This window comes from Gnatocerus cornutus, chromosome 7 (genome assembly GCF_029298725.1).
Source record: "Gnatocerus cornutus isolate USDA-ARS CGAHR chromosome 7, icGnaCorn1.1, whole genome shotgun sequence".
Classification (NCBI taxonomy): domain Eukaryota; kingdom Metazoa; phylum Arthropoda; class Insecta; order Coleoptera; family Tenebrionidae; genus Gnatocerus; species Gnatocerus cornutus.
In genome coordinates, this window is record NC_142239.1 from 1755928 (window position 1) to 1828016 (window position 72089).

The window sequence follows — 72089 nt, forward strand, 5'->3', positions numbered from 1 at the left end:
AGACACCCTGCCGCTGGGTGGTGTCTTATAAATTTAGAGACGCAAATCGCCAATATCAAGGGGGGTTGTTTGCGAAAGAACTTGTAAGAAGACTCGATGCCAGAAAACCGCAAGGTACAAACCTTATGAAGCCAGCGATAAGCCTCATATACCTGATAATGATGATAATTGTTATGCTTTAACATATGGTGTTCTTTGTGAGTGTGAATATTTTCAAATGCCTGATTTTGGATAATGACGATTTTCTGTTTCACATTAGTGAAATTAATTTTGGTGTATAGAGAAAATCGGTTTATAACTTTTTAAACATATATATTTTTTAGTAAAATTTTTCAAATTTCCATCTTGTACTGTTTAGTTGATTTCATATTAAAGTTTACCATATTCTTGAATACAGGAATCCGGAATGTGGCGCACCACCTTGAAAGGGAGTAAATGGGTGATCCCTTAGAGCACCAAAAAATGTTAAAAAAAATATGTTTTCGCAGCAGGATCACAATAAAATTAGGAAAACATTGCTGAACTGTTCCGACAATTATTTAAATTTCCAGTATTCTAGCCATGGTAACATTGTTGTTGTATTGTTTTCGTTAGTCAGTTCAGCTCATGAACGAGTAATGTAACTATGCTTTCATGTGAACGATGTCACACTGATCGACATTGTTAATTCAAAAATCTTATTAACAGATTTCAACCATTTTTTACAAAAATTTGCCGATATTTTTGCATCATGCCTTTACGCAAAATGTCCTTTAAATAACAAATTTATTCGAACATGACATTTTCCACTAAAATCGATAATTTTGTTATTAAACTTTTACTCTCCAACTCGTCATATCTCGAAAAATTGAAGACATTGATTTTTTTAACATTTTTTCGGTAATCTATGGCATTGTCCGTCGATACAGCATCACGGTGGTGCGCGACTTTGCGGACACCTGTATAATTACTATAAAATCAGAAGCAGATCAAATTTTGAAAACCGACATAATTAAAAATGTTAATACTTCTCACACTACTTCCGGCGACGTACATCGTTAAGCAAAATTCACTAGAATCTACTATCGCCATTACACTAAAAGATTCTACTTTAAATAAATTGGAAAAATTAAAAGATTATGATAACTTTGAAAACATCGAATAAGTTAATATGTAATCGGCTGCTATACCATTTTTGTGTAGCTATCTTATAAAGAAATCAGGTGAAGTTGTGAGTTGCAATTTATGTTTTTAAACGTTAAGAAATCTTAGTTTCCAAAAAAACTGACCGTTATTGGAGCTGATATATCATCAAGATCATGGGAGATTAATCTACCCAAACAAACAATTTGTGAGTTTAATAGTGTTTATTGAAGTTGAACGTATTTCACATAAGCGTAGAATTGACGGGGGTTAGGGTGCATGTATTAACTAATTATTTTTCGTCAATATTAAACAACTGCTACTTGTTTTGCACACGTTAAAGCACATTTTAAACAATTAAAATGAATTTGTTTCACCGCAAAATGTTACCACATAATACTATATAATAATCTGTCATCTGTCAAGTCAGGTGTAAGTGTAAGATTTGCGGATTGCGGTTGTTACAAGACACATGAACACTTTTTGTGAGTTTGTCTCATTGTTATGCTTGGTGACAAAAAACTAAATAACATGCACCGGTGAAAAGCACGCAGTTTCTTCTAACTTCAACAAAATTGTATGGTGTAAGAAAACACATATCCAAAAAATGTCAACACACCCTTTGATTAATATTAATAAAAATCACTCTGTATAATACTTTGAATGAAAGCTTTCAACTTGAGTGCCGGTCCCGAGACACTGGCAACCCGACAACTAAGAATTCTTTGCACAAACGAGTAGTGCATGTTACGCGACCACAAAAATCTAATCAAATAGTAGCTTGCTTTTACTGTAAAAAATATCACATCTTCAATTATCAAAAATTCCTAAAGTTAGACCCTTAATCGCGTCTTCAAAAAATCAACGATTTAAATCGGTGTACAAATTGTTTTAGATGCAAACTTTGCAAGAGAATGCAATTCTTCTAATAGCAAACACAGTGCAACTAAAATTTGTTCCTCTTGATTTGATCTTATTTTCCGATTAAATACATTGGTTTAAACATCTTTTAAGCGTTCAAAACTATCAATTTTGGAAAAAATATTTAAGAAAATTTGTTGTTTTTAACAATTTTGGCATCTTTTTTTGTGTTATTAAAACTAATATGATTATAACAATATATTCTACGAATAGCCACAAGCTTCTAGTAGGTGCACCCAGCACATGGGACATAAACAAGTTTCCAAAATTATTAATATCTCGAAACTGAGCTCGAATTTTGGAAAACCGAAAAAAAAAAGTTGTTTGTTTACCCCCTGTATAAATAATATATCTTCTACACCAAAATAGGTAAAACAGAAAAAAAGTTAAGGTTTTATTGTTAAAATCGATGTCTCGATCAAATAATTGGTATTTTCTAAATCAGGTAAGCGTTCTATCTGAAATCATAAAAGAGTTGTTCAAAGTTAGATATGACGTGGTGGCTTGTCTCTCAGATTGTGGAGGTGGAAATCAAGGGTTGTGGAAAGAATTGACTGCATCTCCCCATGAAATAACCGATAAATTTGATGAAAATACAAAATGGGGTTGTAATTGCAACTGCAACAACTGCATCAACAGGTTTATTAACAGTTATTTAACAGTATTTGTTAAGATTATCTATTGTTATGTTTAGATTTCCTTATCTATAGTTTGTAAGCTGCACAGATCTCCAGCAAAAATGGGGTCAGGAAAAAAAGAGCATAGAACAAGAATTTAAAGTGAGGCCTTTAACCTAAATTTCCCACTGAGCCTCTAATGAAATTCAACTGAAGTGGGCAAACTGAATTTCCATCTTTTGACAACTGGTAAGATTAAACATCCTGTTAAATAATTAGGTATGAAGGTAGGTATAATGTTTGATTACTTCCAGGCAACAGCAAGTCAGCCATAACTACCTTCTTGGAAAGATCAATGGAAGAAAGTGGTATGAGTATCACTAGTTGCAATTTTAAACAATTTTATTTCACAATATAATGGTTTAGTTCGTTTTTCTGCTTGCTGTTTGTGTTGCAAGGAAAATTTGGATGGAATAACTGATGACCGAAGAAGCATCAGGACAAAGATGGAGGAAAATATATTCATGGTGAACCTGTAGACAAAAATTTACCCAGACAGAAAATATGACAACTTACAGGAGTGTTTTTTGTTGCGACAGCACGGTTATGCCAGAGGTCTCCTACCTGATATGAAGTAAGAAAATAACGGCAAATATCAGTAAATATACATTCCTAAAAAACTCACTCTTATTGGAACATTTCGGTTTTAGGGTGAACATGTTACTCAATTTTCATCTATTCTAAAGAAAAATGTAAGAAAACGATTATTCTTTCCAAAAGGCTTTCGAAATAAATACTTGAAGCACGGGATTCAAAACGAAGCAATAGCCTTAGAGGTCTTTAAGAAAGCAAATGAAGCTTTAAGAATATGACAAAATGAATTTGTTGTTTCCCATTTATTTTTCTAAGCTTGGGGTATCTCCAGATGGAATCATTTTTGAAAATAATGAGCCTAAATCTTTATTAGAAATTAAATGTCCTTTTATAGATACTATGTTAAACTTCGAACTTGTAAAATAAACAAGTAACCATTTGCTATTGGAAAAGGACGGCCTGCTACAGACTTTGAACAGTTTTGCGACTACATTGAACTGAAAGATGGCAAATTTTATTAAAAAAAGCACGCATATTATGGCCAAGTGCAACTTAGCATGGCAATTTAAACGTACCAGAAACCCATTTTCTTCTCTTTTCGCCTTAATCTAGTGATTTCTTGGACATAAATGTAAAGTTTGATGGTCCATTTGCGTCAGACTTGATCAACAAAATTACAAAAAAATATATTCCTAATTTGTATTTTAAATCTTCCCAAGTTGCTATGGAAACAAAGCTATTATAGCATCGCGTATCGAAATGGGATATTATAGCACTGAAAACGAATAAGGAAATAGCGAAAATAGCTCTGTTACAAGAACAAATTAGGAAGAATAGTATAAAAACATATACGATATCGCGTTGACAACGTTAAAACAACGCTATGAAAACAAACGCTCGATTATTAATAATCATTTGAAAAATATTTTTAATCTACCCCACATAACTCTTATTTACGGGATTTCATAACTAACATAATTTAAACATAACATAAATTAAATTTAAAAACAATTAAATAAACAAAAAAAAAATGGGTCAAATGGAGTCAGGAAGAGATGTCAACTGCTTATCTTTTTTTGAGGAACACACTGCATTATCCTCTCCCAAGTTTGTCGTCGTTAAGACGATGGGTATTAAATGTAGACCTTTAACCAAGAATCTTGAAGACAGTATTGTTGTTTCTTAAGTCGGCTGGATAACAAATGACTGATTTTTCAAAGTAAAATCACACCAAGAATACAACGTAAAGAGGGACGCAGTCATAGGACCCTACAATAATATGCAGATTGTGGTGGCTCGGGAGGTATAGTTTGAGGACTGAAATACCGTGTTTATGACTTAATTGGGGTACTCACTGCACAAAGAGGCGAAACCACCACAGTTGTTTATTCTTTAATCTTTGTTATTTATGACAGGCATCGGTTTAGGTGAGCACCAGGCCATTGCTAAATGAAGGTCGTGTTTGGTTCATTACATTTTACGAATATTAGTTTAGGACTTAAGGGATTCACATAATGCAAGATTTATCTGATATTGTGCGTGCACATCTTGTCGTAATAGATACTTAATGAATATGTAATTACGTTTGAAGTAAGTACTTATCTAAATATATATTAGGTATGGCATAAACCATTTGATGTGTCTTTTTAATATCTCCCAACTTTTATGAGATAAACACACTAGAAGAGGATTTAAGGTTAAATTTCGTAGTCTCAAAAATTATTTGGTCTTTGACAATCGTGGTAGTTTCATTGTAAGAAAATGTGGCAACCTTGGTTACAAGCAAATTCCCCAACGAACGATGATGAAATTATTGTAATCGACGAGAGTAATGAAGAAGCTGAAAATAGTAAGTATTCTTTTAATATTGTGTTGTAATTATTTAATTAATTTTGTTTTTTTATGACATTGACGCACAATTTCCACGAAATTTAGGGAAAAAGAGGAAACATTTGAGTGAAGGCGAAAAAATTTTGATCAGAAACGTTTACAACGGTTTAAAAGAAAGAAACGCTGAAGCCCCAATTAAGCTGACTTCAGAACTAACAAAAGTTCCATACAGTACTGTGCGTGATATCATCCAAGCCAGCGAAGAAGGTTTAAAAAGAAAAAAAACGATGAGGCCGAGCGTATGCACGGAATTTTCTGAAAATGAAATGTTGGAAATTAAACAGATTATTTATAAATTATACCGTCGAAGCCATAAAGGCCAGTTTGAATCAAAGTGGAATTCCTTTCAATTACTGCCACAAAACATTAAGAAACCTATTGCACAAAATAAGTTTTACTTACAAAAAATTGAATAAACGGCGGAAGGTGATGGAATCTGAACGTCTAAAAAGATGGTGCACAGAGTTTGTTGGACAGATTCGGAATTTCCGCAACCAGGGAAGAAATATCGTCTACCTAGACGAAACCTTTTATGACACACATGATGTATGTAACAAGAGGCTGGGTAGACGACTCCGGGAACTGCATTTTAGACACACCCCCATCTAGAGACAAAAGAGTAATTATTTTACACGCAGGCACGGAAAGTAGATGGGTCGAGGATGCTTTAGTAATCTCAGCCAAGAATATTATGAATTGGTCGGTCGACTACCATAAGGATATGGATGCCAAGATTTTTGAGCAATGGTTTTGCGAAACGCTGATTCCAACTTTCCCCTAATTCCGTCATTGTTATGGAGAATGCTTCATACCACTCTCGACAGGATGAATCCTCAAAAAATATCCTACAACCGCCAGCAGGAAGGATTATTGCGAATTTTTGCGTCAGTTTCTAGAGCTTTGTCAATTATGAGCGTATGCAAATTTTCAAAATTTTATTTCTAAAATTAAAGACAATTTTGGGGGTGGACACAAGTGTTGCCGGACCCTGTATAAATTAGTTTTCTATGTTTTTCCCATTTTATGTACCTATAATAAATTTTGTATGAATTAAAAAAAATCAAATCCAAATACGCCTTCAAATTCACTATGAGACCAGCAATTAGTGCTGTCTCACCCAAATAACATCTACCATCCTCATTTAGCGGTAGCCTGACCTGCAGCACTGATGCATGTCATAAATAACAAGATAAAGGAATCAACAACTGTGGTGGTTATGCCTCTTTGTGCAGTGAGTAACCCCAATTAAGTCATAAACACGATATTTCAGTCCTCGAACTATACTTCTCCATTGAATCTTACAAGAAATAATCTCTGGTTGCACGGTCCGGAATTTTTTCCAAAAAAAAACTTAGCAAAATCACAGTTTAATCCAAATCCAGATAACAATCCGAAATTTTAGGAAAACTATTAGCTAAAGAAACAACAGTTGTAACTGTGATGATGACCTCGAGAAACGAGACGTAGTCGCTAATATACAGTGTAGTTGCATAATTTGAAGGTACGACTAATGATCGATCAAATGTATAAATGACTAACTTCCAGATTAAACCATTTGTCAGGACGCGTACGTAGAGTTCCTTTAAGGCCTGATGATAAGATAAATGAGATTAGGAAAAAAAACGTGAATATTATGGAAGATGTTTAGCTTTAGAAGCTGACTTAGGGATCTATTCTTGAACCGCACGAGCTGAGTCGTATACGAGTTGTCACCGGTGAATTTAGCGGCCTAGATCGCTAAAGGTAGGCATATCGATCCCTCTATAGTTAACAAGGGTTTAGCGATGTAGTATGCAATAAACAAAATAACTTCAACCTAGTGGGACCATTAAATGCCAAATCCAATCCTTATAACTGTGCTAAACAAACACAGATAGCCTTTTAGCTTGGATCATTCACGAATTGACCAGACTACTTCTTTAAACTTATTTTGCTGTTTCCTTTCTTGTTCCAAAACCCAAGTAGGTAAAAACAAAAAAAAAACACCCAGAGCGTTATTCTTGAACCATACGAATGAAGACATATATTTTGGAGAATTAACAACCGTAATATAGACAAGATTACAAGACGATGTGGAGGACAAGTGTTCCTTACCCACTTGATCATATTTCGCCCGTATTAGTTAGTGTCATTCCTCGTAGCCAAACGTATTCGACCATGTACGGCGACACGTTCACTTCTACTAACGGCAAGGTTTATTGCACTACAAAAATTACTCCCCCAAAATGCAAAATTGTGTCAACAATTGTGTTGAAATATCAACCCCTCCCCACCATTTTCATTGCGTGGAAACGACCTACTTGCTGTCGGAATTTTATTGTCGATCGTGTATGTACGGTTTTTTTTGGCGTTGTCAATCTTGACGTTTTCAAAAAGCACAATTTTATAAAAATCCACTTTTTTCAAGCAAAAATATGAATCCCAGTTATTCAGGAAAGCACATTTACGAGACAATTTAATTTAACTTCGCGTATTTATTGTTTCCTTGTCCGTCCCGACTTTTTATGGTTTAATACTGCATAATAATTATCTTTATCTAATATGCCTCCAAAATATAGACACCAGTTTTCAGCACTATTCGAAATAATTTAATTAACAGATTTTTGGCCAGATTTTGACAAAAAAAACAATAAACATGTCTCTATTTGTTGTTATAGGCTCATTAGGCACCTCGAGTGTGAAGGTTGTCACTCTTCGAACAGATGGATGAGCAGAACCTGTCATCAATCACTGCAAAACTCGAATACTTGGAAAATCATCATCAGTCGCCCAGGTCGGCCCTGTAAGTCATTTATGGAATTGAGCGAGAAAAGCAAGAGAAGAAATACGGAAGAAGTTCGTACTGCTGTGGAAGATAAAGTCATAATCCATGCGCATTACAAATTCACCAATAAGTGCGGGTGAATGCAAAAAAAACTTTCTGAAAAAAAAGGAAGATTTTGTTTCTTTGACCCCACAGCAGGCACAGTCGATGTTTATAGAAGCTGATTTAACAAGACGCCAATATGAAGTAATAAAGAGCCACAAACAAAAAATTTTTTCCTCTTTATGATTTGCTGTTAAAGACAAAAGAAGAAAGTTATCCTCCTAAAGAATCGTTACATATAACGACAAGTTGTGGCGAAAGTAATTCACAGTGCCTTATGGATCTTGCCATCTTACTGTTAGACGCTTGTCAATTTACATCGAGGAAGTCCTTTCAACACTCAATGAGAAAGAAAGAAATTCACTACAAATAGTTTGCAAATGGGGTAGTGACGGTTCCCAACAGGCTCAGTTTAAGCAAAAATTTAACAACAATGCGGAATATGACGCTAATATATTTTTACGTTACTTTGTGCCATTGCAAGTTGTTTGTGAAGATAAAACAAAAGTTGTTTGGCAAAACCCGACACCATCATCTCCACGATACTGTCGTCCAATCAAATTCCGCTTAAAAGAATCAAGTAACAACAAAAGCCGATTGAACAACTTTCAGAGGAGGCAGCAGAAGCGCGGAATAAACATTTTCGCTCTTACCACCAAAACTATACTCGTAACTCGTAACTCGTCTCCAAGGAAAATTGTAATTTACATGTGTAATTCGATTTTTTATGCTTAAATGCTGAATTTACGAAACCAACCCTCATGGTCATGGTCGTGTACTCATTTTTTTCCCTAAACGGGTACTTCTAACTACCAACACAATGCTACTTGACTCACCCCTTCCGGAACACCCTTATCTAATCAGGTCCAGGCTTAGCACAACTGGGAAGTCACGGAATTCTCGCCACAAAACATATTGCCACCTGCCTTATTCATTTATAATGGAATAACTTACCGGGGAAGCTTCGCCCCCTGCCCCATCGCTGGATAGCAACTCGGATTACTGGCACTGACCCCATTTTCTGCAACGGCAGGACACCCATGTCCTTACTCCGACCCTGGGGAGTTACTCGAACGGCTAGCCTGCATCCACGTACTGGTATATACCTGTGTTCAGATGCACATGGCGCTGATAACGTTGTTAACTTAACTATTACAGTTTCCCATTTCAACGTTATGTCTGGTTGAAATGTGAATTAGAATAGGCCTCCAGACAAAAGTGAGGAGCATCGAAATTTTTAGACGGTTGTTATAATCACTAATCAAATAATTTATAATTAAATTTTTTATTCATGTTACTTAGAGTATAGTAGGTGGTAGGTTTATCTCTGATAACTTAGCTTAACCTTTGCTCCTGATACTACCCTAATATAGACGTCTGCCCTTTGATCCGGGTAAATATTCTTAATTTGTATTTCTAATAGAGTAATGTATTCCATCCTTGATCCGGATGCGACCCCTTTTAGACATTTGGTCTTTAACCCATTTTTATCTTAAGGCCGTCTGACACGGTCCACAATTATGCACAGAATTTAGTCTGAAAAATTATGTCCAGAAATCTTCATCGTGTCATACACACTTTGCACACAATTTTGTACATAATTCTGTGTGAAGAAAAATTTTTAGAACATGTTCTAAATTCTTACAGAATTCTGTACAGAAAGTGCGCGGCAAAGTTGCGCATGAAGTTGAGTCATTGCGCTTGAAGTCAACTAACTTGTGTTGTGCTCAAATGATAATATCGTGGTCTAGAGATCAAGTTACTCTTTTAATTAAAGAATATCAAAAACATACATATTTGTTCGCCGTAAAGACGCCGCTGTACAAAAATCTGCATGCTCGGCAAGCAGCACTTGAAAAAATTCAAGCGTCATTAAGACCATTGCGGCCAAATATTACCACCCAAGAAATAAAGACAGGTGCTTTGAGGACCAATTTTCTGAATGTATACAAAAAGTATACATCCAGCATTGAAGTATCTTACTTTGATATATGAGGTACTATGAACTTCAGCAGATATTCAAATTGATCGTTTGTTAAGCGAAGAAAATTTTTGTACGAATTCGGATCTTCCACCAACAGCTGTTTGTTTAATAAAGTTAAAACATCTTTTCCTTGGTGACGTCGTTGTAACCATCGTCTACACCAAAGTCGTCGCTTTTGTTTTAGCTTTAGCAAACCACGGGAAATTAACACAATTGATATTAAAATCGCCGAAGAGTAAAACAACTCGTTGTTCATATCTTATTATTCAGGGTGTCCCAGAACTCGCTCCCCATAAAGCAAGGGAAGGTGCCGACAGCAATACAGATGGTAAATTTCAAATCAAAAATTGACTAAGTTTAATAGTATTCAAGAACTGATAAAAAGTTAACAACCAATCCCGAAAGCTTATTCGAGAAGTGGAGTAAAAGGCCAACCCAATTTCCTAGGCAACGAGAGTCTAATGTTCATCTGACCAATGGATGATAGTATGTGTCCATTGTTACCAATTTTCAAATTCTGTTCAGCTTCAGGATTGGCTACAGTTTTTGTCTTATTTCGGTTATTTTTTGAGTTAAAAAATTATGGTTTCGAAATTTTGGTTCAGAATTGTTGCCTCCATAAGCCCTTTTTCTCTGGGGCGCGAGTTCTGGGACAGCCTGTATATGGAACAATTAAAAAAATATAGCGCTACACTTTTATGGTTTTAAATTGTCAGGAATTGATGCACTCGTTTTCTGAGCAGAAACAAAATCCCTAAGTTAAACGTCAAAATATTTTCGAATGCGCAAGCGCAAAAACAGAAATATGCACAGAATTTGGAAGCCGTGTCATACATGTGCACAAAATATCTTCAAAAATACTATTCATTTTTTAAATCAGAAATATATCCCAAATTCTGTTCACATTTTTGTTCATAATTGTGGCCCGTGTCAGACGGCCTTTAGTTAGAACTCTTATAAAACCACCACCACCCTGTTATAGCACAATTCCGTTTTTACCATCGTACGTTGCGGTTACCCTGTACACGTATTTTTGTCTAATATACATTTTAATTAAGTACATTGAGTGTCTCTGTGAGTGCCCATCACTGATTTCCCTTTTTGACGACGACAAGTCCCAAGAAGGTCCCATAACACGGTTCGCTAATTTCTTATATTTTAAAGATGTGCGCCGCCATTAGCACTTCTTTTGCTCTGAACCCCCCAATTGTACTTCTCCCCTGAGTTGTATAACCCACACGCGTTGTGCCGATACAGCTAAATAAAATAAAAGGAAACCACTATGTTGTAGTACTTACCAGTTATAGAACTGCAAATTTCCACTTTGGTACACCCTTCTATTCGGAGGATCCCACATTAACACGACACATTGTCAGAATTGTCAGATCATAAACACCACTCACAAAATTATTGCTCAAAACAATAATTGACGTACACAATTTCATAATAACTACTGTTTCCACGTGCTTTTCGTATGGGGTGAAGTTGGCTAGCGACTAGTTGCGGCAAGCGCTGCCGCGCCAGTGGCGCCAATCGAGGAGCTCTCAAACAATGGAGTGCGCGCACTACAGCCTTTAAAGATGCAACCTCCCACTCTGGAGGATCAGCAAACCGGTCCATTTAGATACCATTGAAAGCGTTGTTTAGATGCAGTATTTAATTATTTTTGACTGTTTTTACTATGATTGGGTTGAAATCTTTTAATATGTATTATCTATACTGCCATTGAGTAGTAATTGTTTATTTTAGGACACTTTTGGCATAATTAGTGGTCCAAAAACGCCAACGAATGACGACTTTCCAAATTTGCTCTTTTAAAACGCAAAAAAAAATTTAAAATTTAAATAAAATTGAAATATCTACAGAGTAGACGAAAAAATAATACAGGGTTTTGTACTTTAAATAAATAAGCTTTTATTTTCCTTAATTTTAGAAGAAAGAATTTGTAAATGATAGATTGTTCACGAGTTTTTGAATAAATTGTACTTTTCCTTGGTGTTGGACATCTTCGATTGTTAAAGAAAGTTGCTCAGAATACATTTCTTACAAAATTTTAACTTAAGAGGATATCGAACAAATTGCAGTATAGGGCAAATTCAATGTATTTTTCCAAACACGATTACTCTAAAACTATTTGAGTAAATTGCTTTATGTTTTTTGCATATGAATCTGTTCAACGTGCCCTATGTTGAATGCTATATATAATTTTTGTAAAATAATTCTTTAATGACTTTTTGATTAATTAAATACGAAAACTTGGCTGAAAGCGAAATAATTTTTATAGTCAGAATTTTATAACTTTGGTTTAACTCCGCCTACCTTTTAGGCCAATAGAATCTTGAATAAAAGTCTGATTCAATCTGCAACATTTTGATTGTTCGTTGATATTTGTCTGAACTCAGGGTAGAACTGTCCACACATTAGAAGATGAAACACATGATTAATTGAATTCCTACAAGACTGCGAATCTTCTTGACAAGTGTGACACTAAAGACGTCAAATTTTTAATTATGTTGGGTAAAGGAGGCTAGCCATTTCTTGATTCGACAAATTCAAATCGTCATTTGTTTATGTGGGCGGGGTTAAACCAAAGTTATAAAATTCCAACTATAGCATTCCACATGCGTAGACTAATTGTACATAATGTCAACCAAACAGATTTTTTTTAAAGTTAATAGTTTTTGAGAAATCGTGTTTGGAAAATTTCATATTCGAAGCATGTTATCTTTGTCTAGCAGTGACATCTCTTTTCTCTGTACCAGAGAGGTCTGTCTGGTAGGTTGAAGTGCGGGTAAGGTACCATAAATCAATTTTGTAGCCGAAGGGATAGTTTACAACTGAAGCTTTTCCATAAACACACAAAATCTTTTAAATTTGCCTGAAACAAGATTTTTCTCTTTCATTCAAACTGAACGTAGCTTTAAGGATAATCGTTTCAAAATTTTGAACTTAATATCTGATGAATTAGGATTTTAAATTGTTTTAGAATAGTTTAGGTGATAAATATTTGCCTTTATCTATATTTTTTAAGGAGATCTCAAACAAATTTCAATATAAGGCAAATTCAATGCATTTTTTAAACACGATTACTCGAAAACTACTTGAGTAAATTGGTTTCTGTTTTTTGCATATGAATCTGTTCAACGTGCACTATGTTAAATGCTGTATACAATTTTTGTAAAGTGAATATTTAATGACTTTTTGATTAATTAAATACGAAAACTTGGCTGAAAGCGAAATAATTTTTAGCATTTCACATGCGTAGACTTTTCAAAATTCACACATACGTATTTTGAGAACAACCAAACAGTATTATAACGTCTTGTTGTCAAAATTATGACTTTGGGGTGGTGAAAAATCTGCAAAATTTCTCGTAATTTAAAGGTTTTAAAAGATAGATCAATCACTAAAACAACAGAATATAATTATTATTTATAATTTAAATATTTATAATTATGTTCACTATTTTTTGTTACATTTACAAAAATCTTGGACAAAATTCGAAGATCCCAGTGCATCTATTATTTCTTCAATTTTTGCAATTACACAAATCCCACCTTTTCAGGAAAAATTTAATTTATTTATGAAGATAAACATTAAATAATAATAATGAGATATTGTAATGATTAAGTTTCATGGGTGTAATTTGTAAAGTATCGGACTCAACTATCAAAGTACAAGGTGTTTATAAATGTTTCTAGCATCAAGCGTGGCTTTGGAATTCCTGTCGTACACTATTTTGCCGCTTTGTTTTCATGGTGAATATAACTATCAGCAAAATTATTTATAATGTTAGTTACTTCAATGACGTTTCAGTTACGGTTTTGTGCCCAAGTTTTCGATTTTGAGGTTTTAAACTACAACTAGAACAGTTTATTTCTTAAAACTTACTTTGCTTCATGTTTGAGGTTAACTGCAAATGTCAGTTGACAAATCTAAACCCACATTTGTAATGAGCGGCAAATTTCTTTGACATTTCATAGCCACCCTTGATGCTAGAAACATTTATAAACACCTTGTATTTAAGATTTACTGGCCATGGGCAATAATAATTTGACCATCAGTGCAGTCAAAACTATTAGTTATTGTCCTGACCACAAGATGATAATAATCTAAACCACTCGGACTCGTGTTGAACCGACAGTTTTACCCACAGACCTGGGTTTTTCCGACCGTTTCGTTCCAACCGTCGAAACCGCCGTTCAAAACCGGCGTGCAAGAACGAGGTTTGTGGGGCCCTTAAGCAGTAGTTTTTATTTATAGTTTTATTATCGTAGTAAGCAGACTGACCATGGGTAACTCACTAAAAGAGTGCCGTCTACAAATAATGATGGTTGAAGGGAGATGCTACATTTGACGTTTGGATGTTTAAAATGTTTCATATAATGTTTCCTTTACGCAGAATTTTGAAGCAGAATTTACCGTTACAGGTTGTTAGATTTTTTTCAAATATTAAAATATTTCGATATTCGATCATTAATTATTATTGATAATGAAATATTATTATTTTGTTCATTTCTGCTAAATAAATGATTTTGTTTATTTTTTAGTTCGCATAAAATTATACTTAATGTGAACTCAAAATTGTGTAAAAGAGCATGGACAACATTGTACATATGTAATAAAAAATTCACGGCTCATTTTGGTTCGCCAATTCTTATTATACAGTGTATTACTGCTTAAAAGAACTGTATGTGATAAAATAAAAATTGGAAATTTTTCGTTTAAAAAGTTCTATTCTAAGCTACTTTTCTTAGAATAATACCTAACTTTTAGAGATATTCTTAACGCCAAGTAAATTACAAGAAAATAGCTTTATTTCAAAAATCCTAATAGATTGAATTTACCATATCTGCTGTATTTAGTATCGTCATGGATTTTGCAAAGTTGCAAGTTGTCTAAAATATCCCTAAAAAAAACTTTACGCTTTTATCAAAATTTAACTTAATATGCCAAAAATTATCACAGATACAAGCTTGTATTCTGGCTGAATTTAACATTTACCATTCACTGATCAAAATTATCATTAAGGCAATTCATTTTAAGAAGTTGCAATCCAACTACAATACAAAAAATTATTAAATACTGCATCAATCAACGCTTTAAATGGTATTTAAATGGACCAGCACGGTTTGTTGATCCTCCAGAGTCGGAGGTTGCATACTTTACAAGCGGTAGTGCCCGCACTTCATTATCTAAATTAACGTCTTTTGCTCTACAACGTTCAATTTTGGGGGATTTGACAAGTAGATCCAAACTAGTAACTTCCCTGAATTTCATTTTCGTGACATAAAAACTTCCAGAGTTACATATTTTTATTTTCAAAAATTGGAAAATTTTAGTTCATTTAAATAAAAAGTTCTAAAAACTATGTCTTTTGCTCTACAATGTTCAATTTTTGGGAATTGACAAGTAGGTCCAAACTAGTAACTTCCCTGAATTTCAATATCGTGGCGTAAAAACTGCATCTAATCAACGCTTTCAATGGTATTTAAATAGACCGACACGGTTTGTTGATCCTCCAGAGTGGAAGGTTGCATACTTGACCTAACCTCACTTTCTGAGGAGTAGACAAAATCGAAAATATCGGAGACGAAACTAATTGTATTAGTGCGTGCAAGGAACCCTCCCTAGTCACCAAATACTGCAAATAAAACAGTTTTAACAAAAATATAAAGGAAGAATCAATCTTAACCTTACTTTCGTGGAGGGATATTTATAGTCGGAATTTTGTAACTTTGGTTTAACTCCCCCCACATGAACAAATGACGATTTGAATTTGTCGAATCGAGGAATAGCTAGCCTCCTTTACACAACATAATTAAAAATTTGACAACTCTAGTGTCACACTTGTCAAAAAGATTCGCAGTTTTGCGGGAATTCAATTAATCGTGAAACCTTTGTCGATTTTGATCGTGTTTCGTCTTCTAATGTGTGGACATTTCTATCCCGGCTTCTAGCAAATATCAACGAACTATCAAAATGTTGCAGAGTAAATCAGACTTCCAGCTAAAATTCAATTGGCTCAAAAGGTAGGCGAAGTTAAACCAAAGTTATAAAATTCTGACTATAAATAATTTTTGACAATTGACAGTAGAAATGTTACTTCAACTAATTCGAAAATGGTTGAAGAAATGCCTCGGGATCACCTTAAGTATCAATCCCAGTTGCTTCTACGAGGCGGCCAAAGACGGTGTGCTGTTAGCTCAAGTCCTCTATCATTACGACGTCGTAACTTTCGACGAGCTCCAAGTGATTGAAGAAACTAAAGGCCCTGCGGTGGCCCACGACAACTACTCCAACATCAAAGACTGGTTGCAGCGTCTCGACTTTATTCTCACAAGTGAAGATATCTCGGAAATTGTTCAAGGGGCTGACGCTGCTGTGTCTCTTTTCTACGAGTTGTACGTGAAGCTGGAAAAGAAGGATAGTTTGATCGAAGTTTCGAAAGCTAAAGGTTTTGTGGTGGAAAAAGTGAAGGAACGGTCAATGGATGCTGCTTTTTTCGACCTGAATCCGTTGTGTGAGCCTCTGATTAAGAATTGGGATGTCGTTAATTGGGAAAAAGGGCGTTTGGATGCACTGATGGCCAAATACGTTGAGTCGAGGAAAGAATACAATGAATATCTGGAAAAGAAGGGAGAGGAGTTGCGAGTGCATGAGCAGAAAGCGAAAGTTGAAGACATTTTACCAATTCCCACAACACAAAGAACGAATTTCACTTATGATGAGTTGATAGCGCAGCAACGAAGGGTTTTGGCCATGGAGCCCTTCGAACCTAACATGGAAGAAGCTAAGCGCATCCTCAACCAGATCAAACGGAGGAAGAAACACAGACTCAACAGAACAGCGTTTCGTTTGGAAATGCAGCAACAGCTTCTTGCGGATGTGTGGAAAAAGATCGGAGAAATGGAAGACAACGACTTTGATGCCATCATCTGTAAGAAGATAATGAAGCAATCGAACCATGAGAAAACCGTCGCTGAGAAACTCCTCTCCATTCGGAAACAGAAGCACACTGTAATAGAAAATCGCAAGAGACAAGACGAAATCGATCGAAAACGCAGAGACGAAGATTTTATTAGAAAACTGTTTGAAGACTCGCTCGAGGATCGGTTGGAGTTCCACCAGAAACGCATGTCAGTCTTTGAAGAACACCAACGACTCTACGCCATCAAGTTAAAACTAAAAGCGTTAAAACATGAGAAAGTGTGTAAAGACGTCCTCGACGGCATCATCGATCTCACGCTTAAAGAAACAGAATTCAAACATTCCTACGGAGTGGAGCCCGACTCATATACTAGAAGAGACTGGGCGGCTTTGTTTGTCAAAGGACAACCGATTTTCGACGAGGTGTTGCCGTCCGATCTTATTCAACCCCGCGGTGAAGACTTCTCTAAAGAGCTTGAAGAAATTTACCAACGGGAATTGCAACGTCTTGACGTTGTCGATACCGAAGTCTTCAATGATTACGTTCAGTTCCAACATATGTGGAAGATTGAAGAAGGTTTGGAAGACTTTGTTACAACGATGGAACTTGGAATGAACTGTTTGGGCTTCGCGGTTCATCGAGTTCTACTAAAGAAGTATTCGTTGCCTGTGCCAGACAAACCGAATTTGTCTCAAGAAATCGAAATTTCTGTTTGCACGAGCAACATTGTTGATTTGGCCAAATTAGATTTTCTTCAGCGATTGTTGGAGTTGAGAGGAGTTAAAGTTGTACAACTTTCAGACGCAAGAGATTTTTGCATTAAAGCGTACGAGAGTGAACTGAAGACTGAAGTTGACGAGCCGTTTCTTGAAGAAGAGTATTTAAGGGAATTATCGCCACGGAAGGAAAAGGGGGGGAAAGGTGAGAAGAAAGGCAAAAAGGGGAAGAAAGGAAAAAAACAAAAAGGGAGTTCTAAAGGTAGTAAAAAGGACAAGAGTAAGAAGAAGAAGAAGAAAGATAAAGAAGAAGATGTTAAACCGGTTTTGGAAGATAAGCAAGCCCAAACTCCACGATTATTTCCTTGGGAAAAAGTGATTTTTTCCAACAAAGCTAAACTAGTAAGAGTTGCTAAAGAAATACTAGGCCAAGGACAAGAACTTGATGACAAATTGTTAATTCAAATGTTTGTCGAGTATTTGCTATCAATGCCTGACATCAAAGGATGGGTCTTGATCAATTACCCTGACAGTTACGAACAAGCAGCTCTGTTAGAACAAGCTCTAAGTGGTAAACCCGTTCCTAAAAAATACTACGACAAGGTGTTAAACCAAGAGAGTTTAATGAGTGTCGAGATTCACACTGAAGAACCAAAATCACCCAACGGTTCCCTATCACCAGAAAAAACGACTTTCAATGAGGAGTTTGAAGATACAAACGAAGGTCCAACTATTGAAGACCAGAATAACGTGGAACCGGATGAATCTGAAAACAATTTGAGTCAGTTTACCATTTTGGGCGACTGGGATATAACGCCTGAGCAACGAGTGACTGAACTTTTACCAGATTTAAAAGACTTGGCGTATTTCACAGAAGAGGAGAAGATTGCAATAGAAAAGAAAAAAGAAGATGCGTGTAGCTGCATTTGTAATTCACAGAAGATAAATCAGTCTCCTGTTGGTCAACCTGCACCCGCAAATCCTTGCGTTTTTGACGTAAATGACTCCATGATATGTAGAGCCACTTCAGAACAAACATCTTGTAAAGAAGTCAATTTGAACATCAAATCAGGATACGATTGCACTTGTTTGTTTGACAATACGTTTGACCAAGCGCGTGATGAAGAAATTCAAGCCATTGCACTTCAAGAAGAGGAAAACGTACAAACATTTTGACAGTCGAACCGCAAATTGACGATGACCAAATCGCTGAAAATGTGGTCGCTGGAGATGTTTACGAAGAGGTGCGAGTGTCAAGTGTTGTTCCAAACCCACGGCCGTTAGAGAAAGAAGAATACAACACTGTCCTCACCGCTTATATTAAATTACAAGAGAAACAAGAAGATGAAGATGAGGATTTTCCTCTTTCGTGGTCCGACAATCTAGAGAAGCAAAACGGTTTGGAGAAGTTTTACTTCGACCAAGGATGTTTCTACATGATAGAATACGAGGAATTCACATCTGATACTGTCAAATGCCTCGCCAAGACAGTGATAGGTGATTACACTTTGCCTTTGAAGGATTCCATTGGAATTTTTGGGGAGAGGTACAAGGAAGCGGTGCTTGAAGATGGAGGTCAGAAGATCAGCAAAAAAGGAAAGGACAAAAAAAAAGCAGGCGCTAGGAAAAAGAAAGGACACAAGAAAGAGACGAAAGCGAAAGAAAAAAAGTCATCAAAATGAGAGGTGAACGAGGAAGAATTCGTTGAACCACGCGCGGGAGAAGAAAACTGGGAATATGTGACTCTCCCTCTTCCTGATAAAATCGAATTGTCTTTAGCAGACTTCTGGTACAATTTCGAGCAAAAGTACAAACAAAACTTCAAAGACATGTTCTTCAACAAGCGCATCTTGTTGGAGCAGATTATGCCCTTCCTGGCCAAAGTCCGAGGGACCATGGGCGAATTCCTCCAACGCCCGGACCAAAAACAATACTATCTGCGAGAGTTCCAAAAGACTCTTAATCAAATTGACTTGAGTTTACGTAGCGACGACGAGACAAAATCTGAACTTCTTCTAAGAATCGAAGAATTTAAAGAAAAACTGTTGGGAATCTCCGACAGGAAGATGATGGAGTCTGAGGAAGAACGCAGAGACTTTGTTCGGCAAAACTGGCTCTTTTGGCAGTTCTGCGAGTTGACGAACAACGTGAGCACCGCCTTTCAGTTTGAAATCGACCGACTGGTTGACACTCTTCAGTTTCTCTCAGACTACTACACCGCACTGATCACAAAGTCTACAGAAGGGTACGAATTCCACAAAGAACTGTTACCGAAACATGTCTGCAAAGAAAAAACAAGTGGTGTCTTTAACAAATTATTCATTGATACTCGCAGTGAAGACGACAAAACGGAATTCCACCACTTCATCGAAAACTGTAAGAAAGTAGCATCGGAATTCGTTGAGTGTATGAAACCATTGGCACTGAAACCTGTGACTAACATGAAGAAGATCTTCGAAACGAAAACAAAGAAAAAGGCCCCAAGGCTAGACGAAGAGGTTAAGGAAAACGCTGATAAGATTTTTGAGGAATGGAAATGTGCCATCTATGGAGAGTTCGCACGAATGAACGTCCATTTGAACACCATCACCAACGAAGCACTGAATCTCTTCACCAACGTCATCTCTTGGATTAAAAGCACATTTGTGGAAATCTTCGACGAAATTAGTGCTCGTTACGAAAACGAGATCGCGAGTGTTCACAAAGCGTGCGAACTCCTGATGGAATCCGTGGAACAAGAAGTGATAATTCGACCTGAACTTACTTTCGAAGCGGAACAGTTAGCGGAGATTCAAATCGATCTGTTTCCTTCCATCGTTGAAGACGACACGGAAGGCGCTTTCTCTGTTAAACAGTTGGAGGAGATGGCGCGGATCTTATTCGACTTAGTTTCCAGTGGTGATATTAAAAAGATGATTCTTCTCTTGGTGATCAACGATATTCTCTACCAAGACAACGAAGACAGCGAGACTCCACCTCTGTGGAGAAACCTTTCGACCACAAAACTAGAAGCAGTGCTAACAACACTTTTCGACGACGAAAACCACGTGCACTGGAAGGACTTCATTGTCTGCAATTTGTTACTTCCGTTTCCTACCAACGCGGAGCTGATGAGTGTCAGGCAACAATTCCGACAATACGACACGGAATTAACGGAATTAGTGACGCGCGAAGAATTCGATACCATCACTCTCTGGTTCGAAAACAACCAAGCCAAGTCGCTCATTTCCCGAATGTACCAAACCGATGAAAACTCTTTCAACTACACAGCGATGCTGCTGGATTTCTGCAAAGACAAAGACCAGATCTTGGGGTTCGTCAAAGCCCTCGAACTCTCCCTAGGAAAACGAGTCTGTTACGATGAAACCCAAGGTAATGACTTCGTGGCGGAAATCACAAGCGACCAACTGCTGTTTGCGCAAAAACTAGAAGAACACGACGAAACCATGCAGCTCGCGAAGCGAGCTGTGAGTCTCTTAATCGACAAGATAATGGACGACGAGCCTCAAGGCGTCACTTTAGAAGAAGTCGAAGAGGAAAGAAGCTCAATATCCGACAAGATCATCTCAGAGAACAAATTTTCATTCACACAGATTGGCTTTGAGAGTCGCGATACCGAAACATGTTTCTTCTTGCCTCGGGAGCTCATTCTAATCATCATAAACGCAGTTGGTTGCACCGACGACTTCAAAGAACAAATCGTTGAAATTTACGAAGGCTGTAGAAACGAGCAGTTTAATAACACCGTTCTTGCACATGAATTTCTGCACAGTGAGGAACTGAGGGATTTGTTTGCGACAACGAATAAATTCGTTGCGCATAATCCAGCGCGGATTGTGAAGCAAATCTTGTGCGAGGAAAGTGAAACGACAGAGGATTATTAAAAATCTTTTATTTTATATCACATTGGTTTTACTTATACATAAAATTATATATACATAGTCAAAATATACTTTCGTTTTCAATTAACAACTAAACTAAAATAACATTAGGAAAGAAATACTTTGACAAAGCAACTAATTTAGCGGTGTAACATGGACTTTATCGGTAGGATACGCCAGTGTCACACCGAAACATTGTTAAGCGTTTCATTTGTATCTGGAGCCCAAACTACAATTAAATCAAACGTAATATAGTAGACGACATTTTTCGCTCGCGACTGTAAAACAGTTTTCTTTCACCCCGAAATGACCCCACATGATACGCCACTGGCGAAACTGTGTGGTGTAAGAAACAACATGCCGCTTGTCATTACTAATGACTTGAATGACATTACATTTGCATTCGCCGTTGACTTTGAGAACAAATTTAGACATTCGAAAAATAAATAAAGTTCATTCAAGTTTTGCAGTTATTTATTTATTTAAGGTTGCAATTTTGATTATGTGGTTTGTCTTAAAATGCCTACAGTTAAGGCCAAACGAGTTTCGAAATAATCTTATTTGACATTTTAAAAACTTAAAGTGTAAACCATCCATTAGAATGCATTTTAACCTACAAATTTCGATGAATTTTGTCAAAAGTGACAGTTTATAATGACATACATAAAGGGTGCGTTACACTGTATGACAATCAAATGATTTTGACGTTCAAAACAATTTGGCCGTCGTTTGACGTCTGTCATTTACCTTCAAGATTGAACAAAACCGTATGTACGGTATAAGAAAAGACATGCCCAATTTTAACCCTCCTTTATACATTAGTTATGGCTATTAATGTCTAATACAATCGCGGCCAAATCATTTTGGACCTCATTTTATTGACGTTTTGAAAATTTGAGTGCAGTCTATGCATTGCTGTCAATTTGCATTGCAAAGAACAACAATTTTGTCAAAAGTGACAGTAATAATGACATATTTAAAGGGTGCTTTACCGTTTATAACAATTTAGCGGCGACTGTACGTATTACATCTGTCACTTTCCTTCAAGATTGAACAAAACTGTGTGGTTTAAACCAAGACATGCCCATTTTTAACACTTCTTTATATACCAAAACTCATTACTATCGGTCCACTTATTAAAAAGTTAAGTTGGCAACAGCCCGTACCAAATAGCAGCAAAAGCATTTGACCTTGACGCAATTGTGGCCTGCGTAGAAGCTAATCATCTTTCAAAACATTGCCAAAACTTGATATGGCATATCCGGTGAGAGATTGAGAGATTTTGACAGTTGACATACAGATTGGCAGCAAATTATGCTACAAAATACACTAAAAGCAGTAAATTCCTACGCGAACTGGGTTGACAATAAGTGGGCTTATTTTGCTATTTTAAATTTCGCGCGTAAATTTAGTGACTTTTCTGTCATTCAATATCTCACTGTAAAAACTATAAATCTCTATTAAAATTATTCTTTTGCAACAAATTTTTAATTTGTTATTGATTAATACACTAAACTTTGTCAACTTGTTAACCTCAAAAATCGCTACATTCAATTTTCCCCTAATTTTCTCCCTAAAGAATTGAAAGCCAAATTTTCACCCAAGAATTTTCGAAAATTTACACAGGAGAGTGGAGTGATAGCAATGAGCTGCACTTTACATTAATTACAACTATTAATGCCTAATACTGTCGCGACCAAATTATTTTAGACATCATTTTATTGAAGTTTTGAAAATTTTAGTGTAGTCTATACATTAGATACTGTAATTTCTGTCAATTTAGTCAGTTAAGTCCATAGCGATTTTTATCGGTTGGCAGCAAAAACATTTGACCTTGACGCAACTTGTCAAATTCGTATTAAAATCTTTCTTTGCAACAAATCTTTAATTAATTATTAATTTAACTACTTTGACAACGTGTTAACCTCAAAAATCGCTACATTCAATTTTCACCTAATTTTCTTCCTAAAGAATTGAAAGCCTGATTTACACTAAAGAATTTTCGATAATTTACTGGAGAGTGAACTGACAGCTCCACTTTACATAAAGACTCCTTTACACTCTATGACAATTAAATTACTTTGACGCCCAAAATCCGACGTCTGTCTTTTTTTTAATGTAGTCCATGCATTACTATCAATTTGACGTGCAAATTTCAATAAATCTTGTCAAAAGTGACAGTAATAATAACATACTTCTAATAATTGTCATTTATGATTAGCTTGGAAACTCGCAACTGCTAAGAAAATACTATTCATAGTGTTAAAAGTCGAACTCGAGCAAGTAATACAACTACAAGATATGACTTATTCCACTCAAGTTGACCGAATGTGGGTCAAATGACAGATGAAAACTCTCGAAACATTACAACACGTTTAGAACAGAACGGCCACAAAATCGCAATAATAACTAAGATAGGTAGGCCTAAATCAGGTAAAAGAGATCTGCTAAGGGAATAATGTACTTGGTACTTTTGGCACCTACACTATAGTCTAAAAATCTCACTCGTTAGATTATTATTTATTCTTTTTATAAAGGGCGTTAAATATACGTCGTTTTAGTAAGAAGGGCCCTCTCAAGTGTGCTCAACAAAATTGTGCTTCCTATTGCAGGGAGGACCCCCTCATAAGATTCTACATTTTCTTAAAATCGCCACCCCACCGCTCGAATACAAGACTCGTCGAAACAAATCAAAGAAAAATTGCGTGGAAGACCTTTGAAGTGTTTCTGTGCGAAAATAAAACTCAGTCTTGCACCCGAGCAGAACGAAATATCAAATTGAGTTGACTAGAGACAATTAAAATTCCTCAACTTTCTTGTAGAAAAATGCGAGAGTTATGTACAAGTGGGTGGAATGTTAAAATTTAATTACTCTATTATCACTTTAATATTATCAGACAAGTCTCTTGATGTCTGTCGTATTCTCAAAATAGAAGTAAATAAATAATATCTCTATCATTTAATTGAAACTGAGGAACACCTCTAAGTACACCGAAATGGAAAGAAATGACGGCTCAACCAAACAAACGAACTAAAAAAGAAAGATAACTTCATCACCTGGGCGCGTCGAGCCCCACCAAGAACCAAGTGTAGAGCAGATTCTGCTTGCTTTGGGTCATCTTGTACTCTAAACTGTTGAGACCGTCTTTGTCGAAGCGTTTCGTTCCCTGCTTCAACACGTCGTACCTGCGTACGACAAAATAGTTGACAAAATAGTTGTTTAATAAACTAGTTTGATAACGAGTTAACTACAATATTTTTTCCGCACTTTTTTTTCTGGTGACAAAATCCCGAGAAACAACTTATACTATATAATTTTGTAACTGGTGTAATAAACAAATCACAAAAACAAAACAGAGTAATAAAAAAGAGTATATTAACGACATCCATTAATGCATTCTCTTTTAGACAAAATCATTCATTAATATTGACATTAATAACTCACCTATTGGGACTCGGCTTGTCTTTTTTGTGCGTCAGCATTGTGTACCGAGCTATTGTCAAAGGATACCTTGAAATATACAAATTGTGGTATCTTATTTTATTCGACATGTCATCGTCTTCGCCGCCCCAACCCCAGAAGGAGTTGGAAAAACCGTTCAATAGCTCGAAGTGCTCCCGGTTTATGGCGGAGACTCCCCCGAAAATGGCGGGATAAGGTAACCTGGAAGAGGGGAAACGTGTCAGAGAAATATTACAAGGCGATTATTAAATGTTTCTAGCATTAAAGGTGGCTGTGGAATTCCTAACATGCACTATTTTGGCTAACTATGGTAAAAATTATTTAAAATGTTACTGCAGTTCAGTTACCATTTTGTGTTTATTTAAAGGGGGGATTTCAGGGGGGCGAATTGAAGTTTTCAAGTCTCCCGTTCCGACAGTGCAGAAGTTGGAAAAGCGAAATAACAAAAACAAGTTGCTATCAAAATTTCCCCCAAATTTGAATTTTAAAAGTGGCGTCATCTTGTGTCAAATCGTGAACTTCAAATATGTCAAAAATTACAAGTTACTTTTTACATTTTTCCTTAAATTTGACTTGTAAAAGTGCCGCCATCTTGTGTCAAATCTGAAACTTCAAATTGTATCTCAAAAATTATAGATTTTACGGAAAAATTAATTTTCGTTTTAAATTTCCCGCAAATTTTGACTAAAAAGTTACGCCATCTCGTGTGAAACCTTGAACTTTAAACATGTCAAAAATTATAGATTTTTACAGAACCCCCAATCACAGAACCGCATTTTTAAATTGGCGCCTGCAAAAACTTTTCAAAAATTACAGGAAAATCAAGTTTCTCTTTAATTTTTTGCAAAATTTGGCGTCATCCTGTGTCAAATCGTGAGCTTGAAATATGTCAAAAATTACAAGATTAAAAAAAAATGAAATTTCTTTCTAAATTTAACGCCATCTTTTGTTAAATCTTGAACTTCAAATGTGCCTAAAATTCCACGATTTTACGGAAAATTTTAGTTTCTTTTTAAATTTCCACACAAAATTTGACTTATAAAAATGTGGCGCCCTCTAGTGTCAAATATTAAACTGTTAATCTGTCAAAAATTACAAGATTTTACAAACAGTTTAAGTTTGTTTTCAAATTTCCCGCTAAATTTGACTTTTAAAAATGACGCCATCTTGTGTCAAATCTTGAACTTCAAATACATATGTCAAAAATTATAGGATTTTTCAGAAAAATCAAATATTTTTCTAAATTGCCCGCAAAATTTGACTTTCAAAAGTGGCATCGTCTAGTGTCAAATCCTGAACTTAAAAAAATGTCAAAAATTACAGAATTTCACTCAAAATTTGAGTTACTTTCTAAATTTTTCACTAAATTTGACTTTTAAAAATGGCGCCATCTTGTGATAAATCTTAAACCTCATAATATGTCAAAAATTCCAGGAATTTAAGGGAAAAATCAATTTTTTTTAAATTTTTCGCTACATTTGATTTTTAAATTTGACATTATCTTGTGTCAAATCAAGATTTTACAAATTTGTCAAAAATTACAGGATTTTACGAAAAAATCAAGTTTTTTTTAAATTTCTCTTAAAATTTAGCTTTTAAAACTAGCGCCATCTTGTGTCAAATATTGAACTTTAAATATGTCAAAATTTCAGAAAATTACGAAAAATTCAATTTACGTTCTAAATTTTCCGCTAAATTTGTCTTTTAAAGTAGGGGAATCTTGAACTTTAAACATGTCAAAAATTACACGATTTTACAAAACGCCCAAATTAAATATCTTTCTAAATTGCCCGGAAAATTTGACTGTCAAAAATGGCGCTGTCTAGTGTCAAATCTTAAACTTAAAAAAATATGTCAAAAATGACAGAATTTCACTCAAAATTTGAGGTACTTTCTAAATTTTTCACTAAATTTGACTTTTGAAAGGGGCGCCATCTAGTGTTAAAATCTTGAACCGCAAATATCTCAAAAATTCAAAGATTTTACAAAAAAATTAGGTTTTTTTTTTTTAAATTTCCCGCTACATTTGACTTTTAAATAAAAATTACAGGATTTTACGGAAAAATGAAGTTTTTTTCCCTTAAAATTTGCCTTTTAAAACTAGCGCCACCTTGTTTCTAACATTGAACTTTAAACATTACCTATATTTGAAAATATCAACAGCCACACTCATGTGCCTGGGCTGCCCCGGCGGACAAGTATACAAATTCCGATCATCTTCAGGTAACAAGTCAATATCATGAAAAATAAAGCAGTCGTAATTCCGTATCTTCAGCGCCTCTTTAAACCCGACGTTCATCAACATGGCTCTGTTAAACGACCCGTCGCCGTCTTGCTCAACCATGTAAATCGTATAATCCAACTGCTGTCTCTTCAGAAACGGATGCATGTGCCACAAGAACAACAAAAGGTGCTCTCCTCTGCATCTAAACGGAATAATCAATGCCACACTTTTCAACACTTTACAGTTTTCCGGCGCCCAAAGGTCCCCGCGTTTGAGCTAGGAAAATCGCTTTTCCAACTTCTGCACTGTCGGAACGGGAGACTTGAAAACTTCAATTCGCCCCCCTGAAATCCCCCCTTTAAAATAACGTTCAAACTGCAAAGTTGGATCTCACGTAAGTTTGATGACACGTCCGGACAAAGCGGCAAAAGCGTGTTGTTAATAATATTCTTGGTGGAATCAGATTCTAAAGTCGAGTCTTGAAGAGATTCTGATTGAGTTGTTTGAAGGGATTTCGGTGATATTGAGAGGAAACGAGGTCTTCGTCGCGTTGACTGTCTGTTTGGATTTGAGGCGGAATTGCGTCATGAAAGGGCTGTGCTGGACGCTGGACCAACCTTTCCGAGTGAGGCAGTCTGGAAAGTCAAAATGTACTTTTTCTACTTTGCGTTAACAATACTACGCGTTTCACAATAAAAACAATTGTTTTTATTATAGCACGCAAAACAGTAATTTTTTTGGTTATGTTGGCTATGTTATGGAGTGCGGGCACTACCGCCTGTAAAGTATGCAACCTTACACTGTGGAGGATCAACAAACCGTGCCTGTCCATTTAAATAACATTGCGCAAGTTGTTCACATTAAGCATTTCGATTAATTTTGGTGTTGTTTTCAATGTGTTTGAGCTAAAGTTTTATAGAATGTATTGTTTACATTATAAGTAAGTGGCACACGTATAATTTAAGACATTTTTAGCCCAAATAGTGTTCAAAAAATGCCAGCGTTTTGTGCAGTTTACAAATGTGGTAGCACTTGGGGTACAAAGGAGAAGCTTAGGTTTTTTCGAATTCCTTCCGTGAAAGACCACAGCGGAAAAGTAACGGAAATTTGTAAAAAAAGACGAGAATTATGGATTAAGGCCCTTAAACGTGCTGATTTAAGAGAAAAAAAGCTAAAATATGCCAGTGTTTGTTCTAAGCATTTTATTTCAGGTAATATTATATAGTGGATAATGTTAATTATTAATATCCTTTGTACTTAAGGAAAGCCAGCTGAATTATATGAAGAGCAAAACCCCGATTGGGTGCCATCAAATAATATGGGGTATAATAAACCAGTATTAAAAATGTACTTAAAAAAAACGATCAGACAAGTATATAAATAGAACAAACACGAAGAAAATCTTAGATGATTCAACAGTTATTGCGACGGTAAAATATAACAAATAATGAAATTCCTCACAAGGAAATTATTAAGAATACTAGTCAGTTTTTTTGCTTTGCTTACCTTATTGCTTAGCATGTTCTGCTTTATTGTGCTTTGCTTATCTTATTGCTTGGGATGTCCAACTTTACAATGCTTTACTTATCTTAGGGGTTAGCCTGCTATAATAAGTATATTTGCTTCACGGCATGATACATTGCTCAAGAATTTTATTTTATTTTGCAGAATCCATTGTTTTTCTTTAAAATACGTTTTCATAAGTTTTAATGCTTTTTTATATATCAAGGTTTCTAATCACGACGAACTTGTTCAAAGAACTGAGATATTAGAAAATGTTGAAAATACAGGAGAAAACGTTGAAAAATTACATGATGAAATAGAAATTACTGCATCTATGCAAATAGATGCAGTTCAAATATCACTGAAAAAACTGAAGCATAATTTTGATTCATATAGAGGAGATGATGGTAAAACTAAATTTTATACTGGATTAGATTCATTTGAACTTTTAAAGAAAATTTATAATTTTGTTCAGGCAAACATTTTGATTAGTCATAAAACTACCGTTCAAAAAGATGAACAACTAATTTTAACATTGATGAAATTACGACACAACTTTCTATTTACAGATTTAGGGTATAGATTTAATATAGATAGACGTACAGCAAGTCGAATCTTTTACAAATGTCTACATGTCCTGTACTATAAATTAAAATGGCTAGTATATTGGCCCAAACGAGAGGAATTACGGGCTTGCATGCCAACATGCTTCAAAGAGGCTTTTGGTAACAAAGTTACAACAATAATAGACTGCTTTGAAGTTTTTACAGAGAAGGCAACGAACCTAAATGCTCATGCTCAGTCTCAAATGTTTTCGCACTATAAACACCACCAAACGATCAAATTTCTAATCGCTATATCACCTCAAGGTACCATCATGTTCATATCGAAAGCTTATGGAGGAAGAGCTAGTGATAAACATATAACACAGACAAGTGGATTCATTGATAAATTGCTTCCCGGAGACTTGATTTTGGCAGACAGGGGGTTTCTAATAAGTGAAGTAGTCGGAAATACTTTGGCAGAGGTAAAGACACCTGCTTTTTTAAAAGGACAAGTTCAGATGCCACCAAGAGAATTGGAAATGAGTAGAAAATTGTCAAGAGTTCGGGTGCATGTGGAAAAGGTAATTGGATGCTTGCAACTAAAATATACAATTTTAAACAAGTTCATCACCATGGATGTTATCAAATACATGTATGGTGATGACATTTCGGCCTTGGATAAAATTGTTACAGTTTGTTCAGCACTTGTAAATTTATGTCCATCGGTTGTTGTAGGCAAAACTGTAGATTAAACTGTTGGTTAAAATTTTAATAATTTAGATTATAATAATATATTAAAATAATGAATCAGAAGAAAAACAAACGTTGTAATACCTAACTTTGCAAAATTAAACAGAAAACGTCAATAATTATTTGAATTGAAATTTTGTTAGACAAAAGTCATTACCTCTTTTGTCACCAACCTAACTTGTCAAAAATCCCTAATTGAAAATAATTTCTTTCAAATGAAATTTTTAAATTTATTTACAATGCAAAGTAGAAAAAATAGTATATTACACTCATTTCATAAGACGACTGAATCACGAATGAGTTTTGACTCCGACGAGCGCAGCGAGGAGTGGTCAAATATAATAAGTGCTCGCCTTATGAAATACGTGTAATAATGTACTATAATAAAGTGCTAAAATCAATATCGGCAACGCAACAAAACGAAAGACACTAAAACAACTAGCTGCGAGCAACAACAATCCGCGATGGGAACTCAAAGTGGCAAATTTTGTTTTTAAAGAGTTGGCAGAACTAATTAGTCAGGCTGTCAACTGTCAATTGTCCTTTGCGGCTAACAATATATGTACAGTTGCGGCGGATGAAAAGTAAGACAAAATGACAAGTTCAATATTTTGTTTTTGTAAAACCACCTATAATTGAAGTTTTTGAAATGTCAGTTCGATTGTCATTGAGACAGGACGATTCAGTGTCGTAGAAGAAAGAACTTTAGTTCAAACTTCAAATATTTTAAAAAATTAAATGTTGTTGTAGTGTCCCACTTCATATTCAAATTTCAAACTTTTCGCGCCACAACGACCGCAGGTATTTTTGCGTTAAGAAGTTGGTGGACTTGGTAGTTCACCGCCGCCGCAGCGGTGGAGGCGGGAGACGCCGGAGGCGAGTCATTCTGGGTACGACTTCGGGACTACCAACGTGCTGTGTTATCGAGTGCGTTTCGCCAAATTTTTCCAAGTGTTCATTTTAATTCCTATTTGGTTTAATTTTTCATTTTGTGTTTTGCTAATTTGTAGTTTGTCAAAATCTTGTAAATAATTTTCTTTTTGTTTAAACCCATTAATTTTAACGGGAGTGTAGTGTTATTTTAGGGCTTCTTGAAGAAGCACTTGTGTGTTGTCACCTTTTGGTATGTAATAATTTTTGTCATTTGTTGTTTTAATAAGGAAGTCACTCCGGATTCATGTAAAGTAGTTATTTTCTGTACAATTCTAAAGTAACGCGTTTTTCCGCTGACGTAAGCGTCTGGATTCAATGAGTGTTCGCCCACCGTCCGATAAGACACGTGCAGAAGTAGTTTAGATTCGTGGAAACCCGATACTTTTGGGAACTTGAATTTTATTCGATTCTGTTCAAGGAATTTTTACTGTTGAGTTCAAAGGATTAAAAATAGAATAGGATTTTAAAGAAATTGTGAAATACATCAAATTAACTGGGAATGTCTTTTTGGATCGCTCTGTGTCATTCGTGAGCAAAAATGAGTACATTTTTCCTAAAGTCCACGACTTTCTCTTCCATTGTATTTTATTGAAACTGAAACTGAAAATTTATATGTTTATGTATTTTATGTATGTCCCTTGTTTTCTTAGCTGCTCTGTACTTGTCCGAACCCAATTCTCCTTTCTAGATTTTCTTCGTCACAAAAGACTCAACTTAACAAACAGCCTCTCGCGTTAATGTTAGCATGTTCCTTTTTTTGAGTGTGATCAATTAAATTAAACTTTGATTTTTGACTTTCGAAAACCCTCCAGTGCTGGAAGCTTGTTACGTGGGACTCGCGGGGTAGTCAGGGTTCACCTAACTAGCGGGTCTTCCGCGGGTGAGATGTTGGTTACTCTTAATCTGGCCATAATTTGTTAGTACTCTCGATAAGACACCGCCTGTACTATGCTTGCGGAATAGGAAAGATTGTCTTCGGGTCTTCCGAAAACATAATCTCGTCCTGTTTCTGTGTGTCGCCTTTGAAAATAATTATCTTTTATTAATGTTTATTGATAAATTGTTTGTATATGTTTACTTGGTAAAATGTGTGTTGTTTTTCATTGTTATTTTGTTTTAAATAATGTTTGTAGTTTGATCACACTCACAACAGAGCGAATGGGAGATTTTTGTAGTTCTTTTGATGTAATTCACTTTCCGTTAATTTGTTTATTGCATTTTTGTACCGAAACGTTTCTTTGTAAAGTGACTTCTTTTGACATTAAAGATTATTAAGAATTTTGTAACATGATCAGTTCGTCTGTTCAAATACTTGTAATTCTTGAACAATTAGCTGTAAAATTTAAATCAAAACCATTCAAACTTCTAAAGTCTGAATAAAACAAGTTAAACCTCATTTGGTCTGGTGTATTTTTATTTCTTTGTGTTGGTACGCTCTTCCCAAAAGAGGACAGTAGTAATACGGGCCCATTAGTGATTAATTAAAGGTCAATTAAGGTCAATCAAAGGTTAATTAATTAATTAATTAATTAATTAGCGCTTTAATTAGTCTAATGAGTTTTTAATTGTTTTTTAATTGGATATTAATTAGATATCAAAGTGAAAGTTGAATTAATTAGATCAATTAATTTGATTACGTAATTAGGTCAAGGTCAATTAAAATAATTGAGTAATCAAATTGATAATGACAAATTGATAATGACTCATAATTAAATAGATATAAAAGAGAAAGTTTTAATTGACCTTGACCAATTCAATACATGTGGTTGCATAACCTGGTGAAAGTTTTTAAGTGACCTTGATCAGATAAGCAGCGGGAAATTTGAAAAAGGGTGACAAAATTTGAATTTGTTGAAGTAAAAGTTGCGGGAAATTTAAATTATAAAATGGCGGGGAATTCAAAAACCAGAAATTGTGGAAAATAAAAGTCACTTATACATGTGGTTGCATAACCTGGTGAAAGTTAAACAGCGGGAAATTTGAATTTTGAAAAAAGGTGGCAAAATTTGAATTTGTTAATTCACATCAATTGCGGGAAATTTGAAATTAAATTTGAGGGGATTGAATGTTGTTGAGAAATTAAAAAAAAAATGTGAAATGGTGGGAAATAAAAATCACTTTATAATGAAATTTTATTGATTTTCATCTGTACTATTCCCGCTATCATCGGAATCGTCCTCATCATCATCTTCTTCTTCGGTTTCCATTCTGACCTCGTCAATAAATTCATCTTCGAAGCATATCTCCGTCGCTTCCTCCTCATCCACGAGATTAGTGTTGCACCTATAGCACCGGAGCTCCATTTTTTTATCCCAGTGTTGATGAATCTTTTCAACATAAAGTAGCGCTTTTCTTTTTTATGCACCACAAGCATATGGGATTACTCACCGAATCCATATAATATTTGTAACAATATTCTGGAACGAGGTTGTATTAGGTAAAGATAATAGACTTGTTTGACTTACCTTGATGTTCAGCCATTTCAGCAGAAACACTTGAAACTTTAAATTAAAAAAATCAAATTGAAGATCTGTACCCTCAAGCTCACAGAGGTGGCTCAAAACTAAATACTGTCTAACCGATTCTCACCCCTCTACACCCAAAAGATGTCATTAGGCAGGTTGTAATTACCTGGCATTCTATTGAATAGAAAGTTGTAAATGGTAGTGATGATTTTGTCTTTCCCTTAAAATATTTTGATTTGGGCGAAATTTAATTTAGTTTACCAGCACAGGTTCGTCAGCACCAAGTAAGTTTTTTTTTTTTTTCAGTTTGTTACAATGACTTTACTTGTAAACGTTTCAGAATGAAGCCGTTGTACACTAGTTTGGAAAGAGAGTACATGATTAGAAAAAATAATTATATTAGAAAAATGAAAATCTTGAAACACGATATAAAAATGTACAAGATAACTAAATTATTTGCCAAAATGAAGTTATACGAATAAAAATGGAGTAATTGCAGCATTTGATGATCATAATAATTGCCTATTTAAAAAGGGGAAAGAAGTTTTTATTCATTTCGATTAGAAATTTAGTCATGCCCATTACGACTACAGTTAACGATCAAATAATGATGTATTAAGGAGAAATTAATTTGTTACCTACATGTAAGTTCACTTGAGTACCTGGGAGATTAGTACCCGTGACTCACTGAACCTGACTTTTAACAAAATAATGAGAATTTAAATTTTTAAACATAAAGCAATATTTGACAGCGTACTTTGTCAAATATAGACAGAGCGGGATGTCGGTACTTGAACCCTACTCTTAAATTTTTATGAGAGATCGGGATAAGTTGGTGAAATAGACTGTAGCAATGAGCTATTCACAAGAATTCTCTCGTATCATATGAAAACGCTGTTCTATCACTCATACAAAAGGAGTACGAATGCAAACCCATTCTCTACGAGGTATTTTTGAAACTACCTTGTACGCTAGCCCGTGATATGCGTAACAAGATACAGTATTTTGAGGAATTTAATAGATACGTTTAAAACTATTTCAACAATGTAAATAAATGTATTAAGAATTTATTTTTTATTTTTTATGATGCCCTTCACTCATTTGTCAAATGACATACGCTGAAACAACACTAACACAAATCAGAAATAATAATAACAACAGCATGGTCAGTTGTCGGGTCAGTTATTAATTAGCAACTGCTGTTTGCTCTGCGACCATTTGCTAAAAATCATGGACTTACGGTTTAAAACTCCTTTTAAAGCGATTGTTGCTGGACCAACTGCCTGTGAAAAATCTTATTTCATAAAACGTTTTGTAAAATATTTTGATTCAATGTGTGATTCAGATTTTGAAGAAATTATATGATGTTACGATGAATGGCAGCCTCTATATGAAGTAAAAGAAGAAGCTTCTGATAAGACCATGTCGATAAAGTATTACCAAGGAATTCCTAATAATTTAATAATAAAGGAGTAGTAATAATACTCGGAAATTGAAATCCTAGCCCACCGGGCTCGGATTTCAATACTTTCCATGCATTTCCAAAACCATTTTCTAGCCTAATGAAATAAATAACTATTACAAATGTACGGACATTTTTTACTGTGTTTTTTTTTTAACTAACTCTACAGCGAACTCGATATCTTTTACAAAATAGCTCGTAGGAAATGCATCCGTCAAACTTAAAATCACATTGAAGTATCCGTTTTCCAAAATCAGGTTTAAACATTTTCGACTCGATTCCCTATGTCCTTCAAAATAAAGACTTTTTTCCTTCCCGACACGTATAAACCACGACAGTGTATTCATTCGGGTGCTTCTGTAGCCTCTGAATGTGACGGTATTCTCCACCGTTGGATAAATCAACACCAGCCTCTATGCAAAAGCGTATGGCTGGCATTTCCTTACCGCGAGTACCGCTTTTTTTTTCAACTGACCCGGAAAAATGCTTTGCCACAACGAGGGCACGCGCTAAGCATCTATTGTCGCCGGCATTTTTAATACAGTAAATACTTTTTTGCAAAGTGAGTATTCGCTAAATGTCACAGTTTTGCTGTCTGTTGCCGATGGGAAACTGTTCCCCACTGGTGGTCTTATGCTATCCACATGCTCGCTCAAAAAAAAACTATTGATAAAAAATGATGCAGTTCAATGTCGATTTTAGTCTTTGGCCTATGCTTTTGCAACAGATTTTGATCAATAAAATTCAAAGTTGTTTTGAGCATTTTGTTAGTCTCAAACATACCGCATTTGAACATTACTAAAATATACGAAAAAACACTGTTAACAAAATAATGTCAAAGCTTATTCTCTTTTTAAATTACAAAGACCATAATTTAATTTATAACAATAATAAGCTCTGTACTTCCTCTGGATTTCAATGTTCTTCGAATTTGAAACAGTAAAAGTTTTTTTTCGCAGTGATTTTTACTATTCGAAACATCAACAATCAAAACGGTCCCAACATCTTGAATGTCATCAACAGTCATTTTCATCAGTTCTTCTCGACGACAAGCGCAACTTACTCCCAAAATTAAAGTTGTCTGAAATATTTCGAAATTAGTATTCCCAGTTTCCTAAGGTTATATTGCTTACGCTATTGTTGTGGAGTCATTCCTTTTTCAATAGGTGAAAGTATCCAAACTACCCCCATCATAAATTAAAAATTCTTGTCTGGCTATCTATCTGGCTGTTTCCACGGAATACAGCAGGCCTTTGATTTACAAGCGTCCCCATCATTTTAACAATGGTACAAATTATGGTGGGTGGCTACCTCGTAAACAAAGTTAAATAGGTTTAAGGAGGGCATATAACCTTATTCCACTGAGAATTCTATACTTATTAATATTAAATAAACTAGACGCAAAATACCTTCATTAATAAATATGTTTCGTCACTGGCTTCTTTAATAAATTTCGTGATATCTTCTTTGATGAAGAACGGCATTCTTTTTTAAATTATTAATAACAAAAGACAATAATAATTACAAATTAGAAAAAACAACTACCTAATTTAATTAAAATACTGTTGAAACGCCATCCCGTTTTTTTTTTTTTTTTATTGCACAATTTACACCTACGAGAAATGCATTGTGCATTGTAAGGTGTAGCCCCATCTTGTTGAAAGAAAACTTGTTCTTTCTGTTATTTGCTGCTTTTTGACATTACAATAACGATATTGTGTTATTTGACAGCACGGACCTAGATTTTATTAACTTTTATTGCCTAAATTTTTTCATTTTTGATATTTTTTTTTAAAATATTTTTTGTAAAAGTAGAACATTTTACACATTTTCTGAATCAAGAAAATTAATATCTTCTAAATTATGAAAAAAAATATGGGTGTCAATTTAAAATAAGAAAGTTGAGTATCGCCCAAAAGATACTAAGACAATTAGAAATTTTTTAAAATCATCAGTTTATAGGAAATTAAAAACCATTTAATTTGTTTTTTAAATTTTTGAAATCGGTTCATAAATAAAAATTCTACAACGCCTGCCGTTTTTAAAAAATCACCCTGTATTAAGATTTAGCAGGGCATAAGGAGACATTGTTTTACGTGTTTCAAAAAATAATTTTAGATAGCTATAACATTTGGTTCTTATAATGTTGATTTAAATAATAGTAATAAAAATGTTTTATTACTGTCGAGGACCTCAACGTCGTAATATTTTTTTTTTTTTTGACGTGACGTAATAATTTTTCTGTAACGGTAAATAATAATTATTGCAACAAGACATTCATTTTAAATGTAGTAATTATTATTACTACTCCTTTATTATTAAATTATTAGGAATTCCTTGGTAATACTTTATCGACATGGTCTTATCAGAAGCTTCTTCTTTTACTTCATATAGAGGCTGCCATTCATCGTAACATCATATAATTTCTTCAAAATCTGAATCACACATTGAATCAAAATATTTTACAAAACGTTTTATGAAATAAGATTTTTCACAGGCAGTTGGTCCAGCAACAATCGCTTTAAAAGGAGTTTTAAACCGTAAGTCCATGATTTTTAGCAAATGGTCGCAGAGCAAACAGCAGTTGCTAATTAATAACTGACCCGACAACTGACCATGCTGTTGTTATTATTATTTCTGATTTGTGTTAGTGTTGTTTCAGCGTATGTCATTTGACAAATGAGTGAAGAGCATCATAAAAAATAAAAAATAAATTCTTAATACATTTATTTACATTGTTGAAATAGTTTTAAACGTATCTATTAAATTCTTCAAAATACTGTATCTTGTTACGCATATCACGGGCTAGCGTACAAGGTAGTTTCAAAAATACCTCGTAGAGAATGGGTTTGCATTCGTACTCCTTTTGTATGAGTGATAGAACAGCGTTTTCATATGATACGAGAGAATTCTTGGGAATAGCTCATTGCTACAGTCTATTTCACCAACTTATCCCGATCTCTCATAAAAATTTAAGAGTAGGGTTCAAGTACCGACATCCCGCTCTGTCTATATTTGACAAAGTACGCTGTCAAATATTGCTTTATGTTTAAAAATTTAAATTCTCATTATTTTGTTAAAAGTCAGGTTCAGTGAGTCACGGGTACTAATCTCCCAGGTACTCAAGTGAACCTACATGTAGGTAACAAATTAATTTCTCCTTAATACATCATTATTTGATCGTTAACTGTAGTCGTAATGGGCATGACTAAATTTCTAATCGAAATGAATAAAAACTTCTTTCCCCTTTTTAAATAGGCAATTATTATGATCATCAAATGCTGCAATTACTCCATTTTTATTCGTATAACTTTATTTTGGCAAATAATTTAGTTATCTTGTACATTTTTATATCGTGTTTCAAGATTTTCATTTTTCTAATATAATTATTTTTTCTAATCATGTACTCTCTTTCCAAACTAGTGTACGACGGCTTCATTCTGAAACGTTTACAAGTAAAGTCATTGTAACAAACTGAAAAAAAAAAGAAAAACTTACTTGGTGCTGACGAACCTGTGCTGGTAAACTAAATTAAATTTCGCCCAAATCAAAATATTTTAAGGGAAAGACAAAATCATCACTACCATTTACAACTTTCTATTCAATAGAATGCCAGGTAATTACAACCTGCCTAATGACATCTTTTGGGTGTAGAGGGGTGAGAATCGGTTAGACAGTATTTAGTTTTGAGCCACCTCTGTGAGCTTGAGGGTACAGATCTTCAATTTGATTTTTTTAATTTAAAGTTTCAAGTGTTTCTGCTGAAATGGCTGAACATCAAGGTAAGTCAAACAAGTCTATTATCTTTACCTAATACAACCTCGTTCCAGAATATTGTTACAAATATTATATGGATTCGGTGAGTAATCCCATATGCTTGTGGTGCATAAAAAAGAAAAGCGCTACTTTATGTTGAAAAGATTCATCAACACTGGGATAAAAAAATGGAGCTCCGGTGCTATAGGTGCAACACTAATCTCGTGGATGAGGAGGAAGCGACGGAGATATGCTTCGAAGATGAATTTATTGACGAGGTCAGAATGGAAACCGAAGAAGAAGATGATGATGAGGACGATTCCGATGATAGCGGGAATAGTACAGATGAAAATCAATAAAATTTCATTATAAAGTGATTTTTATTTCCCACCATTTCACATTTTTTTTTTAATTTCTCAACAACATTTAATCCCCTCAAATTTAATTTCAAATTTCCCGCAATTGATGTGAATTAACAAATTCAAATTTTGCCACCTTTTTTCAAAATTCAAATTTCCCGCTGTTTAACTTTCACCAGGTTATGCAACCACATGTATAAGTGACTTTTATTTTCCACAATTTCTGGTTTTTGAATTCCCCGCCATTTTATAATTTAAATTTCCCGCAACTTTTACTTCAACAAATTCAAATTTTGTCACCCTTTTTCAAATTTCCCGCTGCTTATCTGATCAAGGTCACTTGAAAACTTTCACCAGGTTATGCAACCACATGTATTGAATTGGTCAAGGTCAATTAAAACTTTCTCTTTTATATCTATTTAATTATGAGTCATTATCAATTTGTCATTATCAATTTGATTACTCAATTATTTTAATTGACCTTGACCTAATTACGTAATCAAATTAATTGATCTAATTAATTCAACTTTCACTTTGATATCTAATTAATATCCAATTAAAAAACAATTAAAAACTCATTAGACTAATTAAAGCGCTAATTAATTAATTAATTAATTAACCTTTGATTGACCTTTGATTGACCTTAATTGACCTTTAATTAATCACTAATGGGCCCGTATTACTACTGACGACGCACTGCTTTGTATAGTAGCCAGCTTTTACCATGGCGTACCTGACTTTTAGAGTCGAATATTATCTTATTGCACTCATAATGTGGAGGGTGTAAACAGGCTATTGTGTCCGAAAATTAAAATTTACGACATCTTCAAGTAGGTAGAAAAAGGTGAACCCGTGCCTCTTCCAGGTATTAGCTCGAGATTGTTATTATTGATCCCTTCAATGTTTTCTTTTAAAAACGTTATTAAAGTTTTAATTTTTGTTTATTAATTTGAAAAACCCGAGAGACATAAATTTTTCAAACTTCTTCATTAGATTGATCTAACCAAGGTTGCCACATCATGAAATAGGTTGTAAAGAAAACAAAGTAAACAAAATTCGCCAAACAGTTAACATCAAAATGATTTTTCATACTTACTGGTCGTCTTTATACATATTACCACTCCAAATAGATTGTTTAAAAAAACCTTTTAGTTTAACGACATTTTAATGTTCGACTTAAAGTCCCCACTTTTTCTAAAAATGAAAGAATTAAGAACAAATACATAGTTAAACAGACTTCTTACAAAAGATTCTGGAAACTACCTACTTGTGGATTAATTAAACAGCAAAATTGGATTGCGATAGAAATCTAATTTTGCGTATGTCAAATACGAGTGCAAATGGTACCGTTCTGGGAAAAAACAATGAGAAGGAAACGAATGTTTATAATTTATTTCGCAAATTCAGAGACATCTTGTTGATATTAAATTTTGAATTACTATCGCGAAATTAAAATTTCCCACATCAAATTGATTGATGTTTAAAAATTGTAAACTGTCCTTTGTCTTTATAACCTTAAAATTTATAAACGGCACAGCAAGTGTCAGAAATTTACTTTGTATGTCAGTCACAATGACAATAAAGGTTGCTTTACATTGCCATGTCAAAAAGTGATTAAAAAATTCTTTATAATTATGTAAAATACACGTTCCAACATTAAAATGATGCTAATTTTTTCGATCTTTTTGTAAAATTTTGAAAACTTGATATCCCTCGATTTTTTTATCTTGTTTAAAATTTAAATTAATAAACAAAAATTAAAAGCTTATCAACGTCATTAAAAAAAACACGGTGAAGGGGATCAATAATCATCTTGAGCCCCCGCGCTAATACCTGGAAGCGGCACGGGTCCACATTTTTCTACCTACTTGAAGATGTCGTAAATTTCAATTTTCGGACACAATAGCCTGTTTACACCCTCCACATTATGAGTGCAATAAGATAATATTCGACTCTAAAAGTCAGGTACGCCATGGTAAAAGCTGGCTACTATATCCAACGAACATCCGCCTTCACAACACAACGTAGGTCCTAGCCGTTTCAGACGATCACGATTTTCGGCCATTTTATTTATTTTAAATTTCGCGGTTCTCGAGTTTGGCGGTTCATTTGAATTTTGGCGGATTTGGGTTACAGATCATTACATTGTTAACAAAAATTAATAACACTTTCAAGTCTTCGTGGCATCGACATAAGCATGTTGAAGGAAATGTTCAGGTATCATTTGCCAGCTATCCGAAATGCTCTGGATCAATTTTTCGCGATTATTGGGCAAACTTTGTTCATTTATATTTTTGGTCATGATACCCCGAATGTTCTCAATAGGATTCAGGTCGAGACTCTTTGCCGGCTAAGGTAATGTTTGCGCCCTATTGTCCTGTAAAAAATTGCTGACAGGGCTCGGACTGCAGTTGAAAAGGGGTTTTTGCGAAGAAAATTTCCTAATACCACGTCTTCGTCCGGGGTTGATATTTTTCTTCAACCAGTTCCTTGCTTCTTCGGATGGTTCCCGTCTCTCGAAACTAACGAAACTAACGAAACTAACCACGTAAAATCGTATTCTTATTGACACCAACTTTATTTGCAATAGTTTTTATGGCGAGTCCATCTATCAAACGAGCTAGAACAGAGCTTTTTGCAATTCTGTGAGTTGGGGCAATTTAAAGATGTTTGGGACGACTCTGGTTTATTTTCTGTTGACAGTGACATTGTGATCCTTGATTAAAACCTAATTTACTCCTTATAATTTTTGAAATTTTCAAATACAGGGTGAAAAGTCGGTGTCTTACTTTTCATCCGCCGCAACTGTACCTAAATAATATTTTAATATTTAACGGATTTTATTTTGCTTTTTCTATTAAATCCGTAACTTTGACAGTTTTATTCATAAAATTGTAAAATTTGAAGGTTTCACTACTTTAGACTAGTTTATTAACTATACTAAATTTCTAAAAAATGTTGAGCAAGAAACGCAATTTTTAGAAATTTTCGTTTTGGAAGCGAACGAATTTTATTTTGCATTTTACATTATATTCCGTAACTTTGGCAGTTTTATTCATAAAATTAAAAAAATTTGAAGTTTTACTAATTTTGACCAGTTTATTAACTGTACTTAATTTCAAAATTTTTGACCAAGAAACACAACTTTTAGAAATTTTAATATTGGAGATGAACGAAATTTTTTCGCATTTTATATTAAATTTCGTAAATTTGGCAGTTTAAATAATAAATCTGTAAAATTAGAAGATTTTGCTACTTTTAATTATTGTATTAATTGTGCTAAATTAGAAAAATTTTGAGCAAGAAATACAATTTTAAGAAATTTTCGTTTTGGAGGCGAACGAAATTTATTTTGCTTTTTCTATTAAATTCCGTAACTTTGGCAGTTTTTGTCACAAAGTTGTAAAATTTGGAAGTTTTACTATTTTTGACTAGTTTATTAACTGTACTAAATTTGAAACTTTTCGAGGAAGAAACACAATTTTTAGAAATTTTCATTTTGGAGGCGAACGAATTTTATTTTGCATTTTATATTAAATTCTGTAACTTTGACAGTTTCAATCATAAAATTGTAAAATTTGGAGGTTTTACTACTCTCGACTAGTTTGTTAACTGTGCTATATTACAAAATTATCGACCACGAAATACAATTTTTCGAAATTTTTATTTTGGAGGCGAAAGAATTATTTTTTGCATTTTCAAATCCGTAACTTTGACAGTTTTAGTTATAAAATTGTAAAATTTGAAGGTTTTACTACTTTAGACTAGTTTATTAACTGTACTAAATTACAAAAATGTTAAGCAAGAAACACAATTTTTAGAGATTTTCGTTTTGGAGACGAACGAAATTTTTCACATTTTCTAATAAACTCCGTAACTTTGGCAATTTTAGGCATAAAATTGTAAAATTAGGAGGTTTCATTTTTATTGACTAGTTTATTAACTGTACAAAATTCCAATTCCAATTTGAACAAGAAACACAATCAAGGTCAAACGCTTTTGCTGCCAACTATTATTGATAAAAATCGCTAGGCGCTGTTGCCAACTTAAATTTTTAATGAGTGGACTGATAGTAATGAGAAAACAAACGTGAAATTTTGATACTCACGAGAAAAAGTTTCATAAGCAGGTACTTTGAATATAAAACGAAATTCCCTAGACAGATTTATTGAAAATTTCCGCGTGAGTGATGATTTATTTTGTTAACATGTGCCGTCGCATTTCCTCTGCGAATCAATTTATGAGACATTGATGAAAAACAAATTCATCATTCCAAAGGAATTTGAAGCAAAAATTTGTCTTTGTACTGATTGATCTTTGTACAGAAAGCGCTTTATTTCAACATTGAATGAAACCAAATCGACGTTTATTTAGGTAAATGTCTGTTATATTTATACCAAAAATTGCCCTGTTTCATTATTTAAAGGGTATTTCTAGTCGATGTAATAATAAAGGAAAAACATAAATTTAATATGAGCACCGAACCACAATGGAGATGTGTGAATTTCGTTTACGTTGGCAGTGAATAATAAATTGAAGCAATAAATTTAAACATAGACAAATTGTTTTACGTATTCGAGCTCATCTGTGGCTTTTAACTGCGCTAGGTTCACTAGGTGCAGAATTATCAAATTGATGCCGCTTTTAAGCCACTTCTTGACATGAATATATTAGAAGTCATGAGATATGGAGAAAGTTAAATTGCTGAAGTTACCGAAGTAAAGACTCCTCAGTTGGTATAAATTAATTAAAATTCGATTCTAAGCAACTTCTCTTAGAATAATACCTAACTTTTCGAGATATTCCTAACGCGATGAAAATGGCTTTATTCGAAAAATTTTAAAATATTGAATTTGCCATATCTGCTGTATATAGTATCGTCATGGATTTTGCAAAGTTGCATATAAATATCCCTAAAAAAAACCTTTACGATTTTATTAAAATTTAACTTAATATGCCAAAAATTAATAGAGATACCAGCTTGTATTCTGGCTGAAATTAAACATTTACCATTCACTGATTAAAATTATCATGAAGCCAATACATTTTAATAAGTTGCAACCCAACTATAATACAAAAAATAATTAAATACTGCCTCTAAACAACTCTTTCGATGGTATTTTAATGGACCGGCACGGTTTGTTGATCCTCCAGAGTGGGGGATGCGTACTTTACAGGCGGTAGTGCCCGCACTCCATAAACAAAATAAACAGTAGACTAGACCCCATTACTATCTTACTAACTTGTTAAATCCTTATTTAAATGTCTTGTTTGAAACTAACCTTTGATTAATTCTTAACTGTTGTGAGGTGATGATACACCAAACTGTGACAATGTGTTAACCTCAAAAATCGTTATTCAATGTTCCCCTAATTTTCTCCCTAAAGAATTGAAAACCGGATTTATCCCAAGCATTTTAGAAAATTTACACAGGAGGGTGGACTGATAGCAAGGAGCTAGACTTATGGAGTTTCTTTGATTGTGCAAAAAAAAAACGAAGATGTTAATGAAAAATGGATTACCTAAAATCTGAGCTACAAAGCAATGACTTACTGGACGTCATTGATTCGAGTTCAGAAGTTTCTAACAATCATTCAGAGTCGAGGTTATTGCTCAACGAAATGGACTTGTTAGAGACATTATAATCAACCGTTTAGATAAAAATTATCACAAGAAAATTTTAAATAAGAAAGACCCAAAAGAAAATTTAAAGAAGTTAAGGGTGTTCAAGAAAGGGAAAACCCACGTCACTCACACTTCGGTTAGAGCTAGACTATACCAAATTAAAATGGCTAAAGATGAGAGAGTTATTGACTTCTGTGAAAGATTTGATTCAATCGTAAGGGAGTATGAAGCAAGTGAGGAAGCAGTACCCCTTACAGAACAAGAGAAAAGGTCGTCTTTCTATCAGGCAGTTTTCGCAATAATGCCGGAACTCCGAAACGGAGACTTAATTCGCTTAAAGAAATAAACATGGATGAAATAAAATCATTCATTATACAGTTAGAGACAGAAAAAGGAAGTGAAGTGAAAGAGGAATCCAAGGTCCGACAGATTTCGAGTGGTCGCTACCAATCCGACAAAAGGTGCCATCGATGCAATGAACCAGAGAACATTGGTCAACTGATTGTCCATTGCAAGGAACTGGTAAATGGTTTTGCTATTTTTGTCAAGCCGTTCGCACCCATAAAGAACAGACTGTAATTTTAATAAAGCGGTAAAGAAAGGATATTTTAGAGGAAAGAATCGCAAACAAGATAATAAGAGCAGTTATGACAATCGTCAGAAAAATTATGTAAGAGCTGATGATGGTGGCAAGATTGTGAAGCAGAACTTTAGAGGCAAAGGCAGAGGTAGAGTCAACAGGGTGTTCAACAAGGCACAAGACTCCAAAACCAATGGAGGTAAGCATGACTTAAAATTAGATGAAATTGTGAAGTTTATTGCTGACTCTGGTGCTACTGATCACATTATTAACACGAGTTTGATTTTGAGTAACTTTAGATGTTGTAAAGATGACTCAATTAAAACAGCAAACAAAAGTCAGTTAGCAGACATTAGAATAAATGGTAGAGGAAATCTTATTTTTTATTCAAACTCATCTAAAAAGAATATCATCTAGTTAATTGATGTGATTCCAGATGTCTCTGAAAATCTTTTATCCCTAAAACGTTTTGCTGATGCAGGTTTTAGTATTTACTTTTAGGGCCTAATTCTAATTCGATTTTGCGTTAACGCAAACAGTGGTTGTCATTCAGCCGCATTTTACCCAAATTTTGGAGTTAAATATTGCTTAATTAGTTGGCACTACAAGAATGAGTTGATGCAAGTCGTTTCGTCAACTATTTGTCTACCCCCTGTTTCAAAAAATATCGACGCTCGACAATGCTTTAGCGCACTGTGCTTCATTTTATTTTGCATTTGACTGTGCGGCAACTTTGCCGCTGCGTAACCGATTTGCGGGATTGAATTAAAATTGACCCCTTAGTTATTTGTAGACCTACGAATAATTTTGCCCCATTTGAATTTGGATTTTTTTGCAGAATCATTATCTACAGCGGTGTCTGATATTAGGGTTAAAATCTTTGCACTTTATACGGGTACACCCTGTATTTGAATCCATAAACTTAAACATGTCCCACACGTAGGTTTATTTTATGATTTCTCAATTTAATTAGGTATTTAACGAAATCACCCAAAATTATCCAAAATTTCGTTACTAAATTGTTTGTTTCACCACATTATTGTCCAACTTACTTTAACCAGTTGAAGGAAATGTTTTTTACATAATTCCAGAATCAGAAAATTACATTAACATCTTTAACTGCGTAGTCATTAGGGTCACAGTTCTGATTTTACCCACAAAGCAATGTCAGCACTTTGGAGGCAATTTTGTTTCATTTTCGCAGTAAAATTAAGTCTGCAATGCCACGATTTCGGTTTGTCTTCACTTAATATCCTCTCTTCATTTCCACCTAAAGACATTGACGGTGTTGTTCAAATCCCACCTTTAAGCGAAATTATCATAGATTTAAAAGATAATACGAAGTTGTGCAATCGGATGTTCAATGTTTCTGAGTACTTTATCACTCTTCAGATCACTGGTGCAAAAATAAACGAAATAGAAACCCGATTTTTGGAAAATACAGAATTTGATTATTTAGTTATCAGAAACTGTAACATAGAAAAAGTTAAAACCAACACATTCAGAAGATTGGGTGTTCATTTTTTAGATCTTGGAAACAACAGCATTGAGGTTATTGAAGATGAAGCTTTCACCAACATGCTCAACTTAACCGAGTTGTATTTAGATATGAACAAGTTGACTAAATTTAACTCTGCTGGATTTAAAAACCTGGCAAGTTTATCGTTTTTGGCAGTTACCTCGAATCAAATTAGTTGTCTTAAAGCACACTCTTTTAATTTCACATCAGCGTCTGTATTGAGCGTTGATTTCACTTTCAATAAAATTGAATATCTAGATAACAATGTATTCTCAGGATTAGAAGGAATGATGTTACATGTCACTTTTAATAAAAACAAGATAACGATTTTACCTCCTGGAATATTCGAAGGGTTTAATTTTAGTTTAGTGGAGCTAATGGACAATCCGATTGAAATAATCTCAGATGACTTTTTTGAGCAAAAAGTGTTTATAGGCAAGTTGAGTGTGAGCTTGAGTTATCTTAATATTTATAGAAGAGAAAGGGTAATCGCATGGGTGGGGGAGAATAATATTGAGTTATTTTCATATAGTGACAATGGGAATGAAAGTTTTGTTTTAAAAGTGTACATGCTTATAATTCATTTACTGTTGGTTTATTATTATTAAAGTTGGGGGGCTATGATTGCAAGTAGACAGTCGATCTCGAAGACGTTGGTGTTGTAAACTGAACTTATTCAGCGTTTTATTTTGTAAAAGTGAATTAAAATTGCTTAATAAAATGTCTCAAACTAATAAACTATTATAATTTGTTCTCTTGAAATTATTGAAATAAATTAAAACCCGGTTCATCTACCATTTGTAATAGTACTTAAGGTACCAAGGGTTATGTTATGACATAACTAATGCCCCAGGACGAGAACGTAAAACCCGAGGGCCTGAGGATTATTCTCGAAACGCCCGTGGTGCTTTCAACGTTTTATGTCATCCTTGTTTGCAAAAGAAAGTTAAATTTTAGGGATTATCAGAAATTATGACTATAGAAACGTCTGCAAGTTTCTATGGAAAAGATTCTTAATGCCCTTGGCGATTATTTATAAAATAACGCCCTCAAATCAAGGCTGTTATAACAGAATAACAATCAAGGATAACATAAACCAATAAATGTGTTTTATTGGATCAATTCTTGGGTTGAAAAATTATCAAAAATACAATTTATTCCCAAACTCCAAATTTCGTCAAAAAATGCTGACGCGCGTTTCGATAGCAATGCTACGATCATCAGAGCGATGATTAAATTGAATAGAGGAGAAACTGAAACTGAATAGAATAAGAACTCAAATTTTTTAATTTTGTCAATAAAGATAGTTTTTGCACATCCACATGTGGCAAATTGTGTGTGTCGACTTTTTGAAAACCCAGATTCATTTTCTACAAAGTGTTCTAGAACGCTCCTACTTTCTTTTAATGGGAAATTCTTTATGAAAATCTGAGTTGATTGTCGTATCGCATAATGTTCAGGCCCTTACAGTTTTTGAGTTACAAGCACTTTAAGTTGGCCAATCACAGTTCATACATAAATCGCTAGATATCATTCTGTTGCTACGTTACCTGCGAAAAATTTTCCTAAAATTGCACGAAATGCGCTGTGAATGATCAGCTTTAAGGGGATATTTAACAAACTGTAACGGTAAATTCTGCTTCAAAATTCTGCGTAAAGGAAAAATTATATGAAACATTTTAAACATCCAAACGTTAAATGCAGCATCTCCCTTCAACCCTCATTATTTGTAGACGGCACTCTTTTAGTGAGTTACCCATGGTCAGTCCGCTTACTACGGTAATAAAACCATAAATAAAAACTACTTCTTAAAATCCCAGCCCGAGTGGTTTAGACTATTATTACCATCATCTTGCGGTCAGGACAATAGCTAATAGTTTTGACTGCACTGATGGCCAAATTATTATTGCCCATGGCCAGTAAATCTTAAATACTTTGATAGTAGAGTCCGATATTTTACAAATTACACCCGTGAAACTTAATAATTACAATATCTCATTATTATTATTTAATGTTTATCTTCATAAATAAATTAAATTTTTCCCGAAAAGGTGGGATTTGTGTAATTGCAAAAATTGAAGAATTAATGGATGCACTGGGATCTTCGAATTTTGTCCAAGATTTTTGTGAATGTAACAAAAAATAGTGAACATAATTATAAATAATTAAATTATATATGTATAATAATTATATTCTGTTGCTTTAGTGATTGATCTATTTTTTAAAACCTTTAAATTACGAAAATTTTTTCAGACTTTTTACCACCCCAGTCATAATTTTGACAACAAGACGTTATATTACTGTCTGGTTGTTCTCAAAATACGTATGTGTGAATTTTGAAAAGTTTACGCATGTGGAATGCTAAAAATTATTTCGCTTTCAGCCAAGTTTTCGTATTTAATTAATCAAAAAGTCATTAAATATTCACTTTACAAAAATTGTATATAGCATTTAACATAATGCACGTTGAACAGATTTATATGCAAAAAACAGAAACCAATTTACTCAAATAGTTTTCGAGTAATCGTGTTTGGAAAAATACATTGAATTTGCCTTATATTGAAATTTGTTCGAGATCTCCTTAAAAATAAAGATAAAAGCAAATATTTTTCACCTAAACTATTCTAAAACAATTTAAAATCCTAATTCATCAGATATAAAGTTCAAAATTTTGAAATGATTATCCTCAAAGCTACGTTCAGTTTGAATATATAAAAGAGAAAAATTTTGTTTCAAGCAAATTTAAGATTTTGTGTGTTTATGGAAAAGCTTCAGTTGTAAACTATCCCTTCAGCTACAAAATTGATTTATGGTACCCGCATTTCTACCTACCAGACCTCTCTGGTACAGAGAAAAGAGATGCTACTGCTAAACAAGGATAACATGTTTCGAATATGAAATTTTCCAAACACGATTTCTCAAAAACTATTAACTTTAAAAAAAATCTGTTTAGTCGACATTATGTAAAATTAGTCTATGCATGTGGAATGCTAAAAATTATTTTGCTTTCAGCCAAGTTTACGTATTTAATTAATCAAAAAGTCATTAAAGAATCATTTTACAAAAATTATATATAGCATTCAACATAGTGCACGTTGAACAGATTTATATGCAAAAAACAGAAAGCAATTTACTCAAATAGTTTTCGAGTAATCGTGTTTGGAAAAATACATTGAATTTGCCCTATACTGAAATTTGTTTGATATCCCCTTAAATGCTTGTAACTTGAATATTATAAATGTCTGAACATTGTGCGGTACGGCAATCATATCAGATTTTGATGGAGAATTTCCCATTAAGAAAAAGTGCGAGCGTTCTGGGACACCTGTATAAATTCTTTTGTAAAAACAACCACAAGAAAAACATAACAAGAAAAACCAATGTTGTTTAAATAGAATTGTGAAATTAAAATTAAATTATTTTTATTATTTTTAAAATTTCTTGGACTACAGCGTTGTTATAACAAATTCTACAAGTTTTGGTAAACATTTATATAGATTACATTATCTGCATTCTCCCTATAAGAAAAATGTTTGAGATAATGAGAATAATAAAGTTTATTTCGTCACAGAATTATAAAGTGCTAACGCAATAAAGTTTACCGTTAAATAGGTTTGAAGGTGCAACACACTTTTTATTGAATCGTTGCGTCAAATTCGAACTAGATTATAAGAATTTCATCCACTAAATTTCAAAAATATCCAGATGAAACATAACTATTAATGCTAAACAGCAACAAAATTATATTAATTGGAATTATTAAAATTAAAAGCACAATTGTTAGAAAATAGTCCAGAAAATTTAATAATGTCACATCCACTTTCAGAATTTCTATCATTACTACCTTTTCATTTCCTGAGTATTTTCAATGTTAGTTTTAATAAACTAATTTTCATATTTCACCAATTCCTGAAAATATTGTTTCTCTGACACGACGATTTCAACTGAATTGATCCTATTATCTTCAAACCTTTTCATAATAACTGTTATAATGTGATAATAAATTGTTCTCGTAATTCATGACATTAAGAACAAATAATAGTCAAGGGAACCATCAAAATATTAAAAATATACCGTCAACAACAAAAATAAAATAACAAAAACAAGACGAACATTATCAGCAATACGACCACTTTTAGAAGCTTCCAATCGAATTTTATTCTTCTCCGACCATTCCTTTAACTTCTTTCTGGTCTGAAAGTCAAGTTTACCAACATACAAGTTAAAAGTTTGAATTTGAACATGTTTCTCGAAAAATTCCTCAGAGATTTCTTCGATGGGATTGAAGTTCAACTCCACAACAGAGAATTTCAAACCTTCGAAAAGTCTAGCCGGTAAAGTTCTTATCTTGTTATAAGCAAGACTGATATATATACTCTTCGCTTTTAATCCTCGAAACAAATCTCCATCTAAATACACGATGTTGTTGGAAGAAAATTCGAAATGCACATAGTTAAAATTTGTAAATTCGAATGAATGGGCCTCGAGGCGAGAAATGTTGTTTCTTTCGAGCCCCAAAAATCTTAGATTCGGTAAGTGTTCAAAACTAGAAGGGTTGAATCTTGTCAATAAGTTGTTGTGTAGTTGCAAAGAGATTAAATTGGACACGTTTGTAAAAGCTCTGTCTTCAATAACTTCGATTTGGTTGAAAGGAAGGAACAAATACTTAACAAACATATTCGTAAACGTGTTCGTTTTGATTGACTTTATCCTTCCTTCTTGGATGAGCAAGCAATCAAAATTGACAATTTCCAGAAACTTCGTTTCAATATCAAAAATATTAGGCCCAGTTATCTCAAGTTGTCGAAGATCTCCGGAAGTATTGAACATGCGGTCACACAATTTTGTGTTATTTTCTAAGTGAATCCTCACAATCAGATTCGGTGAGGACGGAATTTGAACCACAAAATCTTGAAATGTACAATCTGAATTACACGTGGAAAAGTTATAATCGATTGGGGAAACATCGTAGTCGTGGCATTGTAAACTCAACTTTAAATAGAGAAAAAGTTTCGTCCAAAACAGAAACATGATCAAATCGAAAGTCGACATGACTCTAAAGTGGCAAAGAAATAACGTTAGAAGTTGTTGTTGTTGTCGACGCAATAACTAGTTTTTGTTATATGAAGTTGTGCAGTTAATGAGTGTTTCCATCAAATTACATTTTCCCTGGTCTCAGAGTTGACAAGTAATAAAACAGTTCCACAATAAAATTGGGTTAGAGCTCAAATTGTAAAAATCTATATCCCGGTCCTTTTGCAGCTCCCAACGCAGTCTTATTGAGACATTAATGTTATTAACATTCAAACTTCATTAAGAATTATCACTTTCGTTTTGTGTCACAAAATACAACGCTGTCGTCATCTAAGCATCAACTTCATAAATGAATTTTTTCTCCGTATTTTGTGTCCAGTCATGTCCCTCGGCAAGATTCGAACCAAAAAACTCGGATCGAAAACTGGAGTGATTTCCACAGGGCTACTTTAGGTTGACAATTGGAAAAGTATTAAACAGTAATGTGTAAAATTGCCAATTTTCAAAAATATTTCTCTCGAAAATAAAAGCTCCACCACTAAAAAACCACGACACGTGTCTAATAAAATTCACAGCAGATTGCCAAAAAAAAATATCGCGTGATTTTGAGTTTTCCATATCAGGCTTTTCCCTTGTTAGACAGACTTTTGAATTAAAAAGAGTACGCTTAGTATGTTTTATTTTAAAATAATTTACAAGCCGGAATTATTGTTCTTAAAAACTATTTTTATGGTAATAAACAAAATCTCTACGATGTCTGACAACACAATGTTTATCAGCATTTGGTTCCAACTATTTGTCTTGTTGCAATCAGCACAATATTGCAACAGAGTGTTAACAATAGTCTTGCAGTTTTTTTCAACAGCTTTATGAAGAGCAGTAGTTCTATGGCGATCCATTTCATTGATAAGCTTTGAGCAAACATTTCACAGTTTTCTCATGGTTCCACCTCACAGAGACATGCAAACACGTCTCATTCTTTGAATTCTTACTTTTAACGTGCGTCTCCTTGGAAATCAACCATTTGATGACATCGCTGTGTTCACCTCTTGCTGCACCATGTAGCAACGTTTCACGAGTTTTATCCAAAGTAACACCACCGTTGGCTTGTTCTTTGACAATTTTCAAGTGTCGGTTGTGGACTGCTTGATGGAGTGGTGTTGAATCGAATTTATCCACAATCATACTAGCTCTTTTTTTTTCATAGTTCTTTAACAATGTTGACATGTCCACTCCGACAAGCTAAGTGAAGAAAAGTGCTACTTTTGTTGTCAACAGCAACTGCATTGGCATTGTTGTGGAGGAGGTACTGAACCAATTTGAGGTGACCCTCGTAAGCTGTGATGTGAAGAACGGTTTAATTTTTTTCGTTAGTTATTTTAATATCTTCTCCTCGTGTTAGAAGTTGAGTGACTATTTTTAAGGCCCGATTGCAGAAACGCGGATTAAATTTTTAGTTCAAGACTAAAGCTTTAATCTACGATTATACGACAAATTCGATTGCAGAATAATATTTTTTGTTTAGGGTTAAATCTAGTCCGTGATTATAATTTAGTTGTATAAATGCTATAACAAGGACTAAACGAAATATGGATTGCGACTTAATTTTGGATTAAACAATATAGTCTGAGATAAACATAATCCCACAGGTTTGATGGATTATAGGAGGAGCTAAATTGACAGTTCTAAGGACAATTTTTTAGGTTATGTGGTTTTGCGACTTGTGCATGTTAAAATCATGGCAAAACAATCTTAATTAATGAAAAAGGTGACAGGCACTTTCTTATTGTAGCTCTGGATGTTCAACTATTTTTGGATGTGCGTGTATTATGCGTTTTTTTTTTTTAGGAATCAGACATTGGTGCGCTACAAGATCTTCTGAGCTGACTTCTGACTTCTTCAGTGACCAAGAGGTTGTTCTTTTCGATTTTAAATCAATTTAAGCGTTTAGGAGTTGTTCAAAAATCGAAATTTATTAACTTCGTTATTTATTAACCGATTTCGTTAAATAATAAATACATACAGGGTGTTTGGGGTTTTCGCTGCCAAACTTTAACTCTCTATTTTGGGTATCTTAGCAATCATAAGAAATCCCATGCAATACCTCTGGCCATTGTCGGTTCAGCGATCGTGATTGGCTCCCGCATTTTTGTCTTAACTTGATTATCTTTTACCCTAAAAATTTTTTGTTTCTGATGGAGCAAAACAGACTTCAAATTTGGAATCAGGAAGCCATTGTTGACTGGTGCTATAATAATGTAAGCAATACAAAAATAAAAATTTTATAAATTTTATTAAAAATTGTTTATTTATCTGAAGAGCACTCAAAATGAAAGCAGTAGAAATTAGGCTGAAAAATCAAATTGAATAAGTAATTTCTGTTTTTCCAATTTTATGTCCACTTACATTTCCATTTTGACTGGCTATTCCAATAATGCGAACGAAAACGACAGGTCTCTCCGAAAATGTGAGATGTTGCCACGAAGAACAGAAGCCATAAGTCTTATCAACGGCAATTTGAAAGTGGGTTTTGTTTAAAGACGTTTCGATCCGATATTTGTATTTTCGATCTAACAGTAACTTGACCGAAGAAATTAAGTATGGCTGGGCTAAAAAGTGTACTTTAGATGAATTTGCAATCAGAGGTGGATTTCGTGACGTCTTTATATCAAGTTTTTGTTTAAAACAATGAAAATTTACAATATAGAGAAAATCTATATCAGAGCTCATTATTTTCGGTCCATTCATTAAAAGCTTAAGTTGGCAGCAGCGTTTGACCTTCACGGAACTGTGGCATGCGTAGAAGCTAATCGTCTTGCGCAAGATTGCCAAAACTTGTTAAATCTTCAGAAATCATTTTTTTTGCTACAAATTTTTACTCATTTAATCATTGACAATGTATTAACCTCACAAATCGCTACATTGAATTTTCCCTAAATTTTCTACCTAAAGAATTGAAAGGCTGATTTACACCTAAGAATTATCGAAAATTTACACAGGAGACAACTTCTACAATTTTCACTGTTTTCACTGTCTTAAATTTTATTGATACATATTAAAATGGCTAAAAATTGTAGGGTTCTAAGAAAAATGACACAAAATTCGGGGTCGTCTTCAAATAAAAATATGTAAACTTGTGCTTTTTTTGCGCAATTTGTAGTTGTGCACTTTGTACAAAATTTGCATTCTCCCAAGAATACGTTTTTGAGTAGAAGGATTTGTTGAAACTCTGATAGCTGTTTTGTTGTGGATACAAAATTGGCAACGAAAGCTATAAAAGTGTATTTTGGGTTGCGATTCAAGTTCGGTAGGGCTCATTATCACTCGTGGACCATATCGTTAAAAAATTATTCCCAAAAAATCATGATTACAGGGTGTTGCATTTTTTGGTCACACATTTATTCTTATACAGGATTCGGCCACACTTGTGTTCACCACCAAAATTTTCCTTAATTATGAATAAAAACAATTATTAAAATTTGCATAGGCTGATGGTTGGCTCTAGAAGCTGACGCAAAAATTTATTTTTTATCACAGATAGATTTGGCATCGCAACGCCTTGAAAATGAAATTTATAGCAAATTGTGAAGGTTTGTGAAATCAAGCGCTAATTTAATTGTTTTTCAATATAAATGTTGAAAATATCTCAGTTTTCATTTTAGATTTAATGCAAATTGTATTCAAAATTTGAGGAAAAAATGCTGTTTTATCAAGTTAATTTCCAATTTCATTACTTAAAAAGAACTACGTTTACACCCATCTGTCAACATCTTGTTGTCACAATTGTCATCTATTCTTTGGTTCGGTTTAGATTGTAACAAAAGTGAAATTGTCGCTTCATCGATGTTAATGAACGATCTCGTGTCCAAAACAAGGACATGCCCGATATAATCAAAATTGACCTTCATACGAGTAAATGAAGTGATTTGTGAAAATTTGGTGTAAACGTAGATAGTCACTGCGTCGCGCGTCGTCATAATTTTGAAAACTAACTTGATGAAACAGCGTTTTTTGCAATTCTTAAACACACTTTGCAATAGATCATAGTTATGTTGAAAAAAATTAAATTTGCGAGTATTTATTTCCGCAAAAATTAAAAAATGGCAAAAAATTATAGTTTTTAAACGCACGCAAATTTTTAAAATTTTATCTTTAAAATCAAAGTCAATTTTGGAGGTGAACCCAAGTGTTGTCGCATTTTGTACAAGCTCTAGAAAATGTAAAGAAATGTACAGAAAAATCTAGAAAAAACAAAGAGATAATGCCGAATAATAATGTAAAAAAAATTGAATCATTAAAAAAACCTTTTCTTCCAAAGTTTTTACAAGCTGCTAGACGTCAATCGACCTCAACCTGCCTCTGTTCACAACAAAAAAAAACCTACCTAATTGTACGACTATACAACCTTCTCCAATTCTGTGCCAACTAAAACCAATTTCTGGATTCCCGTTCAAAATGTCATTGGCACAAATCCTACAAGCTCATTAAAAATAATTTTTCACAGAAGCACTCACCCCTCAATGCCCATAGCTCCATTCTGCAGTGTGGCTACGTTGATCTTAGGTCGAATGATTCCATTGATGACCATGGGTATATCATTAATGAAGAACGCTTCAAAAGAAAGTACCACGATAGCCTGCAGATAAATGAACTAGTCTGAGAAAGACACCGAAGTCTTACCTTTCCTACAGAGCTCTTGGTCCCAACAATTTTGATGTATTGAGCCACTTCTGTGTCAAAATATAACCATTGCAAAGAACGACATGGGAAGAAATCGTTGTCGACAACTTTGGTCCATCGTTGACCATCAGAAGATACTTCAATATAATAAGAATAGAAACTAGAAGTTTTCTTTAAAAAATACGTAATATTTTTTTTGATTTCTTTACCGCTTGTCTTTTTCAAAAAGTCTCATTTTAATGTGATTCAGACAGTACACTTGATCAAGTTTAACAATGATACTGGCGTGTTCTTTTATAACGTGGTAAGCACAATGGCCTTGAACGACTCTTCCAGTTAACAAGTAGTCAGTCTTCATTCCAGCAAGAACTTGAGCTCCACGGTTTGACGAAGCAACGTTTTCATCCATCACTTTTTTGAAAGAGATTTCTGTGTGGCTTTTTGTGGTTTCGGATTCCACTATCTGACATCTTTTTTGTGTGTCAACAGAAAAGTTCTTGTCCGACAATTTTAACGACTTCAAGTCTTCCGCAAGATCTGTCTTCTTAGTTGTCATTGCAAGAGAACATCCTCCTAGCAACAAACCATTAGTAGAGACAATTTACCCCAACAACCCTCACCGGAAGAGTGACAAGGAGCATCTTTCAAATGAGAAAGAGCGCTTAATAATTTAGTTTCTTCGAAGAGTTTTGATGGCCAAACGGTCTTCAAAATGTCGATTTCGCTCAATGCGGTCAGTTTGATACAGTTTTTGACCAAATTGTCGTTATCCGTGTTGGCTTTACACCAACGCTGGACTAGCTTGAAAACTTCAATTGGGGACAAAGGAAAATCATCGCGTTTTACCAAAGCGACGATGGAGTCCTACAAAAATACAATCAAAATTGATAAGATTTCTTGCAATTTACTTGTGACAACGAGCAAAGAGAATCATTCTTGAGAATGTCGGCGATGTTTCGGTCCATGAAAGTAAGACAGTTTCTTTTTAGTTCTTGCTGATTATGCAGGATAGAAGTGTTTAGGGTTTGGCACACGTTCAGATTGTTTAAAAAACTCTGCATTTCGTCGCTCATGCACTTTTCTAGAGCCTTCAAGGAAAACTTGTGGGCCAGATTTAAAATATCAGTCACCGTTTCTCTATCAGATGGAACAGACACAGTTCCTGCAAACAGAATAAGATTTTCGAGGGCGAGAAACCGTTTTTACCCAAGTAAATGTACTTCAGGACCTCCTCAAAGGCACGTAAGGGAAAATCGATTCTAATTTCTTTAACGTCTGATAGGATGGCATCGAAATAATCGCACCGACTTGCAAGGATTACCTAAAGAAAAATTAATTGACGCAAAAAGATCACAATTTTGAATTTTAGTTTTTCTACTCACTTTATGGGCGCAGATTTTGGTGTCACCAAGAAGGAATTCGATGTCGGAAAATCGCTTGTTCATGACAAACTGAGGCATGTTTTTGTCTAAAGTGCCCCAAGTGGAAACTGATCTGATTTCGGTGGTCAACGCTTCTTGAGCCATTATTTCAGGATTTTAATGTGAAAAAGTGAGTGGTTTACTTGAAAAACTAAAAACGACTATTGATGAAAATGTTTGTCGTGATAACAATCGATAAGATGATAAGAAATCGTAGATAAAATTTAACGGGATTATTGATCACTGCACTGTTTTATTTTCTTTAAAGCATTTTTAAGTGAGTTTAATTTTTATAAAAGGAATGGTACAAATAAAATTGTTTGATTTCCAAAAATTGTCCTTTTTGTAAAGTTTGACCCAATTGAAAAACAAATAGATTTTAATTTTAGATTTTAATTTTAAGTCTATACTACTAAAATTAAAAAAAAGCAGATTTTACGACTATAATCTGGGTGTTGGTGAAGTTTAAACTTTTCACTGCTAATATCTACAGATGTCCCAGAACTCGCGCCCCAGAGAGGCAACAATTCTGAATAAAACTTTCAAAACAAACATTTTTTAAGACTAAAAAATAGTCGGAGTTAGACGAAAAAACGGTAGCCAATTCCGGAGCTGAACAGAATTTGAAAATCGGTATGTATGGACACATACTATCTTCCAATGGTCAGATGAACATAATACTCTCGTTATCTAGGAAATTGGGTTAGCTTTTCACTCCACTTCTAGAATAAGCTTTCGGGATTGGTTGTTAGTTTTTTATCCTGTCTCGAACACTATTAAACATAATCAATTTTTGTTTTGAAATTTATCGTCTGTATTGCTCTCTGAGCAGCGAGTTCTAGGAGACCCTGTATATCTTTACTAGTTATCTGCCCAAATCTTAAGTTTTCCATAGCAACAAAAAAAGCGAAAATACTGTTTGTGTGAGCCACAATTTTTTTTTATGGAGCAGGCTTTGACTTGAATGAGGCATGTCCATGTTAGGTTCATTCTACTTTGAGCGGTAAATTCAAATGCATGCACACATCTATATAATTAGGTATTTGATCGAGGTGAAATTGTTTTCTTGCAGTGCCGCAGAGATTAGGTTAATCAGTGTCTGTATCATCATGTGTAACGTTTATTTTAGTAAATAAAACAAGAGATTTAGGTTTTATGTTGTACGGCACAGATTTTATTAAACAAGGTGTGAAATATGGCCACCATCTTCATCTCTACACAAAGACACTCTTCTTTTAAGGGAAACGATCACATTCTGCAGAATTTTTGGTATGTTGTTGATTTCTTCGATTTTGTTCAGTATTCGTTGCTGCAGGTCATCAAGATCAATAATAAGGGTTTTGAAAATAGAATTTTTCAAATGTGGGCATGAGAAAAAATTACAAGAGGTTAAATTGCACTTGGGGGCATCTTGGGGGCCATATGTTTTGTGTCCGTAAACTGATAATGCGGTCGTCAAAGAACTCCCGGAGAAATGCAATATTTGCGTTGGTGGTATGCTGACAAGCTCCGTCCTGTTAAAAATGCCCTTCTTGGAGTTCATCGTCGTGCAGTAGGTTGATAAAAGTTGTCCAACCTATATCGTTCGGCGTTCAAATTTCCTAAAGTTTGTTAAAGTTGCTGTTATTTTAGAGTTGACTGCACTGACGTGAGTACCTTGAAAGATTATGGGTCCAATGATCCTTCTTTGGGAAAGAGCTGCCCAGACACCAATTTGCTGTGCGTGCATTGGGGTTTCTGCAAAGTAGTGTCGGTTCTCATAGCTCCACATTCTCATGTTTTGTGAGTTTATGTAGCCCGAAACATGAAACATGAGACTTCTAAGATCTCGTGGGTAGCTTGTAAGCGGTACGGATACAAGTTTAAGTCTTCTTTAAGAATCCGCCTGGTAGTGCCATACAAAAGATCAACTTCCTGTTGCAAGTGGCGAATTCAAGTATGAGGACGCTCATCCATTACAATCCTTACTGTTTTATCTGCTTCCTCATTGCTCACGCCTACCACTACCCTTCTTGCGGTTAAGACTACCTGTTTCCCTAAACAACTCCACAAAACGACGAACAGAAACACGGAAATGATCATATGGGACAGCTAGATTTGGAAACTCAATAAGAAAACCGTGGTAAGCGTCTTCAGTTGAATAAACCCATATGCCATCAACTTTTCTACCGTTTCTCAAGTATATTTCAACCATGAGTCTTTTTTGTTCGGCAGTAAACACGAAAGCCATTGTGTTTTAAATCAACTTGTCAATTCCAAATGACACTTTAAATGAATTTTGCTTAGACATGACTCCTATGTTGTCTCACTCAGTCATGGCCAACTCCATAAAAAAAAATGTGACTCACACGTTATAAAGCCATACAAACACCAGCAATTATAATGTATCTAAAAGGATCTATATAAGCGATATTACACTATTGTAATAACTTCGTTTAGGTTGACATGCCAGTTATAGTGACGCCATTTTCAGCAAATCGCACCTGTTATTGTGACTAGCTTCTCATTTTCCCTCATACATCTTGTTCCAACGCCTGCAGTTACATCTTACGCTGCAGGCTAGTTTTGATCTTAATAAAAAAAAATGGTTCAACATAGAAAAGCATTTTTAATTAAAGAAACATCTGCAATAATTTGCAGACAAAAATTCCAGAATTTTTTACAAATTAATTTTTTTATGAAATATAGATAATTGTCGATGTCCTGAAATAGGTATATTTTACGTTTTATATTGTTATAAATTTTTTGTTAAGAATATGTGTTTTTTAACTTTTATAAATTAGTTTTCGTTGTCAAAGGACTTCTTAAAATACATTTTATGTTTTATTTTGTTGTTTGTTCTTTGAGAATGATAAAATTTTTATTACATTAACAAATTAGGTTTTTTTGCCAATTTTTTTACAAGTTTGCTTTTTATGACGTCCGCTTAATGTGACCATATTTTCATTCCTCGTCGCCGTCGTTATAACTAGATTCTACTGTGTTTCTTCTTCAAATAAGTGTCTTAATAAGAAATATTATTTATTTCAAAATATGTGGCTGTCCAATTTCATAAAAAAAAAACGAACATATAACGCGTATTTCCACAACTAAAGCTCGTCGGAAAACAAGAACAGTTTGACAAGTTTTTATTGAACTCCAAATTTGATTCACATTTTTTAAAGAACGATGAAAATTTGCTTTGATTTACCACTGTGATAGAATTTAAGATGATCGATTTTTTCACTTTATGTGATTTTTTTGCTATGAGCATTCTGAAGGCAATAAATAAGTAATAAGTACATAAAATGTTAGCAGAGAAAAGCGCAAAAAACAGTATTGTATTGTACACTACACTGCTTATTAAATAAGCTTTAAACGACGCTAAAATAGCAATGTTATGTAGTCATTATTTAGAAAACAATAGTATATTAAGTATTAACAACGGTAAGGACACTTTACCGATCGAGGACAATTGTTTGGAGGAGGAGCGCAGCGACGACTCCAATTATTGTCCGAGATCGGTATAGTCCTTAACGTTCGTGATGCTTATAATATTTTTTACACGATAGACAAATTTCGATTATTATTATAAAACTAAAATGTTACAAATAATTGATATTAATTGTTCTTCAATAATTTCTGCCAACTCAAATTTTCGGTATGAGAATGTATATCCTTTTTTTAAATGACTATTCTAGAACGGTAAGTAAATTTTGTACTTACCGTTTTGTTTATCTTGGTAACCAGTAAACTCAACTTACTGTTCCAACAGCAAGCGCGGTAACTAAGCAAAATTGTTCTATCGTGCAAAAAATGTTTTTCTTATTAAAAAAAACACTAACCTTAAAGAATTCAGAAAACTGCAACTGCAACAAAATTTTGAGTCCGGCTTTAAGCAGGTTTTACTGTATTTGTCAAAAATGGCAGGTATAAAGTCATAATAGGGTTTAAAAAACAGTTACAGTAATCTGTTTCTAACGGTTATGGCTGCATGATAAAAAAGCAAATGTAGGCAAGAAGGTAATATTTTTTGTCTAAAAAAAGAATATTTGTCATAGTGACCTGTCGGGTAGACGGATGCAACCTGCAATAATAGTATCTACATGAACATCTCAGTTTTGAAAGTGTTTAAAAAAACTTGTAGCCTTAGATTTAATCGGAATAGTTCCACTTTATGGCCTCAAAAGTAAGAAATAAAGTAGTTTTTTTAAAAAGCAGTCGGATATAAACATTTTTATTAAATACTATAATACATGTTATAAATTTTTTATCATTTTTGTAAGAATTGGAAAATTTCAGTATAACCTGCATGTTTGGCAACATCCAAGGCGGTCTTGTTTAGACTATTCCTAATATTTACATCTGCTCCTCCCCGAACCAAACTGATTACCATCTTTTTAAATCCTTTTTGTGTCGCAAAATGCAGAGCTGTCATTCCAGAAGCATCTGTTTCATCAATAATTTTTGGATAATTTTGCACCAAGTAATCAACGGTGTCTTCACATCTTCCGGTCACCGCATAGAAAAGACAGGTTTCCTGTTTACAATCTTTAGCTTTGATGTCTCCTCCTACTGAAATAAGATGTTCAATGATTTGATTGTGGCCACCTAAAGCTGCACTATGCACAGGTGTAAATTCTTGAGAACATCGAGCCCTAGGATCAGCCCCATGTTTAGTTAAGAATTTTACCACATCTAAGTGACCTTTGAAAGCGGCTCGATGAAGAGGTATTAATCCCACGTCGTCGGTGGCGGTATCTTGTCCTTTGCCTGATAATTCTTTTACAACAAGAACATTACCACCTTGACAAGCGAGATGAAGAGGAACACGACCAATGTAATTTTTTGCTGCAGTGTCAGCATTGTTGGCGAGAAGAAACTTAACGATTTCCAGATGACCTTTAAGGGCAGCTACATGTAGAATCGTTTCTTTATATACATTTGTGTCCTTAATCTTGCCCCCATTGGCTAAAAGTGTTTTGATTTTGTCAAGATCACCGTTTGTGGTGGCGTCAAAAAGTTCGTTCTGCTTCCTTGTTCTAAAAAAACATTTTATTGAAAGAACAAAAAAAAGCCATACATACCTTGGAAATTTGACCTGTTCATCTGCGGTTAAAATATCAACGATGGAGTTAAATCCGCGCTCTTTAGCGTGTTCTTTGGCAGTTTTCTCGTCTTCATCTTTAGCGAAAACGTCCAAATTTTGATGTAAAAGATATTTCACCAAGTTTTCATGACCACCGCCAGCCGATAAGTGTAATGCTGTCCTCTTATATCTATCTGTCACTTCAATGTCAATACCTCTTCCAATCAAAAATTCTACAGTTTCAATTTGTCCCTGTTCAGCTGCTAGATGTAAAGAACTTTTCCAATCCATATTATAAGAGTTAATATCTGCACCTTTGTCTAAAAGATATCTGACAATTTCCGTCTGGCCATTACACGCTGCTCTTTGTAATGCTGTTCTAAATTCATTGTCTCGAACTTCAATGTTTATTCCTTTTTCCACCAACAGTTGAACGATTTTTATGTGGCCCCTTCTTGCAGCAAGATGCAGTGCAGTTCTTCCAACAATATCTTTAGCTTCAATATCTACGTCGTTGTCTAAAAGAACTTCAACAATATCGGTGTGACCCCAAATCGCAGACTTATGTAGAGGTGTTTGTCTTTGTGAGTCACAACTAGTAAGACTTGCCCCAGCTTTAATAAGCAGCAAAGCTATAGATTTTTTATTCGCCCCAAGAGCAAAATTAAGGAGCGAATTGTTTTCCCATTGGTCTTCTAAAAATTTTAGAGTGTGGTTCTCCAAGATGAGTTTGAGAAGATTTTCGTAAGGAGTAACGACGCTGTAGTACGACAGCGTAAACAACGGTATCGTTTTAAGGTAATCCCATTTCAATTCATATTTCTTTGACATTTGCTCGAGAGAATTGAGACACAAAGAGGCACTTGCATACTCAAAAGAGTTCCAGCCAAACAAAGCATCTTTCACCTGAGGATCTGCTTTGCAATTCAATAACTCCAGTAGAATTTCGTTCCGCTTTGTGGAATCTTCCTTGAAGTAACTTTTTCCCAACTGTTTCTCGTCCAGCAAACGATGGCTTTGCCCAAGAGATGCAGCTAAATGAAGAGGCGTTCTTCCGCCATTATCTCTGTCTTCAACCTTTTTAATCAATTGCATTACTCTATTGGCATTTTGTTCAAGAACCGCGATATGGAGAGGATTGTTTTCGGCCGTTTTTGCATCAAAAAATCTTCGAATTCCTTCATACTCTTCTTTAAAGATGCAACATTTTTCATCGCGTTGTAATTCAGAGAAATTTTCGATGAACCATGACGCAGCAAAATACTCCGCAAAAGTTCGGTGATCAAAACTGAAAGTGTCGTACTCATTTAACTGAATAAATCTTAGAACATCGCCGTTCTCTTTAATATATTTCACAAAGTCCTTGTCTATATTAATCTTGAGCTTGACGAAAAGAGTTGGCTCTAAGCATATTTGCAGAGCGGCAGCTTTGTAACCATTAATGAGATAGTTCTTGAGACCACCAGTTAATATGGTAACATCCGTCGGATTTTTCAACTTAACCATATTATGTTGGAGTTGGCCGTCCACAAAAGTCGAGTACATGTGGTTTAAAGTAACTGCTTTTTCCAAGTTTGAAATTTCTTTAATTTTACTGAAGTTTTCAGTAAGAATATATAGGATTAAAGGTAATTTAAGAATATCATCTGTCTTTCTATTAACCCCAAATAATTTGTCGCAAATTTTTTGTATATAAGTTTCTTGGACATTAGCCTTTCGAAGTCTTTGTTCGACGTAATTTTGTTGGCTTTCGACACTTATATCTTCCACCGAGTACGCATAAAACATCTTAATTCGACCTTCGATGAATTCAGGCAAGTTTTGGTCCCCAGAAATCCATATTTTATACCCTTCTTCGGCTATTTTTTGAATAAAATTCAAAGTTTTGACCATAACACTATCAGTTAGTTCATTCAAAGCGTCAAATAAAAAGAGGATTTTCTTTTCATCCAGAAAATATTTACAAAATCTTTGGTCACGTTTTTCTTTCGTTTTAGTAGTATTCACATGATCTCGTAAAATTTCATCAATATTCTTCTTGGTGAACACTGACTTCATTTGTTGCAACGGTACTCTTATGACCCAGTAATTATTAGGACACTTCCTGACTAAATCCTTCATTAGAGTAGTTTTTCCAACACCGGTGGCACCGCTAATGATATTGAAGTTATTATTAAAGATGTCAGCTGTTTTTGTGTCAATTTTTTTTCGCACCCATTCCAAAGTACCGGTTGATAGGTTTTTTAATTTTAGATGATAACAGTCTTCTGCTTCCACTGCTTCTTCGTCTGTTAAAACAATGTTGAGAACATCAAAGTCATAACCATTTTTTTCCAAAAGTTTGCGGATTGTTTTAGACTGTCCTTCACAGTGCACAGTTATTAGGCCTTTAGTACAAATACTTTTTAAATGGTCAAGATTAACAGTAGATGGTACCAATGTTCTTTCAATGAAAAATTCAGGAACATGCTCGTACTGTTTTCCTATTAACAATACATTTTCTTTAAAAAAGTAGAAAATATCGCTTGCTGTTAACAGTTGATCTACATTATGAATAGATTGAAGATACTCAATAGATTTTGCCTTCCTGCCTTGGAAGGAAATTTGGAATTTTGTGATTACTTTTTGATAAACCTTGCAGTCCATTCTTATTCTTAGGTCTTTTAAAGTTTGAAACACATCCCATTTTTGAAATAAGTTTTCTGGAACTCGTTTTCCTACCAGTACCACATTTAGTTTTTGGTACTCAAAAGTTTTCAGTAATTCAACCACTCTAAAAATTGCATTTTTGTTTTGTTCATTAACTTCCAAAAATAACGGCTTATCCATCACCACAGAAATAAGAAGAGGATGTAATTTTTCTTCTAACTCTTGGTTCTTCTTTAAAAGTTTTAATTCACGGGCATCTTTCGTGCTTTGTTTGTTGGTGTTGTTGATGATATATTTGAAGTGTTCTTCAACAAACTTCTTAGGAACTTCTGGAAGTAACGTTAAGTCAAACAATTGAAGGGCATCTGCAATTAACTGACTTCTTTCTTCATTTTCACATGTAATTTGAGGAGTTATAAAATAATAAGGAATTGCAAATTTGATAAGGTTTAACAAAACCGCATTTCGTGAAATGTTTCTATCGTCGTAGTGATTGTTGCGTAATTGTTGAAAAAAGTGAATATAAGAAACTGCTGCCTGTTCTTCGGCATTGAATGTTTGTGAAAACGTTTTGATAATTTCATCGTACATCTCTTTGGCACTCATTTGTCCACACATGAGAAAAAAGTTTTTGCAAAACTTTTCAGAACCTCTATCTTTGAACTGGTAAATGTTTCTAAGATTAAATGCCTTAGTTTTAAAAGGTGTTTTTTTAAGTTCAGTATCGAAGTCTTTCACATTGTCTATTTCAGTTAAGTCAAAATTACTATACAGAATGCACTTGTATGTCTCCTGCGTGAGCCATTTTTCTTCCGAGTAATTCTTTAATAAGTCGGCAATAGTCAATCCTTTCTGTTTATTATTTTGCATAGGTCCGATTTCTTCATTTCGATATTTCAATTGTATGGCAAAATTTTCTTCTATATTGTCAATTTTTGTTACTTCAACAACTAGATCATTAAATTTACGACAACTGGAAGATTTAAGTTGGAGATCGAAGGACTTGACTGTAGTATCCAAAAGCAGCTTGATAGCAAAGAAGGCGGGAACTAAGCTTTCGAACTCGTAGTTTTCATTGGTGACGTCATTTAGCATCTAAAGTAATAACGGTTAAAAGTCATAAAAAGGAAAATTTTGCAAAAATTTACCGTTGATGTTGATCTATAATTTTCTAAGTCAATATTTGAAATGGTCGAAATCTAAAAAATGACTACTTTCAGAAGAAAAGAACACTAACAATAATAATTACTATTCAACAAGTTTTTGTTTTGAAGATAATGGGAAGTCATTTTCAAAGTAGAATAATCGCCTGATTTCGACTCTGTATTTAGGTTTGCTTCTCAGGCCTGAATTTAAGATATTTTTTAAAAGTATTTTTTTTTGGTTCTACTGTCTTTTTTTTTTCACTTAAAATTTTGTATATTTGACTTTTCAATAATGTATTACCATGTGTAAGTTAAAAAAAAATAAAAATGAACGCTCAAAAAACGTTTTAAATTAATCTTTATCAAAACGGGTTTTGGATTCAGAATTCTTCTTTAGAAATGACTTTTCATTGCTCCAGTACAAATTAGTAAATGTAATCGAGAACATAGAACTATATAACTTACCTGTTCACCGTAAACTGAATTATTGACCTCTTTCGACATTTCATTGGAACTGGTCTTCAGTAACCGTTCGTCTTGATAGAATTCTTCAGGAGTTTGACGTTTTTCTGTGTTTCCTAAAACAATGTTATTGATAGTCCAAAAGAATTATAAAATTTCTCACACTAACCTGTTTTATTTTTGAACCATAAAATTGTAAAAATTACAGCCGTTGCGATACAGATGAAAAGAGCTACGCCCAAAACAATGTCTGCAACAAAAAAAACCTAATTAACAAAAATAAATAATTTGTCAATTAATTGTAGCTAATTATTAAATAAATCTACACTTACAAAATCTTCAAAATTCTAAAAAATATTAGAATAAAAATAATCAGTTAAATAATTTACCTGTATAGTGTGAAGATACTAATTAATGATCGTTTTTGTTAACAGTAAATAATTAAAAACATTCTGAAAATTACTCACAGCCTTTGGAAGTTTTGCTTGAATGTCTCCAAGCTTTTTCACATTTGGAATTCCTAATACAAATATTGTAATCCTCACAATTTTGGTTGTCTGGAAATAAGTCCTTGCAGCGTATATTGCAATTATTTTCAAACACTCCATCCTGTTTACAATGGAAAATATCTTGACTTAAATTCCCGCGAGTATGCGTATTTGCTTCGTTTAAAATGTTACATTTTATATCTCTGTCAGGTATATTTGAGGAAGTGGTATCATACGTCACTGAAAAAAATTAAGATTTACCAAAGTAATATGCCATCACATTATCAAAATACAGGGTGTAACCAAACTGTTTACTATTATTTTAACTGCTGACTTCTGACACTACATGTATAAATCGACTAGTACATTTCAACTGCCCAAACAAAAACACAGTATCTGCATTTTAATAAATTTTTCGCTGGACCTAAAGATACCTCATTTAAGTGCCTTCACAATAAATTTCATGAAAAGTTCTATTCCGAGTTAACTTTACGACATTGATTTTTTAATAAAAAGCAGAAAAAAACATTTCTCTTCTTTTTTTTCGGCCCGTAACTTTTAAACCATAAGAAATAAAGTCCGTTTATTTTAAGCCTGCCGGTCCGCTTGTAAACGAATAAACCTTAAAACAGGTCCTAGGGGTTCCAAACCTTATTTCTCTCGGGGATTATGACTCGTCTGATGAGAATGATTCGGACGAAAGTGACCAATAAACGTTCCATTATTGATAATTGTTATGGAGGGTGTCCCAGAACTCATGACCCAGAGAACACGGGGAGGTGTCAACAGCAATGCACATGATAAATTATAAAATAAAAATTGCTTAAGTTTCATAGTATTCGAGAAAGGATAAAAAATTAACAACCAATCCCGGAAGCTTATTCAAGAGATCGAGTAAAATATCCTAGGCAACGAGAGTGTAATGTTCAACTGACCAATGAATGATAGTTTGTGTCCATAATTACCGATTTTCAAATTCTGTTCTGCTTCGGGATTAGCTACCGTTTTTTTCTCTTATCTCGATTATTTTTTTAGCTACAAAATTTTTGTTTCGAAATTTTGGCTCAGAATTGTTGCTTCCATAAGCCTTTTTTTCCTGGGTCACGAGTTCTGAGACACCTGTACAATGCAAATATACAGGATCCGGCAACACTCCCAAAATCGTCTTTAATTTTAAAGATAAAATTTTACTTTGCATACGCTCAATAGTTAACAAAGCACTTGAACCCAACGCAAAAATTTTCTTTTTTATCACCGAGAGCTTTGGCGTCGCGACGCTTTAAAAGTGCATTTTTTAGTCTACTGTGAAGGTTTGTGAAATCAATCCCTAATTTATTATTTTTTTAATATAAAAGTGTTAAAAATATCTGTTGTCATTTTAGATTTAATGCAAATTGTATTCAAAATTTGAGGAAAAAATCCTGTTTTATCAAGTTAGTCTCCAATTTCATTACGTCAAAATTGAGATCTATGTTTACACCTATCTGTCAACATCTAGTGTCACAAATGACATCTATCCTTTGGTTTGGTTTAGATTGTAACAAAAGTCTTACTTTGTGAAATTGTCGCTTTATCGATGTTAATTAACGATTGTCCATAAAGTGTAACATTCTGTTCCAACCCGTCTTTAATATTTTGAGTACCGCTGGCTAATTGTAAACGGTTTGGGCATCGCGCATCACACAGTAGGACCTCATTGAAGGAAAAAAGGACTGTGGTTTATAAGAAATAGAGAAGTGATAAACTTAACAATAGTGGAAGGATATTCTTTTAATTTATAGCGGACCGGCAAGCTTAAAATCAACGGACTCTAGTAATGGATTTGTCAGCGCGTCAAAAAGGCAAGATATCAAATCATGACAAGCAGATGAGAGCTCTAAAATTTAATTTCAGAAATGACATGAAAAAAAAAACAAAAGTTGGTAAAATTACACACTTGACCAAACTTTCAAATAGACTCCCGATAGTAGAGAGCTGATAATCTTTAGACTTCTATAATAAAGACGGCACTCAATAAATGTGACAAATTTCTAATCCGAAAATTGATAATGATATGAACTTGTTAAGTGCGACACACTGTTTATTAGAAATAGACAAATATTTACCTTGATTTAATGTGGATGCAGAACAACGTCTTACATCAATTGCCCAGTATCCTTTTGAAATACCATTCGACGTATATCGATATAAAGAAAGTTTGTATACATACTTAAGCTCAATTTGTTGAGGTATATACAGATCATTTCGTATACTGTTTGTTCCATTTACCGTTTGATTCTTTATATCTTCAGTATAAATATCTAAAAAGCAGTATTCACAAAGATATATGTAGAGAATTAAGCAAGATCCTTCATTTAACGAAATGTGGGTGGGTGTCTGCGAAACATCATATGATACCCTCACTTCATCTACAATATTAAATAAACATAAAATATAGCAATCATTTTCTAACTTACAGTCCTGGACCTTCCAATAATTAGGTGTGATTGTTGTCATTTTTATTTTCGGTGGAGTTGTATCTAACTTTTGATAAACTTTGTTATTTTCTAGGAATCTCGTTTCACCATTTTTTGCGTAGATAGTTAATAACGCCCATACACGGCTTGTTTTTCTTAAGCTAGTATCTAACTCATCGTTATCGTAATTATTATAGACATTAACATCGCCTGGTTGGTACACCCAAATTGAAAATGAGAGGTTGAAAGAAGAAATAAAATCATCCGTAAATAAGGTGTCACAATCTTAAAAAAAAAAATAATTTGACAATTAAGTGAGCTAAGGTGTAGTGCTCCTAAAAAAACTAGGTTAAGATATGATTGATTTCACAAGTACAAAAAGAGAGCTTTTGATAGCTAAAGTTTGGTGATAGTCTCCTGACCCTCTTAAATCACCTGAAAAAAAAAAATAAAAGGATAAGATTCAAGTATTTCCTTACCAAGTCCTTCACCAAGAAAAGTCTTTGTGACTTTAAAGATTGGGTCAAACTGTAAAAATCCACTTTTTCTTTGGCTTTGATAACTTGTAGTGCTAAATCACATAAAATGATGACACCAGTTCTACCAACTCCGTATCTAAAAACACAATTCGTAGCAACAATAAACAAGAAACATTTGATATTCTAACCCAGAATGAATGAGAATGGGACGAGAAATCTTCTCTACGTCTCGTAAAAATTTTATGACGGGTAATAAGTGATCAGGGTAATAACTTTCCGAATCCGACAACCATTTTATTTGAAATTGAAAGACCACCCTTTTAGTGCCATTGTAACAAACTTCGAGTTTTCGGAAAATATAACGATCGTAACATGTTTGATTGACTAAAATTATCATCATTTTGCCACATTCGGTGGCCAGTACTCACTGCACATTCTCTAAAAGAGTGTAATATATAATGTTTAAATAAATAATAGTGTCAAAATTATTTACTTCCTTGTTTTCGAAAGTGTTTGAGACCATTATAATAAGTTCAATGTTTTCCTGCCAAATCATCCTCCAAAAATTTTTAATAGTGCTGAATTTTGGACCTTGAGCCGCAATGTACATTTTAGAGGATGTATAACCCTTAAAATATAAGCAAAAAAACAACTAATATTAACAAAAAACAAAATAAATATTTACGTCAATATAATTTGCATTAATGTAATTTCCTGTTCCAACACCAGGCAAAGCTTTCAAAATAACTCTGTTGCAATCATCTAAAACATACTAAAACTACATTGCCTTAGAAAAAAGTTGAATCATACATGGTAAATACTCTTCCCGTTTTCTATTTTTATTGATGTTTGAAGGGTGTAATCCTACTGTTAAAGGCTGTGTTCTTTTTTCTTCAAAAGTCTTATATAAAATAGAAAAAGTAATAGAAATAAGAACATAATGGCAAACATATTTACATCAAATTCCAGTTTCAATCTTTTGGAAAATTCGTCTGACAGAAATTGATCAAACTGTGTAACTTCTATCGCTCTAGTCATTTTCAAATCGCATAATAACAGAGTCGACTCTGCTTTGGTGCTTTGATTTGATATTCGTCTATCTTTTTTTATGTATTGATAGATAATGAATCCCAAAAGAGCAAGAAACAGCAGTACACATACCGCCAAACCGTATATAAAATACAGAAAATTGCTTTCTGTTATTTCAGAATCTAAAAGTTTAAAAAAAATTAGTTAATTATGCATTCTTTTGTACCATTATCGTATCACTTGCCTGTTCTGAAATGCAACAAGGGACTGTCTTTGTAACCGGCTGTAGTTAAGGCTCTGACAAACAACCAGTAGTCTTTCTTGGGTGTTAAGGCTGTTCTACCCCTCAACTAAAATTCGTGTTTTGAAAAATATGCAACCCAACATACTAACCATTTGACACATGCCAATCATCCATAAGGGTGAAAATCGTCTGTAAAATTAGCATATTTTCTACCACAGTTTAGCAATA

At 34.0% G+C, this 72089-nt stretch overlaps 3 protein-coding genes and 1 pseudogene across 3 annotated transcripts; 2 read left to right on the forward strand and 2 right to left on the reverse strand.

Annotated features, from left to right (window-relative positions):
• Positions 1–16093: 16093 nt before the first annotated feature.
• LOC148170633 (sperm flagella and cilia-associated protein 2-like) lies at positions 16094–21525 on the forward strand. Its single transcript, XM_088042196.1, is given in 3 exon segments — positions 16094–18797; positions 18800–19296; positions 19327–21525. Coding segments are annotated over 3 exon segments (5400 nt in total).
• A 3050-nt stretch (positions 21526–24575) lies between these two features.
• On the reverse strand, positions 24576–29044 carry LOC148170634 (beta1,4-N-acetylgalactosaminyltransferase A-like; annotated as a pseudogene).
• Positions 29045–29113: 69 nt separating this feature from the next.
• LOC148170635 (uncharacterized) lies at positions 29114–30009 on the forward strand. Its single transcript, XM_088042197.1, has 2 exons — positions 29114–29119; positions 29188–30009. Exons 1-2 carry the CDS (start codon positions 29114–29116, stop codon positions 30007–30009), a joined length of 828 nt encoding a protein of 275 aa, XP_087898323.1.
• A 20853-nt stretch (positions 30010–50862) lies between these two features.
• Positions 50863–57987, reverse strand: LOC148170636 (BTB/POZ domain-containing protein 9-like). Its single transcript, XM_088042199.1, has 12 exons — positions 57803–57987; positions 57627–57741; positions 57329–57582; positions 57041–57284; positions 56630–56993; positions 56421–56580; positions 56255–56376; positions 56125–56213; positions 54147–54349; positions 52733–52949; positions 51023–51631; positions 50863–50900 (listed from the first exon to the last, which is right to left on the reverse strand). Exons 1-12 carry the CDS (start codon positions 57944–57946, stop codon positions 50863–50865), a joined length of 2559 nt encoding a protein of 852 aa, XP_087898325.1. The 5' UTR covers positions 57947–57987.
• Positions 57988–72089: the final 14102 nt, after the last annotated feature.

Coding starts and splice junctions, on each gene's coding strand:
- LOC148170636 (XM_088042199.1), bottom strand. CDS start 57,946: ATGGCTCAAGAAGCGTTGACCACCGAAATCAGATCAGTTTCCACTTGG. Junction 56,214..56,254: donor GGAGCTATGGGCATTGAGGG/GTGAGTGCTTCT, acceptor ATGAGCTTGTAG/GATTTGTGCCAATGACATTT. Junction 54,350..56,124: donor TTGTATAGTCGTACAATTAG/GTAGGTTTTTTT, acceptor TACACTTTTTAG/CCCAGCCATACTTAATTTCT.